This window comes from Solanum dulcamara, chromosome 12, assembly GCF_947179165.1.
Source record: "Solanum dulcamara chromosome 12, daSolDulc1.2, whole genome shotgun sequence".
Lineage (NCBI taxonomy): Eukaryota > Viridiplantae > Streptophyta > Magnoliopsida > Solanales > Solanaceae > Solanum > Solanum dulcamara.
The window spans coordinates 17,489,206-17,561,294 of record NC_077248.1 but is presented as its reverse complement, the minus strand read 5'-3'; the positions used below and the strand labels follow the sequence as shown (position 1 = coordinate 17,561,294).

General features: G+C 35.8%; 1 protein-coding gene across 2 annotated transcripts; it reads left to right on the top strand.

Moving 5' to 3' along the window:
* Nucleotides 1-21,201: 21,201 nt before the first annotated feature.
* LOC129876407 (squalene synthase-like) lies at nucleotides 21,202-46,200 on the top strand. Of its 2 annotated transcripts, none has more exons than XM_055951843.1 (13): nucleotides 21,202-21,396; nucleotides 22,098-22,140; nucleotides 22,271-22,360; nucleotides 22,651-22,726; nucleotides 23,256-23,325; nucleotides 40,805-40,948; nucleotides 41,040-41,144; nucleotides 41,315-41,461; nucleotides 42,102-42,177; nucleotides 42,389-42,477; nucleotides 45,831-45,922; nucleotides 45,994-46,039; nucleotides 46,130-46,200. In XM_055951843.1, the coding sequence occupies exons 1-13, from the start codon at nucleotides 21,202-21,204 to the stop codon at nucleotides 46,190-46,192; spliced, it is 1,236 nt and encodes a 411-aa protein (XP_055807818.1). In that variant the 3' UTR covers nucleotides 46,193-46,200. The 2 variants fall into 2 exon arrangements, with proteins under 2 accessions (XP_055807818.1, XP_055807819.1); XM_055951844.1 differs by having other exon boundaries at nucleotides 22,645-22,726.
* Nucleotides 46,201-72,089: the final 25,889 nt, after the last annotated feature.

The following is a 72,089-nucleotide window of genomic DNA, read 5'->3' as shown; positions in this document are numbered from 1 at the left end:
GTTTTTCATCCACAGACAGATGACAAGGCCTAAAAGACTATTTAGACTTTGAAGAATATGTTGAGAGCTTATGTGATCGACTTTAAAGTTTATTAAGATGATCATTTGCCTTTAATTGAGTTTGCATATAATAATAGTTACCACTCTAGTATTTAGATGACTCCATTTGAGGTGCTTCATGGTAGGAGATGTAGATCTCCTATATGTTGTTTGAGGTTGGTGAAGTGGATTATATAGACACTAGTCTATAGAGAAAATTTGACTTATTAGAGAGAGGTTGAAAACTACTTAGAGTAGGCAAAAGTCCCACCGAGATGTGAGGAGAAGAGAGATTGAATTTGAAGTCGATGAATGGATTTATTTAAAAATCTCACCAATGAAGGGTGTAATGAGGTTTAGTATAAAAGGGAAGCTCGATCCTAGATATATTGTCCATTATCTGATTATAAGGCATTTTGGCAAGCTGTCCTATGAGTTGGATTTGCCCTTAGAGTTAGAATAGTACATCTGATGTCTCATATGTCCTTGTTAAAGAAGTGCATTGGTGATCCGACATCAGTTGTACTTTTAGAGAGTGTTGGTGTGAAGGAAAGTCTCTCTTACGAAGAGGTCCCAATTGAGATTCTAGACCATCCTATTTGTAAGTACATAAATAAAGAAGTTGATTCAGTAAAAGTCTTTTGGAGAAATCAGTTGGTTGAGAGAGCTACTTGGGAAGCCGAGGCAAATGTGATGTCCAAGTATCCCAATCTCTATCCTTCTAGTTTAGTTCCAACGTGAGGTAATAGTTCCTCCATCATACACACTTTTAGATTTATGCCTACTCAGTCATATTCATGTAATTTAGTTACTCTCATGTTTTAGTATGCATGCATGTTCATGAAGTCAGTTTTAAACCTCGTGTTTTAACTCGAAGTCGGTCACTCCTTCAATTTTATGTGTGTTTGCATTCATGTTGGGTTGCGAATCTTTTTCTACTCTTTTGATGCCTACTTCGATCTTTGGTTGACACTACTTATATGGAAAAGACCCTAATTTTCTAAAAGATTGGAGATGTCGTTGGTATTATGTTTCTGTATTTGACCTTGAACCTTATTCAAGGAAGAATGTTCCCAAATGGGAAATATTATAGCACCTTGGAATTTTCCTAACTTAGATGTTGTAGCTCACATAATTTTTCTCGGTTAATGGTATCTCTCACATATGATAGTTTTCAGAATATTGCACGACCTTGTACTATATTTTCAGAATCAGATCATCAGTTTCATGTTATATTTACTTGGTCATTATATTAGCATGTTTTCAGATTTATCATGTTATTATATCATGTTTATGCATACATCCATACTCAGTATATTTCAAGTACTGACCGCATACTTTTCTGCCTATATTGTTTTATAATATAGATTTTGTCACGACCCAAATCCGGGTGTGATGGCACTCATCTCAACCCACCGAGATAAGTCAGCCTAATACCCAATAGAAAGTAGATGCGGAAGAAAACGAGATAAATCAAAATTTAACTTAATCAAAAATACGTAAAATAAACTCAAATCCCCAAAATTGGTTGCCATGTATACAAGCCACTAATGTATTGTCGAAGTACGAAAAGAAATACAGTCACAATGTCTTCGTCTCTAGAATAGGACTAAAACATAATAAAAGAGTAAGAAGTATCCGCTAGATGGATGTAACAGCTACCTCAACACTCGAAATGATAGCCTCGGATGTAGTAGAAAACAGTAGGAGATCAAGAAGGTCCGGGCTCACAACCTACACAATTGTAGAAGCAAGGGGTGAGTACCAAACAACACGGTACTCATCAAGTGGATAACTAAAACTAAGCCAAACTTAATAGATACAAGTACTCCTGTCCTCCCAACCGAACCTCCTTAACTACAACCTGCATAAAACCAGCCCAACTCTACACTTGTACAAGAACAACAACAATATAGTCCACGAATACTCATCAATAACCTCATCAATGAATCATATCAAGTCAAGTCTGCATATACATAACAATATGGGGGTAAACACAGATTCACAAATATCAGAAAGGTGCAATGCAATGCAATGAAATGATGCATGTCTGTCCTATCGGTACACATCCACTGAATCACAGTCCGGAACCCATGGGGGATATTTCTTTCCATGTAACCTTCTACGGAACATATGGACCGTCCCCTCTATATATATATCCTACCACGGAGCGTGTGGCCCGACCTCTTTATTTTATAATACCTGCCACGGAGCGTGTGGCCTGACCCCTTTGTTTTATATCATTTTCAGTCTCAACACAATATGTCAGAACCAATGCAATCAATTCATGTTCATATAATTCACGATAATAACATGACAACAACAATAATTTTTCCTATCTCACATCAACATAGTCATTTCACATGTCCAAAATAAATCCATAATCACAACATATCAATTCTACCAATACATGTCATTAGATCACCATTTTATATCCATCATCTCCATTTTAAAGGCCAATCATACAGTCAATAACCCAGTCCAATTCTCATTACTCTCCAGTACACATAACACGGAAGTACAAGCATGTACAAGCTTAAACTGAGGTTTAGAAATTCACTTACCTTAATTAATCAAACAATCACTGCGGGACTTGAGCCTTCCCTTTTCGTTGAGCCTCCAAATCAATGTAATCTAGTCAAATAGATAATCACAATAAGGTTTCAAAACTAACAACACCTATATTACTATATGTCTAGCCTAGTACCAAAAACTCATCCAAATCTATACTTCATTCCCTAAATCTCAAGCCTAGGGTTAAGTCTTAGTTCCTCCAATAACATAAATTTAATGGTATTCATATAGTGCAATACACCTACCATTTAATATATACCACTATTTCAAAATCAACCTAACTATTAAACACGCATGAATTTCTAAAGAAATTAACCAACAACCTATAGAAAACTCTAGGCATGGTCAACCTACTGTTTTCGATTAAATCTAATTATTCATATCTTTTTTTATTATTATTTTTAAAAAAAAACTCGAGTTATGGTCCTTAATATACTTTTACCCGTAAGACTATATTATAAAAAAGAACAAAAACATAGACTTATAGGAATTACTAATATTTGCAAATATGCAAAGTTGTTGGAAGTCGACATACAGGGAATAAATAATGGTTACTTTTGTTTTCTTGTCCAATGTTGATCCAATCTTGTCATTATCACATGTTTCTTTTAATAAAATAATAATTTCCAAAGTAATAAGTAGATTGAAGCACACAATTTTTTTTCATGTTAATGTACATTCAAGTTGAATGTTTACCTGAAGGTTGTCGCCGCCGCAGGTGAGGTTTTTTTTTCCGCTTTGTTCCTTTTCTCTTTTTCTTCTCTTTTCTAATTAATTAATTACTAAAAGTGATATAAACCTACTAACTCTAATTTAATAAATATGGAATAAGTGGTACAGGATGTTAAATATATTATCACTTCAGTCCATTAATTATATGAGTTATCTAAATTCACCCCTCTATTAAATAACCATGGTTATCGAATAGTCCAAATTTCTAATTTAAATTTTGCGGAGAGAGTATTTTATGGAGGAGAGATGACTCATTCTTAAAATGACCAAATGGGTCATTACAGGTTCCACCACTAAAAATCATGTTCGTCCCCGAATATAAAGTAAAGGAATATACCTGAAAATTCAAAAAGATGGGGATATCTGAACGGTGCTTCCATTAACCTTCACTGAAGCTATATCCTTGGTTCTAAGCTTACGAACCTACCTATCTAGAATGGCTATAGGCTCTTTCTCAAATGTCAGGTCTGGACCCCACTCCAGTGAATCGAGTTATAACACATGGGACTCATCCGAAACATACTTCCGGAGCATGAAAACATGGAACACGTTATGAAAAGCCGATAAGCTAGGTGGTAAGGACAATCTATAAGCCACTGATCCAACTCGCGCCAAAATCTCAAATGGGCCAATGAACCGTGGGCTAAGCTTGCCCTTCCTCCCGAACCGCATCACTCCTTTCATGGACGACACTCAAAGCCAAACATGATCGCCCACCATGAACTCCAATGGTCGAACTTTCCGATCTGCATAACTCTTCTGCCTACTCTAGGTTGTCAAGAGTCTACCCTGAATCCTATGAACCTGCTCCATAGCATCTCTAAGAAAGTCTGTGTCTATGGAGTCCATCTCAGCTAAGTCAAACCATCCAATAGGAGATCGACACCGCCTACCATACAGAGCCTCAAATGGAGCCATCTGAATACTGGAGTGATAATTGTTGTTGTAGGCAAACTCCGCTAGGGGTAAGTGTTGATCCCATCTAGCACCAAAATCAATAACACTCGCTCGGAGCATGTCCTCCTACACCTGAATCGTCCACTCGGACTGACCATCGGTCTGTGGGTGAAAATCTGTACTCATATCAAGTCTAATTCCCAAACCATGTTGTAATGCCTGCCAAAAGTGCGAAGTAAATATTGAACCCCGATCTGAAACAATGGATACTGGGACACCATAAAGTCGAACAATCTGATTAATATACAATTGGGCTAGCTTATCCACTGTGTACCTCACCTTAACTGGAATAAAATGGGCGGACTTTGTCAGTCTGTCAACAACCACCCATATAGAATCATAACCACCTACGGTTGGAGGTAGACCCACAATGAAGTCTATAGTGATCATTTCCCACTTCCAAGTGGGAATAGGCATCCTCTGACTCACATCCCCTGGCCGCTGGTGCTCACACTTTACCTACTGGCAAGTCAAACACTTGGACACGAACTCTGCGATATCCTTCTTCATCCCACACCACCAATAGTGCTGGCCCAAATCATGATACATCTTGGCTACTCTCGAATGGATGGAATACCTTGAACAATGAGCCTCTTCCAAAATAAGTCTATCCAGGTCACCTACCTTAGGCACATAAATTTTGTCGCTAATCCTCAATACTCCTTCCGAATCAAGTACCGCCTCCTTAGTTTTACCTCTTAACACCTTGTCTTGAATGATACATAACTTCTCATCCTCAAATTGTCTCTCCCAAATCTGGTTAACCAAGGAAAAACGTGCCACCATAAAGGAAAGAACACCACTATCCTCTAAAATCTGCAATCGGACAAGACTACTAGCAAGCCTCTGAATATCCCTAGACAATGGTCCCTCCACAACTCGGATTGCGGCAAGACTCCCCATACTAGAGGACTTCCTATTCAAGGCATCCGCCACCATATTGGATTTTCCTAGGTGATACAAAATAGTCATGTCATAGTCCTTCATCAACTCAAGCCATCTACATTTCCTCAAATTCAAATCCCTCTGACTGAATATATACTGAAGACTCCTATGATCGGTGAAGACCTCGCAATGCACACCATATAAGTAATGACGCTATAAATTAAGCACAAAAACCACAATCGCTAACTCCAAATCATGAGTAGGATAGTTTTTCTCATGGGCCTTCAACTGTCTCAAGGCATAGGCAACCACTCTCCCCTTTTGCATCAACACTCCGCTTAAACCAACTTCGGAAGCATCACAGTATAGAGTAAATCCCACACCTTCCTCGGGTAGAGTCAAAATAGGAGCCGAAGTCAATTAAGTCTTGAGCTTTTGGAAGCTTGCTTCACACTCGTCGGACCAATGAAAATCCACGACCTTTTGAGTCAATCTAGTCAATAGAGCTACATTAGTGGAGAAGTCCTGCACGAAACGCCTGTAATAACCGGCTAACCCCACAAAACTACGAATCTCAGTAGGAAAAGTAGGCCTTGTCCAACCTCTAACTACCTCAATCTTAGATGGATCCACTCTAATCCCCTCTTTGGACACCACGTGTCCTAAGAATGTCACAGAATCAAGCCAAAATTCACACTTGGAGAACTTTGCATACAACTTTTCTTCCCTCAACTTCTGAAGTACCAACCTCAAATGAAGGACATGATTTGCCTCGGTCTTAGAATACACCAAGATGTCATCAATGAATACTATCACAAAAGAATCCAAGTACGGGCGAAACACTCTGTTCATCAACTTCATGAATGTTGTGGGGGCATTGGTCAACCCAAATGACATCACCAAAAACTCGTAGTGACCATAATGAGTCTGAAAAGTTGTCTTAGGGATATTTGACGCCCTAATCTTCAACTGATAATAACTGAACCTCAAGTCTATTTTGGAGAACAATGCCTCTCCCTGTAGCTGATCAAATAAATCATCAATACGGGGAAGAGAATACTTATTTTTAATAGTTACCTTATTCAAATGCCTGTAATCGATACACATCCTCATAGTCCCATCTTTCTTCTTTACAAACAGAACCGGTGCACCCCAAGGAGATACACTAGGGCGAATAAACTCCTTACTCAACAAGTCTTGCAACTGATCCTTCAACTCCTTCAATTCAACTCCATGCTATATGGAAGAATAGACATGGGTTTAGTGCCAGGCTCCAATAGCAAAATCAATGTCCCTATCCAGAGGAACACCAGGAAGATCAGTAGGAAATACATCAGAAAACTCCTTAACTGTTGGAGCCGTCTCTATAAGAGGTGACTCAATACTGGTATCCTGAATAAAGGCTAAATAAGACATACACCCTCTATCAATCAACCTCTGAGCACGAATATATGAGATAACCTTACTGGGATAGGAGCCACTAGTACCCTTTTATTCAATATGCGGGGCACTAGGTATCGCTAAGGTAACAATTTTAGCATAACAATCGAGAATAACACGATGGGGAGAAAGTCAATCCATACCCAATATCACATCAAAATCTACCATCCTTAGAATAATCATATCTACCCAAGTATCATACCCGACCAAGGAAACAAGACAAGATCGATCTACTCGATCCACCATAAAGGGCTTACCCACGAGTGTAGAAACATGAACAGGCACAGACATACGATCATATATCAAATAAAAATTAGATGCAAAATAGGCATACACATAGGAAAATGTAGACCCTAGATCAAATAATACAGATGCAAGTCGATGGAAAACTGGGACAATACCTGTGATAACTGCGTCAGAAGCCTTAACCTTGGGTCTCTCTAAAAAAGCATAAAACTGAGCTCCCCTACCACCTCAGACCTGCCCAATACCTCTACCTCCTCCCTGAGGGACTATAGCACCACCAGCACCTCTACCAGGTGTTCGACTACCTCAACTAGTCTAGGCTCTACCTCGACCTCTGATCGGCGGCGTTGGTCCTCTAACTGAAACTGAAGAACTGGGTTGGATTCCCCCTCGACCCTGAGATGTACACTGCCATGAAAGATGATCCGGATCACCACAAGTATAACATACTCTCCCGTGCAAAAATCTCTGTGATGAACCTAAAGAATTTGTATAACTACCCCAGCCAACCGACCTCTGATGTGACCCCTGGTAACTCTGACTTGTACTGTAGGACCCACGAGGTGTTTGACCATCCTCAGAAGCCGGTATAGATATATGAACTGGTCCTCTATGCTGGAAGAAACCACTTCCTCTATAGGACCCTATACCCCAGATGAGGTACCTAAAAACTAACCAGAAGCACAACTCTTTTCTCTCCATCAACTCCGCCTCCTTGGCGGCACCCACGATAGAATGAAAGGAAGCGCCCTCATAGGCGGGTCGAAAAACTGATGTACGAATGGTATAGTTTAGTCCTCGTACAAATCTGCGAATCCGCTCTGTCTCATCAGAAAGGATAGCCATGGAATGCCTAGACAACTGGTAGAAATGAGCCTCATACTCAACAACTGTAAGGCCCTCTTGTCTCAAATTCTTGAATCATAATCGTCTCTCTTCCTTCACACTCCAGGGGATGAAACAGTCATAAAAGGCACTAGCAAACTCATCCCAAGTCATCTGAGATGACCCAGCCGGCCTGGAACTCCAATACACTCTCCACCACTCTCTTGTTGGTCTATGTAACTATAGCGTAGTATAACAAACTCCGTGAGTTTCAGCTAACCCTACTGCCTCCAATAACTCTCGATATATGGTCAAGAACTCGTGTGCGTCCTCAGTCTTCCCATGTTGAAACTATGGAGGGTCCATTTTTCGGAACCTCTCATATCGGTGTTGCTCGTCATCAGTCAATATGACTACAAGTGCACCCTGAGTTCCCCCTACCTATATTCCATCTTCATCAACTGTAGGGCCCATAGGTGGCTGGCCCACCAGATCCTAAATAGCTAGAATTTGATACTGCCCTGGGGTCTGAGCCCCACCTCTAGTCTGAGAATCCTCAGCTGTACCATTCGCCCTCAAACTCTGATTAAATCCTTCGAGCGCATCCAATACTCACATCAAAGTGGATTGAAGCAATAGTGCAGTAGAAGACTCTTGAGGGACATGTTCCTCTCTAGCATCAATCTGTGGATCAAGTGAAGCCTCTCTAGCACGACCTCTAGCTGGCGCCGCTCCTCGGGCACGACCTTTTCCTACCCCTACACCCCGACTACAGCCTTTAGATCGACCTCTATCCCTACCCCTAGTTGGGGTCCCAACATCAACCTCGAGAAGTACCTCCCTTCCTCTACCTCTAGCGGTAGTTTTGGTCCTGGCCATCTGTCAGAAAGGACACGTGAAAATTCAGTACTAATACAACACGCACGATACAAAGTGAAAGAACGAAGGGAAAATTTCCTAAAAGTCCTCATAGCCTCTCGAAGATAAATACAGACGTCTCCGTACCAATTCTCAAGACTCTACTTAGACTCGGCTTGTATACACGTCAGACCTATGAAACTGGCGCTCTGATACCATTTTTTGTCACAACCCAAATCCGGGTGTGATGACACTCATCTCAACCCACTGAGATAAGTCAGCCTAATACCCAACAGAAAGTAGATGCAGAAGAAAATGAGATAAATCAAAATTTAACTTAATCAAAAATACGTAAAATAAACTCAAATCCCCAAGATTGGTTGTCACGTAAACAAGCCACTAATGTATTGCCGAAGTACGAAAAGAAATACAGCCACAATATCTTCGTCTCTAGAATAGGACTAAAACATAATAAAAGAGTAAGAGGTATCTACTAGATGGATGTAACAGCTACCTCAACACTTGGAATGATAGCCTCGGATGTAGTAGAAAATAGTAGGAGATCAAGCATGTCCGGGCTCACAACCTATACAAGTGTAGAAGCAAGGGGTGAATACCAAACAACACGATACTCAACAAGTGGATAACTAAAACTAAGACAAACTTAATAGATACAAGTACTCCTGTCCTCCCAACCGAACCTCCTTAACTACAACCTGCATAAAACCAGCTCAACTCTACACTTGTACAAGAACAACAACAATATAGTCCACGAATACTCATCAATAACCTCATCAATAAATCATATCAAGTCAAGTCAGCATATACATAGCAATATGGGGGTAAACACAAATTCACAAATATCAGAAAGGTGCAATGCAATGCAATGGAATGATGCATGTCTGTCCTATCGGTACACATCCGCTAAATCACAGTTCAGAACCCATGGGGGACATTTCTATCCATGTAACCTGCCATGGAACGTGTGGCCATCCCCTCAATATACATATCCTGCCACGGAGTGTGTGTCTCGACCTCTTTATTTTATAATACCTGCCATGGAGCGTGTGGCCTGACCCCTTTATTTCATATCATTTTCAGTCTCAACACAATATGTCAGAACTAATGCAATTAATTCATGTTCATATAATTCACGAAAAGAACATGACAACAACAATAATGTTTCCTATCTCACATTAACATAGTCATTTCACATGTTCAAAATAAATCCATAATCACAATATATCAATTCTACCAATACATGTCATTAGATCACCATTTTATACCCCTCATCTCCATTTTAAAGGCCAATCATACAGTCAATAACCCAGTCCAATTCTCATTACTCTCCAGTACACATAACACGGAAGTACAAGCATGTACAAGCTTAAACTGAGGTTTAGAAATTCACTTACCTTAATTAATCAAACAATCACTGCGGGACTTGAGCCTTCCCTTTTCGTTGAGCCTCCAAATCAATGTAATCTAGTCAAATAGATAATCACAATAAGGTTTCAAAACTAACAACACCTATATTACTATATGTCTAGCCTAATACCAAAAACTCATCCAAATCTATACTTCATTCCCTAAATTTCAAGCCTAGGGTTAAGTCTTAGTTCCTCCAATAACATAAGTTTAATGGTATTCATATAGTACAATACACCTACTATTTAATATATACTATTATTTCAAAATCAACCTAACTATTAAACACACATGAATTTCTAAAGAAATTAACCAACAACCTATAGAAAACTCTAGGCATGGTCAACCTACTGTTTTCGATTAAATCTAATTATTCATACCTTTTTTTATTATTATTTTTTAAAAAAACTCGAGTTATGGTCCTTAATATACTTTTACCCGTAAGACTATATTATAAAAAAGAACAAAAACATAGACTTATAGGAATTACTAATCTTTGCAAATATGCAAAGTTGTTGGAAGTCGACATACAGGGAACAAATAATGGTTACTTTTGTTTTCTTGTCCAATGTTGATCCTATCTTGTCATTATCACATGTTTCTTTTAATAAAATAATAATTTTCTAAAGTAATAAGTAGATTGAAGCACACAAATTTTTTTCATGTTAATGTACATTCAAGTTGAATGTTTACCTGAAGGTTGTCACCGCCGCAGGTGAGGTTTTTTTTTTCCGCTTTGCTCCTTTTCTCTTTTTATTCTCTTTTCTAATTAATTAATTACTAAACGTGATATAAACCTACTAACACTAATTTAATAAATATGGAATAAGTGTTACAGAATGTTAAATATATTATCACTTCAGTCCATTAATTATATGATTTATCTAAATTCACCCCTCCATTAAATAACCATGGTTATCGAATAGTCCAAATTTCTAATTTAAATTTTGCGAAGAGAGTATTTTATGGAGGAGAGATGACTCATTCTTAAAATGACCAAACGGGTCATTATAGGTTTTCCCCAAAAGTAGAATTGGAAATTTTTCTGATAGGTGATCAGAGCATTTTTTGCTTCTGCTCATGCTCGCGGTTAGTACAGGTTCCTATCAGCTTGATAGTGTCTTTGGTAAGTCCTCATGTTCCAAGGATGATTCTACCTTTTATGCTTTTACAGTTTAGTCTTTCAGTTTCAGACTTTAGAGTTAGCTAGGGTCATGTCCTAGCAACTCACCTATGTAGTAGAGGCTTTTAAACAAATAGTTCCTTCTGCGTAGGTTGCTCTTGTCAGACTCTTTCATATGACTTGTTAGACTATTCTAGACTTTATTCCATTTTTTAAAGTTATTTCATTTGTTGATTGTGATTCTCTGTGTCATGTCATTCCATGAGGTTAGCTTGGGGGCACTTGTATCTCTAATCATCGTGTCACGACTAGAGGGTAGTCTCAAATCGTGATACAAGAGTAGCAAACTCAACAAGAAGCTGAATCAAAATTTGGTTGTGTGGGAAACAAGATATAATAGGTCTCAAGTATGGGAAAATATGTTACAGGCTAGAGACCTTGTAGAACATCAAATTTGGTGGCAATAAATAATGGGTGGTATACAGTTTTAATATGACAACTAAATAGGATTAAGTGCACTTTATTCCATAATAGTAGAAGACTATGACTGCGATAAAAGTATTCAAAATGTGAGCGATGTCGTGAGGAATATAATGGAAACTTCGATGTACAACTATTGCAACATATACTCCCTCGTTAGTTGATCATTTAATTACCAATATCCAAACCCCTATAGACGATATGGTAATCCTGGTGGATGCTAGTTACCAAGGGAGATTCTAATGTTAAATATGTTTAGGAGTATATGAGACATACAAAATAACCCAATAACATGTTTAAAGAGATGTTGATTCAAGAACTCCCCTGTAAAATTGTCTTTCTCATATGGAGGATTTGGAAGTTCAAAATATATGTGGATGATAGAATCAGAAAATGTGGTTATGTGCTTCATCTAAATATTGGTGTTATGTTAACTAGTACAAAAAAAGCCATCACCTGCCAATTCGTACAATGCCCTACAACTAATAGGACTTGGTCCCTTTTTTTCTAGTGCAGGTTCAATATTAGAGGACTACATGTAAGGAAGCTCATACTGGAACAGTGAATGCTCTTCATAAGCAGTGCATGAAATCATATTTTTAGGCACTCCTAAAATGATAGTATGAGATTTGTGGAAGAGGAGAAATTATAGCAAACACGAAGGGGGTAACATATCAACTAACAGGTAATTTATCTAGTAACTTACGCTCTATACAAGTTACTTAGAGTCAAAAGACCATTAATGCACCACCTTGTAAAGTGGCCAGAAATTATTAAGGTTATAGAAGAAAATGCTCCTGAGGTGAGAACCAATAAAGTGTTATGAGAATTGCCTCCTAAAAATTGGACGAAGTATAACATTGATGAGGACTCAAGAGGGAATCCAACGAGAATTACTTCCTATGCCTTTTGTGTTAGAAATTTAAATGGGGATCCAATCTATGCAGAAGCAAAAAAAATAATAGAGGAAACATCCAACACAAAAGCAGAAACAAAAGTTATCCTAGAAGCATGCAGGCATTATCATAACAATCATTACAAACATGTTATAATACATACAAATTAAATGTTGTTTACGAATGTGTTAGAAGAACTGTGGAAGATCCATAGAACATTGTTATATCCATTCTAGCAGAGAGAGAATTCAAAATTCTTCACATACAAAGGGAAGGCAACAAAATTGTTGATTACTAGGCGAGTGGTTGCGGCCGTCCAAGCATTTCCCCAAATGCTTAGCTAATCATACATTGGACAAAGGAAATTGTTAATTATACATTGTTAGACATGATATGAAGATTAAGGGAAGCAGATCAATCAATAGAGGCAAGTTACTTTGCCTATACATCAGGGTCAAAGTTGTATCTAAATAACAATAGACAAGCTATCCACAAACAAATTTACAATTTGCACAAGCTCAGAGATATTAAAGTTTTCTTAAAGAGGAAAAGCCAAAATTATGGATCTTCCGGGATGCATTTCAATAATACAGAGCTTCAGAAAAGACATGACATACAACCAAGAGAAGTTTCATCAGTTAAATATAAAAAACCTAGAGAAGTAGAAAACAAACACCATCACAACTTTAAAACCTACATGCAACAAAATAGCAAAGATCATAAACAAGTATAGAAGGTAAAGGAGATACCGAAACCTACCAAATAGTTTCCAAAGGAGATGTAAGAGCTCAAGAGAACATAAATCTGCAAGCTAAAATAGTAGAAGTCCAAGGAAAGTGTAACACCCCTCAAAATTCTTCCCTAAGATTCGGACCTTTTTTGTACACGTGTAGGGTTAATCATATTTATTTCAAAGTATGTGCTTGAATTAAGACGAGTCCCTGAGATTGAAGAGTGTTGGAGGTGATGTGGGGTCATGAAGGACCCCTAGGACCAAGCTAAGTCCAAAAGATCCGTCGTGGCTAAGTTTTATGATGAGTTCGTATAAGGGATCGACTTTTAACGACCCTATCTTCTGAAAGACGTCAATCTGGGTGGCCCACAACCTATCAAATTAAAAGTCGTCGAGTATTCTTTCCAACTCCACCAGGAATGTAACTTTCGGAGTTCGGAGTCAAAAGATATGGCGATCCTAAGATAAACTAGCACAACAGAGATTTTCAGGCCTGGGTTGCAATTGCTGGAAAACTGGGCTTGGCGCCGCAGTAGCGCGATGCGCCACTATCGCGCCAGAAACATGCCTTAGTAGTTTGGGCTCTGGCGCGGCGCGCCACTAAAAAGTGTGTAGGGTTTTCAAGCCAAATTCCAGAACCCAAAACCTTTGTCCTTGGCGCTACAAGGGCGCGACGCGCCACTATCGCGCCAAAAACATGCCTCAGTAGTTCGAGCTCTAGCGCGGCGCGCCACTAAAAGTTGTGCAGGTTTTTAGGCGTAATTGGCCTTGGCGCTGTAAGGGCGCGATGCACCACTATCGCGCCAAGGGCGTTTTGGCCTATTTTTCAGAATTTTGGAGAAAGGGTAATTTGGGAATTGTCCCAAATTATATTTACACAAGCCTTGAACATTTTTGGACCATTTCTTCAGCCCTCACTCTCTCTCTAAAAGCCCTAGAAATCTCCCTCTCTCTCTCTCTCTTCTTCTTCTTCTCCATTTCCCACAAAAAGAGTCCAAGAGCTTCAAGATTTGAGTCCTCCATTGAAAACCCAACCACAAGGTTTTCTTCAAGGCTTCACTAAGGTATGTAAGGATATCCAAAACATGGGCTAAGTCTACCCATGTGCCCTACTCTTGCTTTAAGGTTAGACGTCCATGAATAATGGAGTTTCTTGGTATGGTTCATGTTTGAATGAGTTTTGTCCCCTATTTATTTAATGCTATATGTGTTGATGTTGTTGATCTAAGAAATTCCTAAAACCTTCATGTTAGTATGAGTTGATGGAGATGACTTGTTATTATGTTTTGTTGATCTCTTTAGCCAAGTGATTCTGTTGCTTAAGTCATTTTCCTTAAATGTGTTATTCTACTTGAATTGTTGAGCTAAAGTCATAAAGTTGTGATGAGTCTTGAGGAGATGTCATAAATGCTTACCTAAATAAGGCTTGATTGAGTTAATTGGAGGATAGAATTGACGAGTGGACAAGGTCCTAAATGAGACTTGCCATTATGACTTAAATTGAGTTAAGAATGAGGATAGAGTTGATGACTGGGAAATGTTCCACATGAAACTAGTCGTGAGGGCTTGTTTGAGATGATTGCAGGGAGTCTTATGAGCATAGAGTCATGGGAGGAGTATCGAGAACCGAAGTGGGTAAGAGTATAGTCCATGCTCGAACCCCAGAAACTACGCCGCCAACGTAGGTAGGGATAGACCCATTAAAGTCGGATGCTTCCCATGGGATCGAACCGTTAAAGTTGGATGTTTCCCATTTTATTGTCCTGAAATGATAGGACTTGACTAATTGATGGTATACATGATTAGGGAGGCGTTCATGCCCTGACAAGGTATGGATGGACGTGGAAACAACGTCTGATTGTTGTACTATCACCGGCTCATAGGTGATGGTTGTCAGTTAAGAGAAACTCCTATTTAGGCCTTGATAGTGCTCCGAGTCAGTTGAGTTAAGTGGCTTATGAGTTAGTCCTGTCTAAACTATTCTTGTTGGACTTAGGACATTTGAGTGAGTTGTCATGTATATATGTATGAGTTGAGATCTTGAGTTGATATTGATGTTTTCTTAATGTGGTTTCATCCGGCCATTTTACATACTCGTACATTCCATGTACTGGCGCCATTTGGCCTGCATCATGAAATGATGCAGAGACGGGTACTAGAGATCATCAACCGGCGCTCCGTTGAAGATCCACATACACATCTAGCTAGTTGGTGAGTCCTCCTAGTCTCCGGAGGATATTGAGCCTTCTTGTACATTTTTGTTGTCATTTATTTTATTTTGATTGTTGGTAGCCATGGACTATTCATTGGCACCTTTTAGACTTGGATAGAGGCTTCATAGACTGGAGTGTGGGGAGGTTGAACGGTTAATTCGAGGAGTCTTATTATATTTGTTGTTGAGTTGATGAATGCTTGGCCTTCGGCCCTCATATTGCGAATAGTATTTCATTAATTGAGTTTCCGCTAAGAGAATGTGATTGAATGAATGTGTGACTGGACCAGGTGGTTTGCTCGGAGGTCAGAAATGTCCTTCGGGTGTCGATTACGTCTAGGGTACCCTCCCTAGGCGTGACAGAAAGAGTATGGAAGCTTAAGGAGGAAGATGAGCAAACGCTACACACCCGACAAACTCTGGAGGAGGAGAACAAGCAGTGGTGATATTTCAGCTTTCCGGAGCTTTCCAAAGAAACAAGGTTACAACCAAATGAGAGAATATCTCAGCCAAATGAAAACAATAAATGTGATATGTCTGAGCTGTTTGGACCAGACCAGTTTTGGGCTGGTAATTGTTTTATGAAAAAATTATCTAAATACATCATTTATGTTATTATATTTTTTTAAAAAAAAATTATCATTTGAAAAATAATAAAGATTCTTACTTTTTTCTATTCTCGGATTATCACTTTATGTGATGTATCGGCACATCAAATGGGATGTATCCGGATTCTACCAAATTTAAGAATTTTTTGTAATTTGATAAAAAATAGAAATAGAATGTGATTAGCTCTTTGAAATTTGTGTAATCCTTCCTTATTTTATTAACTTCCACCGCTTGGGCTTTTTTCTGCATTCAGTTTTGGGCATAGTTTTTAAAGGAAAAATTACCTAAATACACAACTTATTTTACCATATTCTTTAAAATTTTCTACTATTTGAAAAACTTATAAAAAATCATACTCTCTCTATCGGTCGGATACATCACTTTACGTGATGTATCAGAATGTACATAATGTATCTGAAAGTGACCAAAAAGAAGAGATTTTGAGTAATTTTTAAAACAGTAAAAATAAAGTGTAATTGAGAAGAATCATTATGGGGTTTAGATAAAATTTACTCTTTTTTTTTTTAGATTAGATAAAATTTACTTGATTTTTTTTGTTTTTTTAGACTTCCCCTTTATCAATGAAAAGGCTCACAAATCCACAATTTAATTTAAAAATCTACTTCATTTGTTCTTTTATAATTAATTTCTTAACATGTGTGTTGTACGTGTGTACATGTTACTTTTTATAGATCTGTTAGAATGATTAAAATTCGATGAAAATATGTGTAATGAGTAATAAAATATTCAATAATTACTAATAAATTTTTTAAAGTGTGACAAGAAATACCATGTGAGGGTAGTAATTTCTTTTAGTTCATAGAAAATTAAATTAAAGAAGTTAAATATAGAGTACACAAAAAAATAAACAGTGAAGAAAAAATACAGCATACACATCTTTCTTAAGACTTTAATCATAACAATATAGATGGAAAAAGAAATATTCAATTAGTACATAATTTTTCGAGTTCTTATGGACACCTTCTCCCATAACCATTCAAAATTCAAAAGTTTGTTCATCTATTCAAACTAAAATATGGATCAAATAGTGCATTAATGATACAAGCATTTCACTATGATGTTAACTATAGAATACAATGGATAACCTTGGATACAAGTCTCATGAAACAAAAAAGATGAACTTATATAGATAAAAATGGAGGAATATCAAAAGATATCTTAAAGTTTTAAATTAAATTAAATATATAGAGGTTATGCGTATGAAAAACATGAGAGTTATAGATATAAAGTGTAACAACTGAATTGATAATTAGATATGAATTATAAAGGTGAATATTTAAAAAAATAAAAAATAAAAAAATGAAGAAGGCAAACAGATTAAGTGCAAATAATATTTAGGTGAATAGAGTTACTAATATTATTGATAGTGAAGAAAAAATAACTGCACTACATTAATAAAACTTCAAATACAGCTGACTTCAAATACAGCTCTTCGATTGTTATAATGCATGAACGTATTAACTTCTATAAAAGGTTTGAATACAAAAAGTATAACCTTTTCTAAGAAGTCAAATGCAAATCCATTATGTTATTCAAATTAATTAAGAGAAGTGGAAAAGGTTTAGTTAGAGAATTTGTTCAGGAAAATTTCAGACCGTCAAACATAATAAACTTATTAATTTTTTATTGGTATAGTTTTTCTAATTACTTTTTATTTTATGTTTGCTATGATCATTGACGTTCGTATATCTCGCTGCATTATATAAATTAGGATTTCAAACAAATTATATATATTCGCTTTCAGAATTGTATATTTTCTTTCAGATTTGTATATTCGCTTCCAGATTTGCATTAGAGATTTGTATATTTGCTTCCATATTTGTATATTCGCATTTAGATTTTGCGAGATTTGTATATTCGCTTTTAGATTTGTATATGAGTCACCAGATTTGTATAATAACAAATTTCATTAAACTATAGTAAATTTGTACAATTAATTGAAACTATACCATTATTGCATAATATAGTAATAATATTTGTCAATCCACGTAATTTTTTCAATTTGTTCAAATACACATTTTCATGGGCCAAATAAATGCATGTACTTTCTATGAATATTTTTATTTTTCAACTTTTGACTTAATACATTCCCATTTTTAATATTTAATATAACAATAATATAAAATGATTGTTTTTAATAATTTATTTATTAAATATTTTATAATATTTTGATTTAATATTGGGGTAAAATGATAATTCAATTTTGTACTTTGGAGTTTCACACTTTTAATGATATATATATGATTTACGCCTCTTATTTTCTTTAGTATAATTTTTAAAGTATTTTTATATTTAATATATCTCTAGTTTTAATATTCTACATCGCATATTTTTTCACAAAATTTAAAAGACATTATAGTCCATTACACTAAAATATACTCACGTATTCTATATCGCATATTTTATATTTAATATCGCTCAGCATGCATTTTTGAAAAAATTGATATTAGATACGATACTTGGTAAAAAAAAAAAAAATACTGCAATATCAAATATGTATTTAGTGGATAATAAAAAAAAACTAATTTCGATGATAAGCTAATAAAATGTCGAAAATTCTAAATGATTAGAGAATATTAAAGACTTATAATGCTATTATATATTTGATTAAAACTGACAAATACTTATAAATTAAAATAGTAAAATAGTATTAGTACAAATCAAATCTCATTTAATGCTTCAAAATTATCACAATCATGATACCACGATTAATCCAATAATCACCGTAATTCAATAATTACAATAATAAATACAATTACTTTCTATTCACCAACTTGACATAAAACCGACACCATCAAATATGAGTTTTTCACAAAAATAACATCAATAACAATATAAATACATTTAACAGCCACCTGTTCGATAGTACTCTAGATCCAAAAATCACAAATTTTTAGAAATTACGTCAAAATAAAGGGCAAGCCTTCACATGCTTTTAATTTAAGCTGAAATAACTCAACATATGTATTCAATTTCTTTTTCATGATCAAATAAAGCATCAAAATAATTTTTCCCCAAGAATCCTCATTAACATGCATAAACTAATGTGCATAATACATGAGAGTGAAGGAAATTATTCTGAAAGTAAATAATAGGTATACACGTACTATCTTAAATATTGCAATTTGTAGCAGTGAGAATGAATGTTGTTGGAAGTCATTTTATATATACCTTCATATATATATATCAAATCATCCTTCCCAAATGAATTGTTCATTAAATGCTCTTTGAAATCATTAATCAAATGAAAGATACTTCGCAAATAATAATGGTTATTGTATTACCTCACTCCCACGTGGAGGTGAGGTGTCAACACTAGGGCTGTACAGGACAAACCGATAAACCGCACCAAACCGACAAACCGAACCAAACCGGAAAAAAAACCCGACTAGTGGTTTGGTTTGACTTGGTTTGATGTTTGAAAAAAAAACCTGACCATTATAGGGTTGGTTTGGTTTTAACTAAAAAAAGTCAAACCGAACCCAAACCGACCCGATTATAGATATACTACTTTTAAATCATTTTATACAAAAAAATAGTTATTAAAATGTAATTTATAAATATTTTTTATAATTTTTGTTTTCTTTCTTACATTTAGATTTGAACTTGAGTAGCCCATCTAAATAATATATAAAAAAAACTTATCTTATAAAGTTATATTATAAAGTTAAAACTTCAAACAGTGTTGTGTCTCCATCTTATATGTTGATATTTCGTACTAGAATTCTTTTTAAGAAGCACTGCTTTGTGCTTTTTATTAGATACTATGAGAAACCCGAAAAAATCCAAAAAAACCCAAAAAACCCGAGAAACCCGAAAAACCCGAAAAACCCGAAAAAATTGATATCGAAAAACCCGACTTTTATTGATTTGGTTTGGTTTATAGATTTAATAACCCGACACAAATAATTTGGTTTGGTTTGTAAAAAATCCAAACCAACCCGGTCCATGTACACCCCTAGTCAACACCATATTTTTATCATCCCCTGGCCTTATTATGTAGTCGGGTATTCTGTAGATTAGTGATACAGTATATATAACTTTTCACATATATTACAATTTATGAAAAAATATTTTGAATAAAATTACCTCATATAATATTTTTTTTCTTACATACACTAAACTTAATATGTCTATTAAAATTTTAATAAGTTACAAAATTATTATAAAATAAATAAATACACAAATATATTGTTATTGAAGATTTTTCCATAAATATTTAAGATATTTTAGGAAGACAATAAAATTATATATTTTTTTCAATATCCAATTGAAATCAAATGTTCATGAATCGCGCGCGACTTTTCAATAGAATTCTCAAATTTAGACTCGTAAGTCTTCACCACAGGATGAAGGAAAATCGTACACATTCGGAATATAACAACAAATCTTTTTTTAACAATCCTAAAATTTAGATATGAACTTCTCTCAGTATTTTGAATTTGAGCTTTTAACAGAAGAAAGAGGACAAGGAGGAGGAGGAAGAAATAAAGAAGTTGAAGGAGGAAGGAGGGAAGAAGAATAAATCATTAATGACCGAAAGAAGAAGATCAAAGAAGACTAAGAAGAAAACGGGAATGGCACTTTCGCTTTCAATTGGAGAGTGCCAAATGATTATTTTTTATAATATTGATAATTCGGCTATTTTGAGACATGATTTATGACAGAAGGTTCATTTTTCTTAATTGTCCTATAGATTTATAGCTTTAGATTTATTTATGTTAATTTGATTTTAAAACAAATGTTTGAAATTATTTTTTTTATTTTATTTAAATATTATAAAAATATTTAAAAATTATTTTAGCTTAAAAACATTTAAAATAAGTCAATTCAGAAAAATTTTGAAAAAAATTAGAAATTAAAACTAAAGAACTTTTTAACTTCCCCTCCTACAGTAGTAACACGTTTACACAAAATGGGAGGGAGGGATAAGGGATTATCCGGATTTGGTGTATAATAAGATGGTGGCCAAAGCTCAACTGCCAAATGAACAAATATAGTTATGATCAGTTATGATCCTTAATCCTCATCACACAAACATTCCCTCCAACTAATGAACGTATATATATAGATGTGATTGGAATGTGAATCTCTTAATGATCAAATAACAATAATAATAATAATAATAATAATAATAATAATAATGGGGATTTTACGTGCTATTCTGAAGCATCCTGAAGATATTTATCCATTGTTGAAGCTGAAGGTCGCGGCACGGTATGCCGAGAAGCAGATCCCTTCAAAGCCACATTGGGCCTTCTGTTACATCATGCTTCACAAGGTCTCTCGTAGCTTTTCTCTCGTCATTCAACAGCTTCCCGTCGAGCTTCGCGATGCCGTAAGTTTTCCCTTCAAATTCAATTAATCACTCCCTATATACATGATTACTCTGTTTCTATTCGAGCCCATCTTAGCCAATATTATAACACGGGAAAAATGTCAAAAATATTCTCCGTTAATAGTTTGGTCCAAAAATTCTTCTATTATTAATAGTTAAAAATGGCTAAATGAACATTATTTCTTCAGGTTTGCATTGTTTAAGAGCATTTTTGTTCAATTTCGTTTGTTGTGATGCCAATGTAGCGTATGAAATTGCAGGCACATCCTAATAATGTTCAGATGATTGATGATATTACGACTATTTAGGAAGTAATTCTTTTTCTGTATTTGGATTTGGGATCAGCTAAAATTAATTCTATTGTTTTTACAATTAAAATTTCGATAGCATAAGTTGCAAATTTTATCATATCAATGAAATGTTAGTCAAGCTTCACGTAGGTTGAATTTTGTGACGGCAGAATGTTATATGATGACAACGGAGAAATCATGTTTTCTCTACCACACAATGAAGACCCAACACTTTGGTTTAAGGATTTGGATTTTCGCTTAATTAGGAAAAGAGTTGAGGAACAATATATTTTCCTGCTTCTTCTTTGTTTTATCCGAAATGAAGCTCCAAATTTGAATTGTTTCATTGATCGGTCTAGAAAAGCTCCAAAATGAAGGTTGATTTCTCATAACTTCTTTCTATCTTTGCAGATATGCATTTTCTATTTGGTTCTGCGAGCGCTTGACACTGTCGGTATGTTCAATTACTGAGCTCTGAATGCAGATAACCAAGTTTGTTAACACAATAAGACTGACATTTAAGTGCATTCCTTTTCTTGGAATCATGTTACTTATTCACATTTTGGTGTTCTTATTCTGGACAGAGGATGATACCAGTGTAGCGACAGAGGTAAAAGTACCTATTTTGATGTCCTTCCATCGCCATGTTTATGATCGTGAATGGCATTTTTCATGTGAGTTCTCCTGATTTTAAGCGGTCGTCTTCCATTAACGCATTGTTAATACTGTTTGTCCTCTCATCACCCTGAAATATCCCTCCAAAAAAGTAAATAAAAAGACTAAAAAGGAGAAGCAAGATATTTTATAGAAGTCTTATTTCTATAGTTTACTGCAGCTTCTTTCTCTAAATAGACGCTTCTCTTTTCTTTTGTTTCATTTTTTTCACTCTGATCATGAGTTGCTTTTTCAAATGTAATTTCTCAAATTATAGACTGGTTTGCTAATCATAATTTTCATATGTTAGGCGGTACAAAAGACTACAAGGTTCTTATGGATCAATTCCATCATGTTTCAACTGCTTTTCTGGAGCTAGGGAAACAGTGAGTTTGTACCTAGGAACGGCTGCTTTTGAATTTGCTGTTCGATATGCTTATTAACCAGCAATGCTTAATGAGTACTTACATTTGCCACATTGATATTCTGACAATATAGAAATGCGCTATAAATATGTAGTTTTTGTTCCTCTACAGTTCAAACTAGTTTTTAAAGGGAAAATTGAGAGCATTCAAAGATGACGTCATATCCATGTGATATGCTTATTAACCAGCAATGCTTAATGAGTACTTACATTTGCCACATTGATATTCTGACAATATAGAAATGCGCTATAAATATGTAGTTTTTGTTCCTCTACAGTTCAAACTAGTTTTTAAAGGGAAAATTGAGAGCATTCAAAGATGACGTCATATCCATGTGATATGTCTGTCATTTGAACTCAAGATCTGTAGTTTTGAATCTGAAACACTATAGTTTTCTCATTTTACAAACTTTTGATATGTGCGGTTTCCATTATAATGATGTGAGTAGTTTATGAATGGGCGTTATATATGTATTCTTATAATGTTGCAGTTACAAGGAGGCAATCGAGGATATTACCATGAGGATGGGTGCAGGAATGGCAAAGTTTATATACAAGGAGGTATGCAATAAGTACTATAAATGAGAAAGGATCAAAGTCATATCTAGCACTCAAAGTTGAACTTTAAACTTGTTTCCATATTGTGTTAATATGGATTGGCTTGATCTCTCAAGCATTCATGTTTCGTGCAATTCCTCTTGATAGAGCCATTTGCTTTCTCGGCCACCCTTTGCTAAAAATTGTTGGAAGCATAGTGAACCAAAATAATATTTTTATTACATAAGGAGCAAAATATTACATACACAATAAAACTCTCACAACTTTCTTACAAGAAGTACTTCGATCCTTCACTTTTTCATAAGAGTTTTGCTATTTTTTTTTTCTAATACACTATCACTTGCACACTTTCTTACATTAACTCATACATTGGAATGACAAAAGGGTCATATATATTTAAAGATGAATTGGTGGCGGTGGAGGAGATTTCTAGACAAGGTTTTTAACTTCCTTTTCAAACTTTGCTACTCTTAATTCAAATATGGCAACTTGAAGTTATCTCCAATCTTCTGCATGCTTCTTTTAAATTCTTTAGTTTACTTGAGCAAATTGAATTCTCCATCTTTAGTTTATATTGCCAAGTTGAATTCCTCCATCTTTAGTTTACTTCTCCAAGTTTAATTCCTCCTTCATTTTAATCTTGTCAATTTTGACTTTGTTGAAGTTGGTTTGAATTTTAAGTTTTTCTTTGAGTTTGTGGAATATGTCTGCTTTCAATGGCTTCGTAAATATATCTGTTAATTGGTCTTCTGTGCGAAAATAGATTAACTCCATTGTTTTGTTCTTCACTTGTTCACGTATAAAATGATACTTTGTATCGATGTGCTTGCTTCGACTGTGCCACACTAGATTCTTCGCGAGTGATATGGTAGACTTATTATCGACATAAATTGTGATTGAATTTGCTTGAGCAAATGACAATTCTTTCAAAATATTCTCCAACCAAAATGCTTGACAGATACATGTTGTCGCGGCTATATATATTCTACTTCACATGTTGAAAGAGCAACAGTGTCACGCCCTGGGAGGGTACCCTAGGCGTGGCCGGCACTCGAAAGCCATTTCTGGCCTTCAAGCGAACCACCTGGTCCAGTCACACTTTCGTTCATTCACCTTCTATCAGCGGAAGACTCAATCATAAGAATACTATTCATAAATTAGGGCCAAAGGCCAAACAATTACCCAATCAATAACTAACTAGAATAAAACTAGTCAAAACGGATAATTCAACACTTCCACACTCTAGTCTATGAAATCTCTATCAACAATTCAGGAGGTGCCAATGACAAGTTCATGGCTACCAACAATCAAAATAAAGGAAACAAAACAAAGCTATAAAGACAATCTCGGTATCCTCCGAAAACTGGGAGGACTCACCAACTAGCTGAAAGTGGGGAGATCTTCAACGGTGCGTCGGTTAATGATTTCTAGTACCTATCTCTGCATCATGAAATGATGCAGGCCAAATGGCGTCAGTACATGGAATGTACGAGTATGTAAAATGGCCGAATGAAACAAACATCAAGGAAGAATCAAATCAACTCGAAATCTCAACTCAGAAAGAAGAACAACTCAATCTAGTGTCCTAAGTCTAAACAAGAATATGGTTTAGACGGGACCATTCACATACAATTCAACTCAATCCGACTTGGAGTACTATGAAGACCTATATGGGAGTTTCTCTTATCCGACAACCATCACTTATGAGCCAGTGACAGTACAACAAACCGACGTTGTTGCCGCGTACGTTCATACTTTGCCAGGGTATGAAAGAATCAACCAATCATGGATGCAATCCAACCAAGTCCTATAATGTCAGGACAATAATTTTTGGGGAAGCTTCCGACTTTAACGGTTCCATCCCCTCCTACGTTTGGCAACGTAGTTATTGGATTTGAGTTATTACTTACTCTTACCCAATTTGGTGCTCGATACTCCTCCCAAGACTCAATGCTCATAAAACTCCATCCAATCAACTCAGTCAAATCATATCGACAAGTCTCATTTAGAACCTTGTCAACTCATCAACTCTATCACAATCAAACCTCTCCTAATCATACTATTCGATCAATCCCAATCATATCTTTTAAGAGTAGATTAAATATGCATTTATAACAACATACAAACCTATCCAATCGTGCCTCTATTCATTTAACAAATCATTTGGGACTCATCACAACTCCAAGGTTTTAAATCAATAATGCAAGATAAGCAACATATTTAAGAAAATTAACATTCTTTATCATAATCAACATAGTTAAGAAAATTAACAATATATGTTCGACCTCTCATCTCAATCAACTCATACCAACATGTAGCAAATCACTTTATTGACACCACAACATCAACATAATAAGAATTAGATTAATAGATGAAAAGGATCTATTTGGACCTAACTCTATCAATAACTTCATTCTTATGAACAATCAATCTCAAAGAAGATGTAGGGCACATGGGTGGACTCAACCCATGCTTTGAGTAACCTTACATACCTTAGTGAAGACTTTGAAGAAATCTTGAGGTTGGGTCTTCAATGGAAAGCTTGAATTCTTGAAGGCAATCTTTGTTGGAAAAGGATTTAAAGGAGAAGAGAGGGGATTTCTAGGGCTTTTAAAGAGAGGAAGGGCGAAATAATAGTCCAAAACATGACCAAATAAGTGTATATATAATTTGGGAAAATGTCCAAGTTTCCCTTCTTAAAAAATCTGGAAAAAGGGGCTAAAATCCTCATGGCGCTATAGTGGCGCGTAGCACCACTGCGGTACCAAGTCGATTATAGGCTTAAAACCTGTACATCTAATAGTGGCGCGTCGCGCCAAGGACCAAACTACTGAGGCTGTTTTATGGCACTATAGTGGCGCGTCGCGCACTTACAACGCCAAGCCTATATTTTCTGGGTTCTGGAAAATAAGCTTAAAAACCCTGCACATCTCATAGTGGCGCGCCGCACCAGGAACCACACTACTGAGGCTTGTTCTTGGCGTGATAGTGGTGCATCGCGCCATTGCGGTGCCAAGCCCAGGTTTCCAGCAGTTGCCACCCAGGCTTGAAATTCCTGCAGTATTGGTCCGCCTTAGGATAGTCATAACTTTTGACTCCGAACTCCAAAAATTACAATATTAGCGAAGATGGAAAGAAGACTCGAAGACCTTTAATTTAATAGGTCATGGGCCACCCATATCATCATATTTCAAAAGATATGATCGTTAGAAGTCGGCCCCTTATACAGACTCATGCTAAAACTTAGCCAAGACGAATTCTTTGCACTTAGGATCTTAGGGACCCTTTGTGGCCCCACATCACCTCTAACACTCTTCCACTACTTAGGAACTCATCTTAACTCATGCATACACTTCACAATAGTCGAGTTCGATCCTACACATATACGAGGAAGGGTTCGAATCTTAGTGAGAAATTTTTGTGAGTGTTACATTATCTCCCCCTTGGGATCATTCATCCTCGAATGATGAGTAAACCAAGGATGGACTCGGGGTACAAATCACAATCAGAATTCAGTCATTCAACCAATCAAATTCTCAAAATAATCTACCATCCGAACTCAAAATGCACATACGAATTCAATTCAAGAAAATAAACATTACCTTCAACATTCTCATCGATGAGCACGAATAGATGCGGATATTTAGCTTTCATATCTTCCTCCGCTTCCCATGTGGCTTCCTCAATGAATTGATTTCTCCACAAGACTTTGACTGAGGCAATCTCTTTGTTCCTCAATTTGCGAATTTGGAGATCAAGAATTTGGACTGGAACCTCTTCATAGGACAAGCTATCCTTAATTCCAATACTGTCAATGGGGACTACCAATGAAGGATCGCCCAAGCATTTCTTCAACATCGAAACGTGAAATACCAGATGAATGGCGGCTAGCTCCGAGGGTAACTCCAACTCATAAGCGATACTCCCTATCCTCCGCACAACCTGGTAAGGACCAATGTATCGAGGACTAAGCTTTCCCTTCCTTCTAAACCTCATGACACCCTTTATGGGTGACACTTTCAAGTACACCCAATCATCCACCTTAAACTCTAAGTCTCTCCTTCTCACATCGGTGTAAGATTTTTGACGGCTTTGGGCTATCTTTAGCCTATCTTGAATAACTATCACCTTCTCCATGTCATGGTGAACAAAATCAGGCCCAATCAACTCAGCTTCACCAACTTCAAACCACCCAATTGGTGATCTACACCTCCTCTCATACAAGGCTTCATAAGGAGCCATTTGAATGCTTGCATGATAGCTATTATTATATGCAAACTCTATGAGAGGTAAGTGATCATCTCAATTTCCTTTGAAGTAAAGCACACATGCCCTCAACATATCCTTCAATGTCTGGATGGTACGCTCTGCTTGGCCATCTATTTAGGGATGAAAGGTCGTACTAAGATTCACCTTTGAACCCAGTCCCTTCTGGAAGGATTTCCAAAATAGGGAAGTGAACTGAGCTCCTCTGTCTGAGATGATAGACAAGGTGACCCCATGCAATCTGACGATCTCCTAAATGTATAATTTTGCATAATCTTCTGCAGTGTCAGTAGTCTTAACTGCCAAAAAGTGAGCTGATTTCGTCATTCTATCCACAATTACCCAAATTGAATCATGTTGCTTTTGGGACCTCCACAAACTTGTAATAAAGTCCATGTTGATCATCTCCCACTTTCATTCCGGAATCTCTATATTTTGAGCTAACCCATATGGTCTTTGATGCTCAACTTTAACCTGTTGGCAATTCGGGCACTTGGAAACAAATTCCGTGATATCTCTCTTCATTCTACTCCACCAATAAACTTCTCTCAAGTCATGGTACATATTTGTAGAGCCAGGATGAATAGAGTATCTGGAACTATATGCTTCGACCATAATCCTCTCTCCAATATCATCGACATCTGGTACACACAATTTATTTTGGTACCTCAACACACCATCTCCCCTTTTGGTAAAAACCATCACCTCTTGCTTATGAACAACTTCCTTCAACTGGAGAAGGATGGGATCTTGGTCTTGCTTCTCTTTTACCTCATCCACGAGTAGGGATGTAGACCCATCTTGAACATTAACTCCACCTTCATTATTCTCTTTAAGACGAACTCCCAATTGTGCTAATCTGTGCACCTATTTAGCCAATTCTTTCCTTCCCTCCTCTATATGGGCAGTGCTACCCATAGACAACCTGATAAGAGCATCAACAACAACATTAGCTTTACCTGGATGGTAAAGGATGCTCATATCATAGTCTTTGAGTAGCTTGCGCCATCTCCTTTGCCTCATATTGAGTTCTTTCTGGCTGAACACGTATTGTAAACTCTTATGATCGGTGAACACATCAACATGCACTTTATACAAATAGTGGCGCTAAATTTTAAGAGCAAATACCACAACTGCCAGCTCAAGATCATGAGTTGGGTAATTTCTCTCATGAATCTTAAGCTATCTTGAAGCATAGGCTATCACCTTTCCCTTCTGCATCAACACATAGCCCAAACCAACTCTAGACGCATCACAATAGATCACAAAATCCTCTGTTCCCTTGGGAAAAGTTAGAACAAGAGTAGTGGTTAGTTTGGCCTTCAATTTCTGGAAACTCTCCTCGCAAGCATCGGACCATTGGAACTTAGCCTTCTTTTGGGTCAGCTTGGTCAATGATGATGATATGGATGAGAATACCTCTACAAACCTTCGATAATAGCCAGCCAAACCCAAGAAGCTTCTTATATCTATTGGGGATGTGGGTCTAGGCCAATTTTTCACTACCTCGATCTTCTGAGCATCAACCTGAATACCATATGTGGCCGAGAAAAGCAACCGATGCAAGCCAAAATTCACATTTGGAGAACTTTACATACAATACCTGGTCTTTCAAAGTTTGCAAGACGACTCTAAGATGATAGGCGTGCTCCTCCTTATTCTTGGAGTAAACCAAAATATCATCTATGAATACAATCACGAATATATCAAGATATGGTTTAAATACTCGGTTCATGAGATTCATAAAAGCTGCAGGGGCATTAGTCAACCCAAAGGATATAACCAAGAATTCAAAGTGGCATAACGAGTCCGAAAAGCTATCTTTGGTATATCACACTCCCTCACCTTCAATTAATGGTAGCCCAATCTTAGGTCTATCTTTGAGAAACAGGTGGCACCCTGAAGTTGATCAAATAAGTTATCTATTCTGGGGAGAGGGTATTTGTTCTTTATGGTGACGTTGTTCAGCTGCCTATAATCAATACACATTCTAAGGGACCCATCTTTATTTCACACGAATAGGATGAGAGCACCCCATGGTGAGATACTCGGCCTAATGAATCCCTTATCTAACAAGTCTTTCAACTGTTCTTTCAACTCTTTCAACTCAGCCAGAGCTATTCTATATGGAGGGATAGAGATAGGCTGTATTAGGAAGAACATCAATCCCAAAGTCGATCTCCCTATCTGGAGGGACTCCGGGCAGGTCTTCAGGAAAGACTTCAGGGAACTCATTGAAAATCGGAACCGACTCAAGGGATGGAGACTCAACCTTGTCATCTTTCACTCGAACAATGTGATAAATACACCCTTTTGAGATTAGCTTTATGGCCCTAAGGTATGAAATAAACTTACCCTTAGGCATGACAGGACTACCCTTCCACTCTATGACAGCCTCATTCGGGAATTTGAACTTGACAATCTGAGTCCTACAATCAATAGAGGTATAACAGACATAAAGTTACTTCATGCCAAGGATCACATCAAATTCAACCATGTCCAACTCAACTAAGTCAACCAAGGTATCCCTATGATGGATTGACACAGTCCAATCTCTATAGACTTTCTCAGCTAAGACAGAATCACCGACAGGAGTAGCTATACAGAAAGGCTCATGAAGACTTTCAGGAATTCTATTGAATTTACTTGCCACGTAAGGAACAAAAGATTGTGTGGCACCCAGATCCATCAAAACATAACAGTCAAGAGAAAAGACTCGAATCATACCCGTCACAACATTTGGGGAGTCCTCCTGATCTTGGCGACTACCCATGGCATATGGACGGTTTGTACCTCCGCTCATACCTGAAGTAGTGTCCCTCTGATTACCCCTAGTTGGTGGTGTGGGGGTAGAATAGTGGGCTCTGTTCCCCCATATTGGACACTCCTTCTGAAAATAGTCCATTTGGCTGCATTTATAACAACCAACCCTTCCCGCTCTGCATTTTCCCAAGTGGAGCTTGCCGCACTTGCCGCATGGTGGCTTCCCTTATGAATCTTGACCCACGCTAGCCTGGGATTGAGAACCCTAGGGTTTAAAATTCTGGTGACTCTATCCCTGTCGATCATACCTGTTCTGTGGCATAGGTGCACTGGCGATAAATGAGGCATAGTTAGAAGGCCTCTTCCAGAAGAAAGACTTGTTGCCCTTGTTTTGCCTCTGTTCATTCTTATGCCCGGCTGATCTTGCCTTCTTGCTCAGATGCTCTTCTATGTCTTTCCTCTTTTCATCCTCCACCTGTTGAGCATACACCATTAATCTTGAAATATCCATGTCGGAGATTAACAATACCGCTTTGCACTTCTTCTTCACATGTCTTCCCAAACCGGAGACAAATTTCCTCATCTTCGACCTCATATTTGGGATCATCTCTGGAGCATATCTGGACAGCTGGATGAACCTCAGACTATACTCTTTAACGGTCATACCCTCTTGTTTTAGATTCACAAACTCTTCTATTTTCGCTTCCCTCAATTCTCTGGGAAAGAAATGGTCAAGAAAGGCTCTCTCAAATTCATCCCACATAGCAGGTTCAACATCCTCACCGCTACCCTATCCCTATTGGTTATACCATATGTTTTCCACATCCTTGAGCTGATAAGACACCAACTCAACCCCCTCAATCTCCATAGCATTCATAGCTTTCTGGATCTTCCACATCTCATCAATAAAATTCTGGGGGTCTTCATCAACCTTGGAAACCGTGAATACCGACAGATTTATTCTCAAGAAGTCTCTAATTCTTGTGGCAGCAGACGGCTCTTGAGAACTAGAGCTAAGAGTTGGCGAACTCTGGTTACCATTGCGGGCAGCCACTAATTGAGTGAGCATGGCAATCGCTCCTCGAAAGTCTGCCTCTGAGGTTGGTGCAGGCGGAGTAGTAGGTACTTGAGGTGCCTCAGCATACCTTGCAGGTCGGCCCCTAGTCCTCGATGGGCATACCTCTGACTGTGGCATCTCTGCGTTATCAGTGTTTCTCTGGTTGGCAGTATATTTAGGAGGCATTGTCTGTAACGTATAAACGCATGAATTAGAAAGGAGGTTTTATAGAGTTTAACTCTATCGCACGAATTCAGAGTATGAAACAAGTGAAACAATTCTTAATGTCTCATAGCTTCCTCATTATAAGTGTGGTACACAACACACGCATAAGCAAGACTCTACTAGACACGGCTTCATAAACTCCTTAGGACTCTTGAACTCTATACTCTGATACCATGTTTGTCATGCACTGGGAGGGTACCCTAGGCGTGGCCGGCACTCGAAAGCCATTTCTGGCCTTCAAGCGAATCACCTAGTCCAGTCACACTTTCGTTCATTCACCTTCTATCAGCGGAAGACTCAATCATAAGAATACTATTCATAAATTGGGGCCAACGGCCAAACAATTACCCAATCAATAACTAACTAGAATAAAACTAGTCAAAATGGACAATTCAACACTTCCACACACTAGTCTATGAAGCCTCTATCAATAATCCAGGAGGTGCCAATGACAAGTCCATGGCTACCAATAATCAAAATAAAGGAAACAAAACAAAGCTATAAAGACAATCTCGGTATCCTCCGAAAATTGGAAGGACTCACTAACTAGCTGAAAGTGGGGAGATCTTCAACGGTGTGTTGGTTGATGATCTCTAGTACCTGTCTCTGTATTATGAAATAATTCAAGCCAAATGGCATCAGTACATGGAATGTACGAGTATGTAAAATGGTCGAATGAAACAAACATCAAGGAAGAATCAAATCAACTCAAAATCTCAACTCAGAAAGAAGAACAACTCAATCAAGTGTCCTAAGTCTAAACAAGAATATGGTTTACATGGGACCATTCACATACAATTCAACTCAATCTTACTCGGAGTACTATAAAGACCTATATAGGAGTTTTTCTTATCCGACAACCATCGCTTATGAGCCAGTGACAGTACAACAAACTGACGTTGTTGCCACGTACGTTAATACTTTGCCAGGGTATGAATGAATCGACAAATCATGGATGCGATCCAACCAAGTCGTATAATATCAGGACAATAATTTTTGGGGACGCATCCGACTTTAACGGTTCCATCCCCTCCTACGTTTGGCGACATAGTTATTGGATTTGAGTTATTACTTTTTCTTACCCAATTTGGTGCTCGATACTCCTCTCAAGACTCAATACTCATAAAACTCCATCCAATCAACTCAGTCAAATCATATCGACAAGTCTCATTAAGAACCTTGTCAACTCATCAACTCTTTCGCAATCAAATCTCTCCTAATCATACTATCCGATCAATCCCAATCATATCTTTCAAGAGTAGATTAAATATGCATTTATAACAACATACAAACCTATCCAATCGTGCCTCTATTCATTTAACAAATCTTTTGGGACTCATCACAACTCCAAGGTTTTAAATCAATAATGCAAGATAAGCAACATATTTAAGAAAATTAACATTCTTTATCATAATCAACATAGTTAAGAAAATTAACAATATATGTTCAACCTCTCATCTCAATCAACTCATACCAACATATAGCACATCACTTTCTTGACTCCACAACATCAACATAATAAGAATTAGGTTAATAGATGAAAAGGATGTATTTGGACCTAACTCTATCAATAACTTCATTCTTATGAACAATCAATCTCAAAGAAGATATAGGGCACATGGGTGGACTCAACCCAAGCTTTGAGTAACCTTACATACCTTGGTGAAGATTTTGAAGAAATCTTGAGGTTGGGTATTCAATAGAAAGCTTGAATTCTTGAAGGCAATCTTTGTTGGAAAAGGATTTGAAGGAGTAGAGAGGGGATTTCTAGGGCTTTTAGAGAGAGGAAGGGAGAAATGATGGTCCAAAACGTGACCAAATAAGTGTATATATAATTTAGGAAAATGTCCAATTTTCCCTTCCTCAAAAATCTTGAAAAAGGGGCTAAAATCCTCCTGGCGCTATAGTGGCACATCGCGGCTCTGCGGTGCCAAGTCGATTATAGGCTTAAAACCTGTACATCTAATAGTGGCGCGTCGCGCCAAGGACCAAACTACTGAGGCTATTTTATGGCACTATAGTGGCGCGTCGCGCCCTTACAGCGCCAAGCCTATATTTTCTGGATTCTGGAAAATAGGCTTAAAACCCTGCACATCTCATAGTGGCGCCCCGCGCCAGGGACCAAACTACTGAGGCTTGTTCCTGGCGCGATAGTGGCGCATCGCACCACTACGGCGCCTAGCCCAGGTTTGTAGCAGTTGCCACCCAGGCTTGAAATTCCTGGAGTACTGGTCTGCCTTAGGATAGTCATAACTTTTGACTCCGAACTCCAAAAATTACAATCTTGGCAGCGATGGAAAGAAGACTCAAAGGCCTTTAATTTAATAGGTGATGGGCCACCTAGATCATCATATTTCAAAAGATATGATCGTTAGAAGTCGACCCCTTATACGGACTCATGATAAAACTTAGCCAAGACGAATTCTTTGCACTTAGCTTGGTCTTAGGGACCCTTTGTGGCCCCACATCACCTCTAACACTCTTCCACTCCCTAGGAACTCATCTTAACTCATGCATACACTTTACAATAGTCGATTTCGATCCTATACATATGCGACGAAGGGTCCGAATCTTAGTGAGAAATTTTTGGGGGTGTTACAAATAGTTTGTTATTTCTTTAATGACCATGAAAATGCTGCTGAGCCAAGATGGAATAAATATTCAGACGTGCTTTTTCAATCATCTAAGTCTCCTCCCTAATCACTGTCTGAGTAATAAACTAACTTTGAATTTTTGAAGTATGTATAAAAGAGACCATGATCCACCGTACCTTTAATGTATCTCAAAATTTGCTTTGCAGTAATCCAATGATCTTGTTTTGGATTTTCCATAAACTGCTAACCAGTCCAACTACGTACATAATATCTGGTCATGAGGTAATTGTCACACCCCGGGAGGGTACCCTAGGAGTGGCCGGCACTTGAAAGTTATTTTTGGCCTTCAAGCGAACCACCTGGTCCAATCACACTTTCATTCATTCACATTCTATTAGCGGAAGACTCAAATCAAAAGAATGCTATTCATAAATAAGGCCAAAGGCCAAACACATCTCCAATCAACAAATAGAAATATGAAACTAGTCAAAACGAACAATTCAACGTTTCCACACTCTGGTCTATGAAGCCTCTATCAATAATCCAAGAGGTGCCAATAACAAGTCCATGGCTACCAAAAATCAAAATAAGAGAAACAAATCAAGGCCATAAATAATCTCGGCATCCTTCGGAAGTAGGGAGGACTCACCAACTAGCTGAAAGTGAGTAGATCTTCAACGGTGCGCCGGTTGATGATCTCTAGTACCTGTCTCTGCATCATGAAACGATGCAGGCCAAATGACGTCAGTACATAGAATGTACGAGTATGTAAAATGGATGAATGAAATAGATATCAAAGTGGAATCAAATCAACTCAGAATCTCCACATAGAAGAAGGAACAACACAATCAAGATGTCCTGAGTCTAAACAAAAATATGGTTTAGACAAGACCAATCACATACAATTCAACCCAATCCATTACAATCTGACTCAGAGTACTATCCAAACCTATATGGGAGTTTCTCTTATCCGACAACCATCACTTATGAGCCAGTGATAGTACAACAAACTGACATTATTGCCACGTCATTCATACTTTGATAGGGTATGAACGAATCAACCAATCATGGATCCAATCCAACCAAGTCCTATCATGTTAGGACAATATTTTTGGGGAAGCATCCGACTTTAATGGTTCAATCCCCTCCTACGTTTAGTGACATAGTTATTGGATTCGAGTTATTACTTACTCTTATCCAATTCGGTGCTTGATACACCTCCCAAGACTCAATTTTATCACAATCAAACCTCTCCCAATCATACCATCCGATCAATCCCAATCATATCTTTTAAGAGTAGTTTAACTATGCATTTATAACAACATACCAACCTATCCAATCGTTCCCCTATTCATTTAACAAATCTTTTGGGACTCATCAAAACTCCAAGATTCTAAAACAACAATTCAAGATGAGCGACATATTTAAGAAAGTTAACATATTTAACATAATCAACATAGTTAAGAAAATCAACAAAATATGTTTAACCTCTCATCTCAATCAACTCATACCAACATGTAGCATATCACTTTCTTGACTCCACAATATCAACATAAAATTTTTTTAGGTTAATAGATGAAAAAGACCTAGTTGGACATAAATCTATCAATAAATTCCATTCTTATGAACAATCAATCTCAAAGAAGATGTAGGGCACATGGGTGGACTCAACCCATGCTTTGAGTAGCCTTACATACCTTGGTGAAAACTTTGAAGGAACCTTGATGTTAGATTTTCAATGGAGAACTTGAATCCTTGAGTTTTTGAGAAGATTTCTTGTTGGAGATGAATTGAGAGAGAAGAGGATGGGATTTAGGGTTCTTTGTTGGGGCAAAAGACTGAAAATATCATCCCAAAACGTGACCAAGTTATATATATAGGTGTTAGGAAATTTTCCCAAAATGCCTTTCCAAAATCTGGAAATCGGGACAAGTTCGCTCCAGGCCCGCGACGCGGACGTGTCGCGGACCTTTCTAGTCGACAAAATGAACTCTAGAAAAAATTTGTCAAAGTTCGCTTCAGGTCCGCGACGCGGACCTATCGCGAACCTCTCTGTTCGACCAATCATAACTTTTGACTCCGAATTCGGAAAAATGTAATCTTGGTGGAGTTGGAAAGAAGACTCAAATACCTTTAATTTGATATGTCATGGTCCACCCAATTCATTATATTTTAGAAAGATGGTCATTTAAAGTTGACCCTTATACGGACTCATTCAGAAACTTAGCCAAGAGGAATTCTTTGGACTTGGCTTGGTTTTAGGGATCTCTCATGACCCTAAATTACATCTAATACACTTTAAATACTTAGGAATTGATCCTAACTCATATATGCAATTTGAAACCTTCGAGTTCAAGCCTATATGAATAAGAAGAATAGTCTGAATCTTAGCGTAGAAATTTTGAGGTGTCACAATAATCAAATACCTTTAAACTTTCAATTACTCTTTTAAAAAAGGTTGGATTAACTGCTCGCTTGTTGAGTCAACACTTAACTTCAAGTTTGGTTCTACTGGCGTGGCTACAAGCTTACAATCTTGAATTCTGAACCTTTTCAGAATTTGCTCCGCATATTTCTTTTGAGACATTAATATGCCATCTCTCATTTGTTTCACTTCGACTCTAAGAAAGTATGACATTTCACCAATGTCTGTCATTTTAAATTATTTAGTCATAGCTTTCTTAAAGTCATTAAACATACCTGGATTGTTTTTGGTAAAAATCATATCATTTATATATAGACACACGATCATGATGTCACCGGCCTTATTTTTCTTCAGTATAATGCATGCTCGTTTGGACTTTTCACAAATTCATTCTTCTGAAAATATTCATCAATTCTGGTATTCCATGCTCGCGGATCTTGCTTTAATCCATACAAAGCTTTCTTCAGATGATAGACTTTATCTTCATGTCCCTTCTTTATATATCAAGGCGTCTGCTCGATATAAACTTCTTTTTCGAGGTAGCCATTTAGAAATGCTGACTTCACATCCATTTGATAAATCTTCCATTGATTTTGTGCTGCAATTACTGTGGGAAGCCTTATGGTGTCAATCCTTGCGATCGGAGAAAATACTTCGTCATAGTCTACATATTTTTGTTTGTATCCTTTTGCAACGAGTCTTGCTTTGTATTTGTCCACTTTTCCTTCTTTGTTGGTTTTCATCTTGTAAACCCATTTGACTCCAATAGGATTATGTCCTTCTGGCAGACTTGTTAGATTTCATTCATGTGTCATTTCTTCTAATGACAATAATTTCTTCGTCCATTGTCTTCTTCTATTTAATATCTTCAGTTGCCTCTTCATATCTTACTGGATCACATTCAGCAACTAAACAGAAAAAGGAATAGTCGAGAGTTGTCTCTATGGGTTCAGTATCATCATAGACTGTGCATTTTTGTTGGAGCTTCACTTAAGCTGCTGCTACTTGGTAATGCAGATGTTGAAGGAGCTGTTGCAACAAGACTTTGTGGTGGACTTTATTCGTCACCTTGTTCATTTTGATCAACAAAGTTATCATCATCTTCATCACAGAAGAATAATCCTTCAACTTTCTTTTCTTCTTCACTCCATTTCCAGTAATCGGCTTCATCAAAATCAACATCTCTTGAGATGATGACCTTCTTAGTGAGATGATTATACAATGTGTAAGTTTTGCTTCTTTTATCATATCCAATGAAGATGCACTTTTCTCCTCTATCATCGAGCTTCTTTCTTAACTGTTCAGGAACATGAGCATATGCAATACAACCAAATATCTTGAGGTGCCCAACTCCAGGCTTTTGACCACTCCATGCTTTATTTGGTGTCATATATTGTACACTCTTTGTTGAACAATGATTCAAAAAATAAACTGCACATTGAACAACTTCGGCCCAAAAATTTGTTGGCAAATTCTTACCTTTCACTATACTCCTTGCCATGTTGAGAATTGTATGATTTTTTCTTTCTGCGACTCTATTTTGTTGAGGTGTATATCTAAATGTTAACTGATGAATAATTCCATGCTCTTTAACAAAATTTTCAAATAAATTTGCAGTGTATTCACCTCCTCTATCAGACCTGAGTATTTTCAGATAATATCCACTTTGTTTTTCTACCATCGCTTAAAACTCTTTGAATCTTTCAATATTTTCTGATTTTTTAAAAAAATATATACCCAAGTTTTTCTATTGTAATTATCAATAAAATTTAGGTAATACCTGTTTCCACCAAGTGATGGTATGCTAAACGAATCAGCTAAATTCGAGTGCAGAATCTCGAGTGGCCTTCTAGCTCTTCTAGACTTTCCAACTTCAAAACTTTGTCAGTGTTGTTTTCCTTTGATGCAGGCTTCACACAATTAATCAGGTGAATTTATTTTTTACAGACTGTTCACCATCTTTTCTTTTGCTAACAGCTTAAGATCAAAAAATCCAAGATGTTCATATCTCAAGTGTCAAAGCCATGAGTAATCTTTAATAGATGTTTTCATGCACTTCACATCGCCAAACTTGATATCAATAGTGAATAGGAGATTTTGCATCATATTAACCTTGGAAATATATTCTTTATTTTTGTTTCTCCAGGTCATTGAGCAATCCTTTATTTTCACTTCGTATCCTATTTCAGAAGGCTGACCAAGGTTGATGATGTTGCTTTTCAAAGCTGGTACATAGTAGACACCAAGAATAAATTTTTTTCCCTATTTTTTTGAGTAATTTTGATTTTGCTTTTTCCTTTGACATAAACTTGCGATTCATCGCCAAAGATTACTTTACCATTAACAGATTCATCCAGTTCAGAAAACAATTCCCTTTTGCTAGACATATGGTTGCTGGCACAACTATCCATATACCAAATATTCTTCTTGAATTTTTCATCTCCCTTTAGGTGAGGAATTGCGAGATTTTCTATTTTGATCTTCAATAGCTGCTACATGACTTCTTTCTTCTTGTTTAGGAGTTGATCTACACTCATAGCTATAGTGATCATATTTATCACAATTATATCACTATACCTAATATTTATCCCTATTGAGATCTGCCTCTACCTCAGATTTTGTCTTGAGCTCCTTATCCACAATTTGTGGCATGATAGTCTTTAATTGATTGTCCTCTGCCATATAATTGATTTCCTCGTCTACGTTGTCCATGTCCACCTCTATTGATACCTCTATATCCTCCACGGTATCCTCCATGGTTATTTGAACTTTGTTGTGAGCTGCTGCTCATTCTGCCTTCATTTACGGATAACTTGCTTTGCAAAGCTTGATCCAGACTTTAAGAATCATCACTTTACTTCATATTTTTCTCATGGGCTTGAAGAGAACCCACAAGCTCATCAAAGGATATTTGTGATAGATCCTTTGATTCTTCAATGGCGACAACCACTTAATTGAATTTGTGTGCAAATGACTACAAAATCTTTTCCATGATTCTAACATCATCAAGAACTTCTCCATTCCTTTTTCATCTCATTTGCCACTGATTTAACTCGGGTGACATAATCATCCACGCTTTCTAACGTTTTTATTTTCAATGTCTCAAATTTAGCTTTAAGGGTTTGAAAAAAACATACCATTTTCGCCTTTTTTGCTCCTTGAAGAGATTTTTGCAAAATCTCCACGCCTCCTTTGATGTTTTTGCCTTAGAGATTTTTTCAAAGGTTGATTCATCAATACTTTGATGAATTGCGTTCAATGCTTTGCTATCTCTTTCTCAATTTTTTCTCAGCACTCGTTTTTCTTCATTTGATAAAGCCGCTTCAGCTGCTGCATCTGCCAGTACATCGTAACCGATTTCAACCAAATTCCATCAATCAATTGCACCAAGTAAGACTTTCATTTGGATACTCCAGTTGACATAATTTGATTTTTTTATGTTTCGGACTTAAAACTGGAACATATTTGACATCATGACATGTATAAAACTTGACTCTGATACCACTTGTTGGAAGCATAGTGAACCAAAATAATATTTTTATTACATAAGGAGCAAAATATTACATACACAAAATAAAACTCTCACAACTTTCTCACAATAAGTACTTCGTCACTTCACTTTTTCATAAGAGCTTTGCTCTCTATTTTTTCTTTTCTAATACACTATCACTTGCACACTTTCTTACATTAACTCATACATTGGAATGACAAAAAGTTCATATATATTTATAGATGGATTTGTGGCGGTGGAGGAGATTTCTAGACAAGGTTTTTAACTTCCTTTTCAAACTTTGCTACTCTTAATTCAAATATGGCAACTTGAAGTTATCTCCAATCTTCTACATGCTTCTTTTAAATTTTTTAGTTTACTTGAGCAAATTGAATTCTCCATCTTTAGTTTATATTGCCAAGTTGAATTCCTCCATCTTTAGTATACTTCTTCAAGTTGAATTCCTCCATCTTTAGTTTCTTCTCCAAGTTGAATTCCCCATCTTTAGTTTACTTGTTCAAGTTCAATTCCTCCTACTTTTTAATCGTGCCAATTTTGACTTTCTTGAAGTTGGTTTGAATTTTAACAAAAATATGAAGGTGGTGTTAACCTCATTACATTGTCAATATACTAGTTAATCACAGGTATTCTATCTTCGGCAGGTTGAAACAATTGATGATTATGATGAATATTGTCACCATGTAGCTGGGCTCGTTGGATTAGGCTTATCAAAACTTTTCTGTGCCTCTGGGAAAGAAGACGTGGCTTCAGATACTCTCTGCAACTCCATGGGTTTATTTCTTCAGGTGTTGATCTTAACATGTATGGCAGCCACCCGTAACGTAACCATCTTTGAGTGTTTTTTGCAGTAACAGCAATGTTTGCCATATACTGCAGAAAACAAATATCATTAGAGATTATCTGGAAGACATAAATGAAGTACCCAAATGTCGCATGTTTTGGCCTCGTCAGATTTGGAGTAAATACGTTAACAAGCTCGACGTACGTTTTCTTCAACTCTTTCATTAGCATTTATTATCTTATATTTTCCTGCCATCTTACTCAATTTCATGATGCTGAATTACCTTGAATACATCATAGCAGGTACTGATGTTTTTCAAATATGGAGTTCATTGATTTTTTAACTGACTGTATTTGTCGATGTGCCTCAGGACTTGAAGTATGAGGAGAATTCTGTCAAGGCAGTGCAATGTCTGAATGAAATGGTCACTAATGCTTTATCACATGTAGAAGATTGTTTGACTTACTTGTCTACACTGCGGGATCCTGCTATCTTTCGATTCTGTGCAATTCCACAGGTCTTTTCTTTTTATTTTAGCTCTTGTTCTTGACTTTTATCGCAAAACTTGTGTGTCTCAAACTGTAATTTGCATCTGTGTTTGGTAATATGTTGAAAAACAATAAAAGGAAAATGTATGGAATTTGCTAAAGCCAGTGGCGAAGGCAGGAGTTCTAACAGGAGGTTTTAAAAAAATGAAAAAATGCTATACCAAAAGAAACTGTTTTTACACTACTTCTGCAGTGTAATTTTCTGACAAAGAGGATTTAGTTGAACCCCCTTCCGTGCCTTTAGCTCCGCCACTGACTGAAGCTTTACTTTTACTGAAATTGTTTATTTTCATTATTCTTGATTGATCAAGGACTTTCTTGTTGTCTTATTTCCACGAAGACACCCATCCATTTTTCATTAGCTATGGGGTTTATGTTGTTGCAAATAAAAAAAGATCTTATAAAATCCTTTGAACTTTGTATTCTTTTAGGCTAGGGAAAACAACAGAGCGTATTGATTTGTTATGCATATAGGTACTTTGTGAATTTACTGTTTACAATGCCCAGGAATAATGGAATATTAGTATGATTTTGTTATTTTTGAATTAGTAACTTGCTAAATATTCTTCTGAAAGTGTTCATTGCCTTAGTATTTTCTTACGTTACCAGGTCATGGCAATTGGGACCCTGGCAAAGTGCTACAACAACATTGAAGTCTTCAGATCAGTTGTAAAAATGAGACGTGGTAAGAAGTATGATAAACACACATGTCATGCTACTTCATAGACTTTTTCTTGCACATTTCTGTTTGATGATTGATCTGACCCCTGAAAGTCTGGCAAATTTGTTAATGCATCCCTTCAACTTCCGTTGCCTTACTCTCATTTAACTTTGTTACCATCTTCTCCTTACCATCATACTGGTAGTTATTAAAATGCTTGGGTTCTTCTTTCTAGGTCTCACCGCTAAGGTTATTGACCGGACCAGGAACATGGCAGATGTATATGGTGCTTTCTTCGACTTCTCTTGTATTCTGAAATCCAAGGTATGATAATTTCTTATTCTTGCAGTCACTGGCTCATTTTGAGGGTTACGTTGTAGTTTTTATGCATAATTCCCCCTGTGTTGTGTGCTTGTGTTTGTCTATTTGTTCTTATTTCTGCATGTCTTTGTGTAAGTATTCACACATTTGTTTTTCTTGCTTGCTTATGTCATTATGGATTATATATCAAGTTGCTTGAAACCTTGTGCATACAAATTGCATGGAGGTTTAGAGCCATGCTCCATGAAAATCGACAGACTCCTCTAACCCTGAAGAAATAGCTCTTCCGGAAATTTCTAATCATTATTACTGAATTAGCTGTTCCAGGAGTCTCTTTCTTGTTATTTTTTTCATACATCAAACTTAAATATTTGAATTCACATTTTCCTCTTCAAAGATGAAGCTTCCATTGGCAAACCGGCCAGAAAGCATTACAAAACACTCTAATAGAAAAAGGAACATTAACTATAACAAAATAGTGCGACAATTAAAGGATAGGATACAGTAGATAGTAGCAAAAATCGAAGCACAAAAAACTACAAGAGAAATACTACGACTATTAGTTAGTATGGAAGGATAAGCAAGACAACGATCTACTACCTACTAACTTTCTATCCTAATTCGTGTTCTCCACAACTTTCAATTTAAGGTCACTTCCTCGATAAGCTACAAACAAGTCATGTCCTCTCTAATCATCTCAATCACACCATATGAGTGCAAATCCAATACAAAAACATTTTTCCAACATACTATGGCTTGTGTAAATTAATTAGTAGGTTTCTGGCAGTCAAAGAAAATCCAAAATAAGGCCAATCTCTTTGTTATTTTCACCAAAGTGGGTAATATCTAGTTTATGGTCCATGGGAGAAGTTTACCTCCATGCAACTTTGTTCATTTCGTCATTATTATTTAAATATAAGCTACTTAAAAGGAGAAATCTTATTATTGGTTTTTCAATAAAGAAATTAAAAAAAGAATAGAGAAAGACTCAATGAGGTCAAAGAGAATCTTTTTTATTTTGCTTTTTTGGACTTTATATTTATAAAAACAAAAACAGTACAAAGATAATGGTAAACTAGCCTAGAATATCTCTACAAAATATAAACTAATTACTAATAAATAGAAAAAACTAGTTAACCAACTATTAACTTGAATTTATTCAAAACCTAAGTAATAAAATAAAGTTACTGCAGTTCAAAAGCATAATTCTAACGGTCCTCCTTGCTTGAGGAACTGCAGATTCTAGACTTGGTTGGAATTGACATCATGAACAAATCTATCAATTCATCTTTTGTCTTGCAAGGCTTGTGTCCATCTTCTATTGAATTAAATGAGAAGCTTTCTCTCTCTTTTCAACTTGCAAAATCTCTTGCTTAGTGGAATTAAAGATCCGACACTATTTGTGCCCAAATAATAATTTAAATCCTTTTTTCATTAACTAACCAACACTCAACAAACTTTTATCAATATCACACACATAAAGAACATCTTCAATTATTTTTGTACCTGAACTTGAATTGATTGCAACAAACCCTTCTCCTTTTGCAGGAATATAGTCACCATTTTCAAATCTTACTTTCTTATTTTTATAGACACAAACTCCTTAAAAAGATTTATGACATGTTTGTACAACCAATATCAATCATTCAAAAATAAGATTTTTTGGTTGAAAAATAGGTTACCACAAATAAGTGGTCATCTTCTTCTTCAGCGGTGACTTGGGCAACTATTTCATCTTTTTGAAATTTATTTTTCAAATTACAATTTCATGGCCAAGTTGTTTGCAGATTTTGCACTGTGCATCTGGTCTCTTCCAACACTTATATGGACGATATCTATTTCTACCACAGTGCTGACAAGGTGGATAATTTTTTAAGAATTTACCCTTGCTTTGAACTTTGTGACTGGCCGCTAATACTTCTTCAACCATGCCATCTTGCCTTATAAGCCTCTTTTGTTCCTATGCCTGCAAAGAATTTAACAATTCTGCTAAGGTAATTTTGGACAGATCTTGTGTGTTTTTCAAAGTAGTTATACATGCTTCATATCTTTCGGGCATTGTTACAAGAATTTTTTCAACAATTCTTAAATCTTTAAATTCAGTGCCTAGCAATCTTACCTTGTTAATAATTCCAAGCAATCTGTCAAAGTATTCCTTGACTGTTTCTGAATTTTTCATTCTCTACAATTTGATTTCCCTCATTAAATTTAATACCTTCATTCCTCGTATTATTTCATCTCCAGCATATTCTTTCTTGAGATAGTCCCAAATTTCTTTTGGTGATATGAGAATCATGATTCTCGTGAAAATAGTTATTGAAACGGCAACAAATAAAGTTATTTTTGCCTTGGACTTAATGATTTTCTTTTTCTTGTGACTCTTGATTTGGACCACAGTAGGATTATTAGGCAGCAGATTAACTTCATAATCCTCTTCCACGGCTTCCCAAAGATCAAGAGTCTCCAAGTAGCCCTCCGTTCTCACATCCTATAGTTGATAGTTCTCAACATCAAAAATAGGAGGAGTCGCAAAACCTCACTAGATCGAGGCCCATTGCTATGGGGACTTCGTGAAAAACTATTTTCGGAATTCATTTTTTCACTCATAGGTCCCTCAAGAAAAAAACTCTAGATACCAATTGTTGGTTTTTCAATAAAGAAATTAAGAAAATAACAGAGAAAAACATTGAGAGAAAAATACTGCAATGAGGCCAAAGAGAATTTTTTTATTTTGCTTTCTTGGACTCTACATTTATAAGAACAAAAATAGTAAAAAAAAATGGTAAACTAGCCTAAAATATCTCTGTAAAAAATATCTTGATAAACTAATTACTAATATATAGGAACAACTAGCTAACCAACTATTAATTTGGATTTATTCAAAAACTAAACAATAAAATAAAGTTACTGCAATTCAAAAGCATAATCCCAACACTTTGACAATCATTTTACTGATTTCATGGGCTGAAATCACAAAGTATTTTGCATTGGCTAGAATTGTTCAAAAAGTAATTATGTGACAAAAAAAGTTCTCCCCAAGAGGAATTCTATTATTAATTTTGCTGGGCCAACTATGCATAATCTGCTTATCCGAAAACATGTTTCAGTTCCTAACAAGAAGATTCTATGGAAGTTACTAAAGATCAAATATTATGAAAAGCTAGATGCTGTTGTTATGTTCGTGTAGTAATTAAAATCAGATGGATGGTTAATAAGCTTTTGTTCATTTCCTAGTGATAATGGATATCTCTCCATCTTTGTACCATTTCTTCAATTTCTTCCAAATATTTGTCAAAGTTCCATTTCATAGTGAAAACTTGTGCAAGTAAATCAACTTTATCGGTTGAACGTTTTAGGTAGAGTATAAAGATCCACATGTGGCGAAAACTTTAAAGAGGCTTGAAGTGATCTTGAGAACTTGCAAAGCCTCAGGAACCTTGAACAAAAGGTATGTTACATATCCTAGTATTTTTCTGGACTTTTTGTTGCGTATCAGCTAATGCACCTTCCTATGACCAGGAAATCTTTCGTAATCAAGAGTGGACCTAATTACAATTCAACTTTCGTGAGTTTTTAGCTGATGTTCTTTTCATGCTTTATATATGATTTCCCTAAATACAGGGGATACTTTCTTATTCTCTGAAATATATTGCAGGTTGTTGTCCTTGTTGTCATAATGGCTGTCCTTCTTGGATACCAATCTGGTAACCAGCCTTAGATCATGTGTAAGTATTATAGTATCAACATCCTCGACAAAATGACAAATATTTAGATGCATTCCATCGTTACATGATAAGAGAGTTTTTTCTATTATGCACTGTGATTTTAACCTGCTTGTTAGGGATTGAAGTATTGCTGTTTTATGCACCTATGATTTTAGAGACCATACTATCTAACCTTCTATTAATGAGTACCTGGATCATGTTATGAGCTTCTTTTATTAACCGGGAGGTTAATTCCCTTCTCTTTTTTTCATATGCTTTTTACACGGTATATCGGATCGTATTGGTTAACTTGATCAAAACCTCAATATTCCACCCAAGCTAGACATACTTGTTCACAGCTAATAAAACTTCTTTAGATCACAATTTCTAAGCAAATCATAGAGGACTTCTATGTAAACCTGATATGCCTAAGGTCATAATTTCCAGTGTTCAATGAAACAATGTGGTTTTGTAAACAAATTGTAAACTAAAAGTGTCTCTTTAGATTAAAAACTAGTATATCATGTAGCAGAATGATAGTTTTAGTTTGTTATTTTGCTTTTTAGAGGTAATAACTGTGTTAAGAAGTCATGCGAAGAGACTTGAGGTAGTCGATCGCATTGAGGAAATAGGTGTTTGCTATATATTTTCTCATTTTCCTTTTGCAGGACTGATGTTAGAGAAAAGTTTGGTACAAAAAGATAGCGCAAGATCTTGGACGAGTATGTGATAGCTGCAGATTGTGGCGTCTATAACTATATATGTTACTTAGTGATAGTCACATTTTGGAAAAAAACCTATTTTTAGTTGTTTTGAGTCTTGTTTGCGAGCTGTAAAAGTAAAATAGTACTGTAAAGCCTATTTGAAAAGTCTGCTCCTTAGGGGTCATTTGGTTTAGAAAGACGTTATACCTAGATTGTAATACAAGAATTGTATACCTACATAATAATATAAAGTTAGTTGTAAATTGTAATACATTGCCTTTCAAATCTTCAGTCTTTTGTTAGTGGTGGAAGCAAGTTGTTTTTCATTTATTGTAAAGACGGGGTGGTTATGGCCTGTGCTAGCACAGGTCCAATAATGTAGAAACTTGATTTTTTGTTTTTGATCAACTTCATTTTGATATGAAATAGCAGATGATAATAAATTGATGGATGAAAGTGTATCAAATCGGATAAACCCGACAATGTATAGTAAGTTACTAACTGTTGCATATTATCATACTAGTTTTTCCTAGCAAATAGTATACCAATAGAAATGAGGAACACAAAAATTAAATTAAAGTTGAAAAATACAAGCTGAAATTCATGAACGATCAGACTGTTCAAACGACTTCTTTGTTGAATGACAAATGATTATATTTGAACTATCACCACCAAGTAAAAGTTCAATAGTCAACCAACGATTTTCCATAATTATTATACATATATAATTGTAATTGTGTAAATGGTAGTTTTTTTTATAGCTTACAAATGTAGGAATTACATATATGTTACTTAAAATAGAAAAAAGAAGGTCAAACACACACACACAACCCCTTTAACTTGCTCCTACATATCATTTTGGCACTCTAATTCATGAACCTTGTTTTATTCAACCCTCCAACTCCCTTTTTCATGTATATTTAAACACAAAAAAAATTATCCAGTGTAAGTGTTCAATGAGTGTTAGACAAATATATATAACAAAAAACATATCATTAAATAAAACCACAGGTTTTGTTTTCTCCTTATCATCCAGGTTAACCCAACTACAATAGGGATAAAAAACGAAACACTTGTAATTATTTTTTCCAAAAAACTCCCATAATTATTTCACTAAAACAATCCTGATTCCTTAACCTATAATTTAACCCAACAATCGCTCCCAAATCCCCACCCTCAGGAAGTGAAGCGTTCAATCATCAATGGGTTCTTCATCATTTGAAGACTAGAATCATATTTTGAGGCCTTTTTTGGTATTTTCTGCTACACTTGAAAGTTAAAGTTGCTTTTGTCGTTGTTGTAAATGAACTTTGGCCGTTAATGCATGTTGGTAAGTTAATTGATTAGCCATGCTTTGCGGTTTTATTTAAACTAGTTTCTGGGTACGTGCATTGCATGTGTATCCCATACTAATTAGTATAAATATTTTAAAGTATAAATAATATTAGAACATGTGTAATGAGTTAGTTACACATAACATTTAAAGGCCAGAAATAATGTCACTTGAAACTGATGAATAGATTCAAGTTATATTGTACATTGCTTTTCGATGAATTTGAAATAGCATATCCTTTATTTGTTGATAAAATTTGTTACAACAAAATAATATTCTAACAACTTTAATTTTGTATTTCCAATATACCAAATGTTACAGTTTGCCAAGTTTCTTTCCCTTTTTCTACAATATTTCGCATGCAACACATGATTTAGGGCCAAACCCATCGGTGACCCCCTAAAGTTGGAACCAACTTTCACTTAGACACCTAAACCAGAAGATGTTCATTTTAGACACCTTATGTAAGGGTCGAATATGTCATTTTGACACTTTTTTGACAATCACCAAAATATACTAAGTGTGTGTAATGCACTCGCCTGATGTGTCAAAAACAGCGAATTAAATAAAGACACGTGATATATATATATATATATATATATATCAAAAATAATTATCAAATAATGACTTTTATGACCAATAATTTGATGACACGTGGCATTTTAAAATCCAAATAATAATTTTTTTTAAAATAAAAATTAACAACTAAAACCCACCCACCCCGCCGTCATCTTCTCCAACCCCACCCACCCAACCCCAACCCCTCCCCCACCCCGCCGTCTTCTTCTCCTTCTCTGTTTCTCTCTCAATTTTCTCTCTTCCAAACCATAATGAAACACAACAAGCATAACAAACACTACGTTTTGCTTCATAATCCCTTTAAAGATGAAATTGAAGTAGCAAAAATTCTACTAGATCTCAAAAATCTAGTGAGAGGAAATTAATTTTGTTCGTTAATTTGGGGTTCTAAGAAAATAAGATCTAATTGAGGAATAGATTTTTCTTCTTCTCGTACGCCTAATCGACAAACTAATCTTCTGAATTGGAACTAAATTGTATGGCTACTTCCCAGAGGCATGTATCCAGGAAAATGGGGTTAGTAAAAGGACTAATTAATAATGTGAATCAACAAAAGCAAATCATTGGTAATGAGGAAGCTAAATATGCCTCTCGTGTCGTTAAATTGGTTTTTGCAGAATGAAGAAGAAGAAGAACAAATGAAAAACTAACAAATGAAGAAGAAGAACAATAACAAAAAAAAAATATTTTAAAAAATGCCCTTTACGCGCTTAAATTGGGTGCAGCACACGCAATCTGCCAAGTTAGCACAAAGTGTCAAAATGACACATTCGACCCTTACATAAGGTGTCTAAAATGAACATCTTCTGATTTAGGTGTCTAAGTGAAAGTTGGTGCCAACTTTAGGGGGCCACCGATGGGTTTGACCCATGATTTAAATGTTAAGATGACCATATCTCATGTCTAGAAGTAAGAAGCATCTACTTTTTCTTTACGAAATGGTAGTTTCTTTGCTTTTATAGCGACATATGTATCAAGAAGCTATGATCGAATGAAAGTAACAAAATGGATAAAATTAGCTTTTGGTAAGAGATAGAAAGGTAAAGTTACAAGCTTAAAACAAAAAAGATTGGTCCATTACCATTAATTAAGAAGTTGATTTTTGAACCCTTTAACAGTACACATAAATATGAGCGATACAAAAATCCCATAATGACTATTCCTTCCTGCAAGAACAATTTTCTTATGTAAATTCTTAAGGAGTGACGGATAACATACATGTTTAGCATGGACATGAATAAACCAATAATAACCAACTTTTTAAGACCGGTCGAGAGAAACTTCGAATCGAAAAACAACCAAAATTAGGAAATGTAACTTTCTTTTCCATTGAAGGAACATAAATAAAAAGAGACTGCTATTTATCCTTAAAAATGGGCTATGGAAAAAATAAATGATGGAAGAGTAAAAGTTAGCAATTGCTTACTGGAACAAATTAAAGAGCAAGAGGATAATTGACAACATTAATTAAATGACTCTTCAATTATCTTAATAATGCACATAATAAATAAGGGAAAATGAAACAACAGTTAATGTGCCCTTTTCAAATTTCCACTCAATAACGTGGAAATATTGGTCAATTCTGTAGAAGTTAATAATTGAATAGAAGATAATTAGGTGAAGGTTAAAAAAGCATGTTTTTAATATTTTAATTTACTGTAGGAGTAAAATGGTAATTCAACTTTGCACTTGGAGCTTCCCACTTTTAGTATTATATGATGATACGAAACATAATTTAAAAGCATTTTGACCACTTTCCAAAACGTCTATAACATAAAATTAAATCACAATTTATACTTTGTCAAATTTACACACATATACTTGATGACCTAATTTTTATAATTGTAATGACCTGAAACATCGTTATTAGAAAAGACACCTTGTGCAAAGTCCTAAAAAATTAAATTTCGTTGCCAGTTGAAAGTTGGGATGACACAAAAAAATTTAGAAGACTTGATCAGGGCTAACGTTGTCCTACCATAGCAAGATTATTCCTGCCATGGCGGCACCGCCATAGTGGCATGCCAGCCGATATAGCGAGGTCAATGGGGGAAGAATCTCGGGGACATGAATTCTTTTATTTTCCTCCTTACCCTCAGTTGTAAAATAAATGGGGGATTGCCCTTAAAATCCTCAAAAAGCTTCTCTAAGCTTGGAAGCAAGGGAGATGATGGATTCTAAGCGCAAAGGGGGTCAAAACCCATGAATTTCAGGCCTTCTTTCATCAATTCACCTTCATTAGTTGCTTGGTGTCCAGGCAGGCTAGGTTTTCATAACTGAATAGTTAGATCTGTCTTATATTGATTGAATGGGTGGTTAGTTGTGTTTTAGGCTGATGGAGGACTTGATTGTTATTGTTGGTATTATGATGTTTGCTGGGGTTCATCCTAGGGAAGGTAATTGTGGGTAATCAGATGGAAATCATCTCGGGTAGGTTATGATTGTGTTTTCCTTATTAACTAACTCATTAGTATTACATGTATGATACATTGTTAGGGAAATAGGAAAGAAAATGAGTTGAAATAATAATTATGGTCAATTGCATTCAATGAATGTGTTTACTTGATTGTACAAGTGTGATTGCTATTCATTGTGGTTGTAATTGTGATGTGTGATTTCCTATTTAGATCGGATTTCACATCGATATATTTAGATCGGGTATCACGCCGGTAAAATTGGATTGGATACCATGCCAGTACACTAACTACTAATTAGGATGGAGTACTACATTGGTATACTAATAATTTATGTGTGGGTTCCATGAGAGAACTGTATTAATCATTATGTTGCTATTGATCATGCATATTGTGTAAATGTTTCAATTATAAGGACCGAGAGTCCGGGTATTGCTATAATTGTGATGTAATTGATTGTTATTTATTTTACTGAGTTGTGGTTACCTATTAATATTTTGTATAAATTGGGCGTTGTTTAGTCTAGATGTTGACTGAGAGTTTGGATTATCTGCTAGCTTTCCATGTTTGTTATCCGGGGTGGTCTGGGACATATCTGATAAGGGCGATTTGAGTCAAGATGATTTAGTAAGAGCTTTGCAATTTGGTTACTAAAATTGGTAGAGGACCAGGGAGTTGTCCTGAGAGCATGGGGTAAAATAGTGGACTTGTTAACAAAGTTAGTAATGGTCTAGTATTTTGGAAAATGTCTATGTGATAGAAAGGAGTAAGTTGTGACATGTTATAAGGATGGAATGGCTTAGATGGTGGAGTTGACAGTGAAATAAGGTGGCATGACTTGAGATAGAAGGTGTGGTTTCTAAGGTAATACTACCTGTAGTAAAAGTGGGGACTGAGTGGATGGGGGTTCAAGTTTACCTTCAAGTTTCATGTTTATTGATTATTTGCATGATGTTATGTGGTGGATTCGGATCGACCGATGATGTCTACCAGTATGTGTTGTTTTACTGATACTACTTTTGTTATGCCATTTAATATAGTCTGATTGCATGATCAGTGATGTTTCCTAGGTGAAGACAATGATGGTCTTCAATAGCTTTTACTGTTTTTTCTTTATGATGGGAGCTGTGTCTTATTTCTTTCATAAATTGCACTTTTAGAATCTCTTATACCTATTTAGACTAGTTTCTTGGGAGTTATTTTTGGTATTTTAAAAGGATTTTTCATTATATTTTTCAAGGTTGAATAAACGTTAAAGTTGAGACTCATTTTTATTGTTTACAAAGATTAATTCTTGCATTTTTACTTATTCCGCATGACCCAATTTAAATTGTCTGGTATGAGGTTCTCCTATCTAGGTGTTAGAGTAAGTGATCCCACGGTCAGTAGGTTTGTCGTGACAATTTGATATCAGAGCCCAAATTACCGGTCTCCTAGTATAAAAGCAAATGTCGAATAGATTTCTGAGGATTGGTGTGTTGACGTCCACATCTAATCTTCAGAGAGCTATGAAACACTCTAGGAAATTATTTCACTTCTTTCTCTCTTTCGTGTGGCTTGTTGCTTGTGGTATGGATCGAGTCTAATTGGTATCTAAATGAAGTAACTGGATGTCGTTGTCTCGGATGAAGGGACACAAAAAATAACATTGGAACCAAGAAGGTTCCAATAGGTATCCGGCCTTAAGGGTCGTGTGAATCCATGGATCGTCAGTTAGTGGTCATTCATGATGCAAATATAATGTAATGAACCCAATTTATTTTGTGGTGAAGCTTGATGATTGGTATTAGGTACATAATATTATTTGAATGACTAAAATTGTGTGAGATATAATTGCTTGAATTTCTGTGAGATTGTGGACAAGAAAAAGTCATTACTTGATTATGTGTAATGTTTTAGTAATAAATTATTATATGGTGAACTGAATGTTCATGTGTTAATAATTGTGCATGGACTTACAATTGATAAAGATGGTAAGGAGAAAAGAATGAATTGTGACCGTAAAAATCTTTGGTTTTGAAACAGTAGAGATTAGTTGGGAACCATGAGGAAAAAGGGCTATTATTTTGTGATAGCAGGAGTGTGATGTTATGAACTGCTCTTTGGCGTTATTCTTAATTAATTTTGTGATTTTTTGGGGTTAAATTCTTAACTAGGTATTGCTGGGTTTGATCTTGGGAGTGTGTATTGCTGGGTTTAGTCTAGAGATTTGAATTCATATTTTTTTAATGAAATTTTAAAAGACAATTCGATAGATAGGAGTGGGAAAGGGAGAACCTTGCAAAATTTCCAATTCTAGAACTGACCTCATCAAGGCCTCTATAGCAGTATGGGTTTGCTACAATGTATCTTCCATAGCAGGAGTTGTCCTTCTTTTGTGGAATAGGGCGGGAAAGAACCCCAGCCCTTTTTTCCCTTATTTTACTTTTCATTCTAGGGGCGTTCAAAATCCTAGTCCCTATCAAACCAAAGTAGAATCAATACAATAGACATCCAGAAATATCCATATCGTATATACCCGTGATTAAGTAGTTAAAAACTAGCATCCATGTGCGAAATCAAGAAAAAGGAAAGGAAATCATTGTTTGTTACATTCTCAAATGAAGAAAACCCCAAAACAAGTGTTAACATATCAAGGGAAAGGGGGAAGGTGCCCTAGTTAGATAGGATATCCTTCAGGGCCCACTCGCCTGTCCATGCCTCGTTCAAGAAGGAAAGCTCCATAAATTCCTCTAATATGAGTGGGGGAAACTCCTACTGAGGAAAACACAGGTAAAGATGACTTGATGTCCTTCCACATCCCAGCCATTAGGTGGTCCCGTAGTTGGTTCTTCCTCATCTCCCATGTCAGCTGCATGCGGAGCATCTCGAGTTCCTGAGTTGTGACTGGTGGAATGTGGCTCTAGTAGTGGGACCTCCTACGACCCTCTATAAGGCATTATAAATTATTCACTTCTTTTGTTCCTTATTATGCCTCCTTGACATTAGCAATTCCTGATTTTTTTTTGTTTTATTCTTTAACAGATGGCTAGGATGAGATAGTCCGCGGGTGGGCAAGAGACTTCTACACCTGCAGATGTATCCCATGCTAGGGGTAGACACCTAGGTAGAGCTAGAGGTCAAGTCAGAGCATGAGATGCAACACCAACTTGAGATTAAGATTAGGAACCATCACCAGATCCCATTATAGGGGTTGAGTATGTTCAACGTAAGCCAGATGGTATGAGGCTAGACCAGCCTTCTCTAGGTTTTGTTGCCATGCTAGTTCTTAGGGACTCTCTACCCTGGATCCTTAGCTTCAACTAAGGGTATGTCCCAGGTAGGGACTTTTCTAGTACTTCAGCTAGCCTTCAAATTTTAAATGAGGCTCAAAATTAAGTCTAGGCAGGGATATAGGTATTCAGGTTCTAGGGTGCAACTTTGGTTCTCCGGTTCCTCGCTTAGTAGTTCTGCCAGTTCTGACAGTTTCTCTACCTATGGAAATTAGATCGGTTATGTCTTTTGAAGAGCAAAAGAGGTTGGGATAGTTCATCATGCTGGGTCCTCCCAGGTTCTCAAGTGCTGCGAGCGAGGATGCACATACATTTTTAGTGAGTTTCCAAGAGAGGTTGCATTACCTTAGGTTGGTTGAGTCACACGAGGTTGATTATAATACTTTCTAGATGGATAGGCCAGTGAAGTAGTGGTTGAGGTTTTATATTGAGTGTAGGCTAGTTGGGTCACCTCCGATGACACAGGATCAATTCTCTGAGGCTCTCTTAGAGAAGTATATGCCCCATAGCTTGAGAAAGAGGTTGTGGGATGAGTTTACTGGTTTGTTGAAGGGATCGATGTTAGTTTTAGAGTATGAGACATGATTTCAAGAGCTTGTCAGGCATGCAACCATGATTATGTCGATAGAGCATGGGTGGGTGTGTCGGTTTGTCAAGGGTTGGCTTTTCCCCTTTTAGTTGGCTATAGAGGAGATAGTAGCATGGGGATGTTTGTTTCTTCAGATAGTAGACCATACATGCACCATTGAGAGTATACATCATTAGGCCTATGGAGGAAGTGACAAGAGTCAGTCAAGGTGGTTTCAATGGGTCAGTCCCGTGGTAAAGGTTTCCTGAGGCAGAGTTACCCACAATAGTTTCAACCTAGTAGGAAATTTCAGGCAATGCTATAACTTACATATGGTGGTTTTACAGGTTGGGGTATTTGGGTTATGGTAGTTAGTCAGGTTCAGCCGAGTCGTCTCAGAAGATTACTTCTGTTAGGGAATACTATGAGTATGGCATGGTTGGCCACTTTACTAGGGAGTTCCCTATGATCAATCACCACAAGGATAGGTTCAGCAGGTTTAGGCCCCTAGGGCTCCAGTTCAATCAACTAAAGGTGGTGCATAGGGTAGCAGGGGTGGTCCCTAGGGCACTCGAGGTGGTCCTCAATTAGGTATATTGGGCAATTGAGGTGGACGTGGACAGAGGCAAGAGGTAGAGGTGGAGGTTTCAGATGACGTTATCATAGGTATGATCTCCATCTTTAATTAGCCTTCTTATGCTTTATTTTATCCGGGGGTCTACTTATTCATATATGTCTGCCTATTATGGTATATATTAAGATATGTTATGTGAGCCTTTGCCTGTGCCTATGCGTGTAGCTACTCAGGTAGGTGATTCTTTGGTAGTAGATCGAGTGAATTAATCTTTTTTGGTGTCTATCTTGGGGTATGATGCTAGGGAAGACCTGATTATATTGGATATGGTGGATTTTGACTTGATTTTAGGCATGGATTGACTATCGCCTCATCATGTGATCTTGGATTATTGATTTGTGCACGCTTGGTATCCCCTCTAATTGTGTGGATAGGTACAAATAGCCATATGATGAGGGGTGTGTTTTCTTTTCTGAGGGTGCGATGGTTGGTAGGAAGGGGAGTCTAGCTTATCTTGCTTATGTTCATGATACCCGTTGTCACGACCCAACTAGGGCTGCGATGGGTACCCAAAAGTGTTATTCTGAGCACCTACTATAACGTATCCTATTATTACTACTGAGTGGGCTGAATTAGTGATACTATTTCTAAAGGCATAATTATAACCATGTGTTAATAGACTTTGCTAACATATTACACAACGATGAACAAAGGTGCAAAACATCTAGCTGTGCATATCTGTTTACGAGCCTCTAAACAAGATACATATGACCACAAGGAGGGTCGGTTTCTGTCGTGCCCAAATATATACACAAAAGTAGTACCAATAAAGTGAAGCTCCGAAACAACTGAAGCGCTCTCGGTGTACTGCTGGTGGAGCTCTTAAGGACCAAGCTCGTCTTCCTTCCTAACCGCGTGGCATGAAATGCAGCGTCCACAAGAAGGGACATCAGTACGAGTAATGTACCGAGTATGTAAGGCATGAAAATCAGCATAATAAAGAACATAAGGTATGAACAACCCTATCATAGAATCTTAGAACATAAAGAGAGATAAGAGAGTAACCTGTACATATGAGTGCCCTTTTAGGCCGGATGCCATGCATGCTTGTCTTTTCTTTAAAATATTTCTTTTTTCATATACATAGAAAATAGAACATGTCATATCGCCCACATATGTCCCACGTCTGGGCATCCCACGCCCAGGATGAAAATTACGCCAACTGACCAGGTGGCAATGCGTATATAGCGCCACATATGAACCTTCCCCATATCCCCTATATACATATACATATACATATAGACACCATGCAGGAGAGCTCAACAAAATTCATGTATCTATCGGAGTGATGGAAGGTCGGTAACCTTCGATTGTATTATAGACTAACCATGGTCGCTTTTCTCACCTTGAAGGAACAATTATTATAAGATGAGACTATCAACGAAGGATAATATTAAGAGAATGTAGAATAAGGTCACAATCTCGTAAGGCGCCAAATCGTATACATATGCACATAGGACCAATTTTCAAGACTCGTAGAATAATCAGAATGAGCTATGATTCAAAAATCAAGATAAGAGTCATGTCAAGTACCTTTCGAAAATTACCATGGATTATATCAAAATAAAACTTTTGAAATCATATACACGTATCTAAGCACGAGAAAATATCCTTTGGAAACTCAAGAAAATTGGCCATCCTAGTGTCTCTACGAATAGGACTTCCTTGAAATTGTATAAAATGTCATATACTCATAAAACCCATGCCAAAAGAAAGAGCAGCTCTATATACTTATGTCAAAACATGACAAGAGAAAGAAGGGTAAGCCTTGCATACATGAAGCCGTTCTTATCATAGCCATCATAGACATATTCTCATCCTCGACATCATCAATGTCGTTGTAAAACATATCCATCGTTATTGTCATAAAAGCTTGTAATACTGTAAACCTTTGTTTTGGGAAACTATAGACATTTTGAAAAACATTGACGGGTTATAGAAAAAGTAGTCATTTCCTTAGGACCATTGATACCTAGCTTTTGAAAACAAAGAAAATATGGAAGCACTTATGAAACCATAACATCGGAATCATGCCTTGAAAGAAAAGGGTAAGCCCTACATACCTTGTCCGCTTCCTTAGTCAATCTCACTTAACTCTTGGCCTTCCCAAAATCTATAACAAGGTTAACAAATGCAAACATTAGCTATAGATATCCAAGAACCTCATCCTAAACTAACATTTTGTCTACCGAAATTTCAACAGCACTTCCCCTGTAAATACACCATCCCCAAGAATCAAACTCAGCTAATTTTATCAACAACAATCCGAGAATTCAAATCGGTCAAATTACCAACAACAATACCAAATCAATATAGTACTTCCTCCAAGACCTTCCAACTCCCATAAGAACAATAACAATCTAATCCCTTCTTTTAAATTCAATTACGACAACCCAATAATTTACACACTAACCACATCATACTAACAACATTAGCTTCCATATATGCAAGAACATCATATTAACTTTACAAACTTCTAAAATAAGTCTCCTACTACTACAACTTTATAAGGATCCTTAAGCTTTTATTAGCAACATAGAATCCATAACAACAACTAAAACACTAAATAGAATCAATTCACCATAACTTGTCAAACCACCCCCATATTTGGCTGCACAACTACATGCACATTTTCATGAATTTTTCATCCATTTCTATACCTTACAACAACAACCACATGCAACATAAAATTAATCCATTCTCTCTACACAACATCACACATACACGGCCAACACCAACACATTTATTTTCATATACTTCATCCATTTCTTCACTCTACAACATATACCAACCATCCATAACATACAAAGAAGATTGAAACCTTACCTTTTCCACTTAGTTCTTCAACTTGGCTAGAATTGTGCCTTGCAAGAATGAATAGTCTTCTTGTCCTAACAATCCCTCTATGTTGATTAGAGCCTTCAACTTGCTTGGAATACAAGAAGAGATAATTTTTGGAACAAGATTTCAAGAGATAAAATCCCTAGCTATGCCGATTTGCCTCTCTTATTTTTTTTCTTCTTTCTCTCTCCACCTTTCTTGAAAGTTCTAGGAATTGAAACAAGATGACTACTAAGTCATCTTTTGACTTCTCTACTTCTTGAAGTTTTTAGCAAACTAGAGGATATATCTATATAGATAGTGTGACACCCAATTTTGACCCTCCACGACGTAATAATTTAAAAAATAAAAATAAATAAATTAAAAATTAAAAATTAAAAGAATATATATATAATAACGAAATATTATTATTTTAAAATAATTTTGGCATATATATATTAAATAATTCTTGACCATTAGTATATACATATTTATCATTTATTCAAAAATTGTCTTAAAAAGATTTTTTTTTATAAATATTTTGTTAATTAGTTTGACCTAATTAATAGACTCACATTTCAAGTTAATTAGTTTAAACTTGAGTTAATTATTCTACTTTATCAAAATTAAGAAACCTTTTAATTAATTGACATTTACCCATCTTATTCTAGCCTCTTCAAATAAATTGAAATAATTAGATTTTTATAAAACTCAAAATATTTTTCAAGTTATTTTGAAATAATTTTGTCATCTTTATTGTCTTAAGATAATGTATATAGTTTGTATAATTATTACCTTTTAGTAATATTTAAAATTGACCCATAAAATGATTTTATTTATTTCTAATAATTATTTTATAAATTAATTGATTAATTTTACGTTTTCTTTTCTTCCCCTAAATAACACATAATTAATACTATATTAACAACATTTTAATTCCAACATTAATACTACATTATACAAATAATATATATTATCTTCTTTCGAAAATCTATAATAATAATCATAAATAAATAAATAAAAAAATATTTTTCTTCATCCGAAAAAATAATAATTTAAATAATAATATATATATATATATAAAATAATAATTACCCACCGAACACCCCTTTGTCCCCGTTCAAAAAAAAGTAAATAATAAAAATCAAAAATAAAATAGAATAATATATATATTTTCTTCATCAAAATAAAAAATAATTAAATAAATAAATAAATTCCTACCCATATATATATATATATATATATATATATATTCATTCATCTTTCCTATTAAAATAAGTTAAATATAATAAATAAATAAAAAATACATAAAAATAAGAAATAATAAATAAATCTGCCCATCCCTCCTATAATAAAAATAAAATAATAAAAAATAAATAAAATAATATTTATATTATCGTTCATCATCGTTTGTCTCTACAGAATATATATACATATATATAATAAAAATAAAATAATATTTATATTATCGCCCATCGTCATTTGTCTCTACAGAATATATACATATATATAATAAAAACAAAATAATAAAAAATAAATAAAATAATATTTATATTATCGCCCATCATCGTTTGTCTCTATAGAATATATATATATATATATATATATATATATATATATATATATATATATATATATATAATAAAAAAATAATATTAAATAAATAATATAATTCATCCACAATGAAAAAAATAATAGCAAAATATATAAATAAATATATTTCCATCATTATTTTTATCTATATTATCCATCCCGCATTATTTTAATAATCTGCCCATTCCGTATTATTTTAATAATCTGCTCATTCCGCATTATTTTAATATTCTGCCCATCCCGTATTATTTTAATATTCTGCATTATTTTAATATTCTGCCCCATTCCGTATTATTTTCATCTTCATATCCCTATAAATAGAGGGAAGAACTGGACAGAAAAGGGGGGGGGGGGGTAGGCGGAAAAAAAACAGACATAGTCAGAAACTAAAAATCCTTAGGCTATAATTTTGAATTTCTCTAGCAAAGAACTTGAGAATTTCTCCCCTACTATATTTGATTCTACTCAAAGAGCAAGGGTAGATTCGTGACCAAAGTATTCTCGTTCACTGCCCAGCAACAGATAATATTTACTCTATTTTTTATTTTTCCGTAATCATTATGATATAAATGTAGTCCTAAAATATTATCTTATCTAATTTCGTCATTTTTTTTATTTGCATGAATACTTTGGGAGCAAAAAATGGAGTCTTAATTTGAGACTTTAAGAAATTCGAGTTTTTTTTAAGACTCGATGAAATCATCATCCCCTCACATGGAACTGATATCTTAGATTCATTGATTATCAAACAAAACAAGATGATCTCACTCGGACTTATTTCCGCTTACTTATATTTTCAGCATTTTATTATTATTATTTATTATTATTATTATTATCGTTATTATTATTTTATTATTTTCATTATTATTATTATTGTTGGTAGTAGTATCTTTATTTACTGTTATTATTATTATCATTATTATTATCTTCCTTATTATTATAATTAGTAGTAGTAGTAGTACTTTTACAGTTATTATTATTATAATAATAATTATTATTATTATCATTATTAGTAGTAGTAGTATTTTCGTTATTATTATTATTATTAGTAGTAGTATTCTTATTTACTATCATTATTACTATTATTATTAGTGGTAGTATTTTCATTTACTCTTATTATTATTATTATTATTATTATTGTTATCATTATTATTAGTAGCATTTTCTTTTACTGTTATTATTAATAATATTATTATCATTATCTTTATTATTATTATTATTCATATTATTTTCGTTATTAATATTATTAATAGAAGTAGTAGTATCTTTATTTACTGCTTATTATTATTACTATTATTATTATTATTATTTTTGTTATTATTATTTTCTTTATTATTATTATTGTTATTATTATTATTAGTAGTAGTAGTAGTAGTTGTATATATATATATATATTTTATTTTACTGTTTTTATTATTATTTTTATTGCAATTGTTATTATTATTATTGTTGTTGTTGTTGTTATTGCTTTCATTATTATTTTTATTATTATTATCGTTATTATTGTTATTGTTATTATTATTATTATTACTACTACTACCACTATTATTACTATTACATATTAAACTTGCTTATATGATTTAAATATGTTCTCATTTATGTAATAGCTAAAATTATCTTGGGTATAATATTAATGATCATTTTTGTCTCATTTAAATGATTTATTTAAATTATTCCTCCTTCATTAAATCATTTTATTCCAAGTCTATTTCTCTTATAAATTTTCCTTAATGTTTTAAAATTTATATTTCTTTTCAAATTGTTTAATACTTTGTGATAATTGTTAAACCACATTTTCCCAAAGTTAGTCAGATAATTTTTAAATCACCGGACAATCGCATGTTAGCGGCTATTTCAAGTGATAAAACCTTCTTAAAATAGTAATATGAACCTCGTACCCTTTTCTCTAAATTTTAAGACTTAAATCTGTTAGGGTCTTTTAAATTAAGTTTTCTTAATTTCTTTAAAAAATTAAGTGGTGACTCCTCTTTTGCTAAAATTGACTTTTTCCCTAAAAAGATGAAAATTGATTTTAAACTTTCATCTATTTTTCGACATAACAGAAATGACGACTCCTCTTTTACTAAAATTGATTTTTTCTTATAAAGATAAAATTAATTTTACATTTGAGCATCTTTGCATATTCTTGTAAGGATTGCTACATAATGTGTGAAAAAAAATAAGAGCAAAAATCTGAGTAAAGAGGCAGTAGAAGAGTTTGAATTAAAGGTAAATAAATAATACAAGATAATATGCTTAAAGTATTACAAGTTGGATTCAGAGAAATTGTGAAGTAGTTTAAGCGAGACGATTAGAATAAGCTGGTTACGGGATGACACTGAATTTATATGTAAAATCAAAGAAACAAAATTCTTTCAGAATAATGACAGACATAGTACAGAGTATCTATATAAGGTTATTATATGAGGGAACTCTAGAGCTACTTGATAGCCAACTCTAAAGATTGAGATTAAGAGCTAAAAAGCGAAGTGAAAATCGTTTTTTAAAAGAAAGTCGAGAGGTGACACATGATGCTGAAGATTCCAGAATATGGACTGTACTAGCAGAGCAATGTAAGGTTATTGAAGTAAAATAATGTTACACCTTGGAAAATTTTGTTTTACTCATTGAGCCTGCAAAGGGTCTACAGGTTACTAAAGACACGAAATACTCCAGGGATTGCAAAGTCTAAGAAATCGGCGAGGAATAGCGCATTATAGAATCTTATGTAAAGATTAAGAGATAATATTCGGTGAACGATACCTCTTACGGGAGTAAAATATAGAAGAGAGGTACTACATCAATGTGAGGATAGGGGTATTATAGGTAAAACTACCTATACAAGTGTTCACTCACAATGTGAGACAACTATTTACCTCAGAATCTCAATAGATTCATTATGGGACATGACTAACATGAGATTTAAAACCCCTTACAATCATCATGTGTTTTAACCTTTATTCAGATATAGGTTAAGTGAGAAGAGACACCCGGAAAGGATTCTAAAGATAAGAAGAAGGTTCCTGATTATTAAGTAATCACGAAAAGTTGAGATATGACAAGGTATCAGTATATCACGGATGATTCACGTGGTTGACTTAATAATGCGGGTATGGAGATAATGACTATGCGAGTAAGATTATGGGAATGAGTAATGATAAGGACAAAAGGTTCCTATACTAGTTGAAAACAAAATCGACGAGTAAAAAAAAAAAGGAACGATCCAAAATAGCACCAAAAAGCAAACAAGGAAGAGTGCCATATCTGAACAAAGAAATATGTCTAATACAAGAAAATTATTGATGAGTTCATAGCATATTAGCATGGAAATCAGGAACTAAATCGCAAGGTACAATATTCGAGGACGAATGTTTCAAAGGGGGGAAGGATGTCATATCCCGTATTTTTGTACGTTGGATTATTTATAAGCTAAGGTGGGATCCACATGTCGAGATTATTTTTTTTAGGTTATATGACAAGTTATATGGATAATATATGTGAAGTTAAACACAACTCAAGAAGGACCCTTGAGCCAAATCAAAGTGGAAACCATCAAAAAAATAAATTTTAAGTTATGTTTTCGGGTGATCTGACTTCTGGAGGCCATAACCCCTTCAGCATTTGGGAATTTTAGTAAACTCTCAAAATGAAAGTTGTAGATAATTGAAATAGATTTTAACCATAGGTTGTGGGTCTATATTTGACATCGTAATAAGGAGATATGGATGTTTTAAGTCAAAAAGGTTGAGCTGAATAGTGGATTCGGCCCAACCCGATTCCAAGTCGGGTCAGGCCCAATACCCATGCCATTTAAGGAAATTTTTCAGCTTTATCCATTGGTTTCAGCCCAAAATATCCAGATATTTCAAGAGAGAGAGAGAGAGAGAGGAGAATCTTAGAGGGAAACACCAATTTTGACCAAAATTTGAGCCCCGAATCCTGAAGCTCATGAAGAGAAAAATGTGTACGTTGTGTTGCCTTCAATTTGAGCTAAAAATCATCAAATAAAGAGAGTGTTAATTTGGTTTCTTCATACTTGAGATAATATTAAAGTCCCATTTTTATTGTTAACAAGTTTATTTAGAGTTTTAACGAATTAGAATGAAGAAAATAGCGTTATAAACTCGTTGCTGTTTTGTTGAGATTTATGGATTAAGGGGTTATTTTAGGTGGATTAAATGGATGGAATTAGCTGAGTTATGATATATAATAATTTTTGATATTGTTTTTGATGTTGTTGATGAGTTGTTGTTCTTTAATTTGGAAGAATAAAGTCTATGAAGATCTTATATACCAAGCGTATACCGGGATTTTTTGTGACGATATTTTGGAGCTATTTGGTATGATATTTGTGGCTGTTTTGCAATGATTTTTTTGGGGAATGTTTCGTGGTTCTTATGAACTAGACTAACTATTCGGAATGTAATAATTAATAATTTATTTTCTTTATTTGTGTCTTAAATGTTTAAATTATAATTTACTTTCTTTATTTGTGCTTTATATATTTTAAATTATGAGTATTGAACTGTCATTGCATGCATAGCAGAATTCCGCCAAATGGCAAATAGTTTGCATTAGGATTAAGGATGGTTACGTAGTCACATGCGGCCATTCCTTCAGAAAATAACCATTACTTTCTTGAAGTAATAAACGGGTAGTTGGTTCGTGGTCGTCCAACGCCGTTTATTACATTCAACCCACAGTTTGTCCGACTCGGGTATCCGGTCTCTTTTCATATCCCACTTTAGTCCACCTAGTGGAGAGCGAAGCCAAATCCTAATTTAGTGCATTTGCCTAAGACGACCCAATATCCAAGGCATATTGGGCCCATTAGAAAGACCACCTTGAGTCCAAAACGGCCCTCGGCTTAAATGGACGATCATATACTTATGTGTTTAAATTTGAAGGTTGTATACGCCATTTGAAAAACATTGTCCCTCGAGGTTAGAAGTTTATTTTATTAGCATAGTCAAAAAAGAATCTGCACAAATTTCTATTCTATCCAAAAGAAGTTGATGTTTGGAGATGTTTTGAAGTCAAGAACGAAAAGATTTTTTACGAAGGCTTAGTTAAGATTGTACCCCTGCGTGAGACTAATTATTTGTATCCCTTTTTTCAAATATAAGTTTTGGGGCAATGGAATATTTCAAATGGTGTTATGCACCCTTCAAATCGTTAGGCCTACCCTTGGCACAAAGGGTCACATGTCTGTTTAGGACACGCAATAATTGTTTACCTATTATATGCTATAACTGTTTGCATGAATGTATTGCTTTACTTGAAGACATTCTAGCCCACTCTTTTAAATACTCAAATATCAAGTCACTATCCAAAGTGCGTCCAAATTCTCTTAGAGTCTTTAGTATCTCTACAAAATTCAAATTTCACTTTCAAGTCCTAAACTTACTCTCTCATCTCAAAATGGTTGATTTGTCGGAGCTAGTCAAACTACATAGGGCCTAACATCTCCTTCATGGGATACGTATGCAACCTTTCGAGGTTTGACCTCTATCTTTAAAAGCTTGCTTTCTCCCTTCATATTTTACAAAGAAATACCAACATCAATAGATACAACCGTGAAAGAGGCAAGAAGATCTTGATTCAACGCAAGTCATTTTTCTCAATACACTAAATCCTCTTAGAGTCTTTAGTTTCTCTACAAAATTCAAATTTTACTTTCAAGTCCTAAACTTACTCTCTCCTCTCAAAATGGTTGATTTGTCGGAGCTAGTCAAACTACATAGGGCCTAACATCTCCTTCGTGGGATATGTATGCAACCTTTCGAGGTTTGACCTCTATCTTTAAAAGCTTGCTTTCTCCCTTCATATTTTACAAAGAAATACCAATATCAATAGATACAACCGTGAAAGAGGCAAGAAGATCTTGATTCAACGCAAGTCATATTTCTCGATACACTAAATCCTAAAATCAATATGCAAATTTTTGTCTATTTTGTAATTTTTCAATACTGGGTTATCTTGTCTTCAAACAAAGCAACTCTTATGTGTTTATCTTTTTCCGGTAAGATATTTTGCATTATCTCTTATGAATGCAGTCTGACATGTTTGCCTTTTGAGTTATTTTCTGTACAGGTATTTAAAATTGATCTGTGTTGATAATCTGGACGAGCATCCATACTTCACGAGATCTAAAGTGCCTAAAGACTCATTTTCTGATCAAAATTCGATAATAGGAAAAACAAAAATGACTGGAAATAACGAGGACACTAGGTTGACTGATGTTATTATGACGAACCCTATCGTTGCTGAAAAGAATGAGTTGATCGCACAATTAGTGCAACAAATCGCCGAGATGAGAGTTAAGATACAAAAAAATTGAGAATTATCAAATCTGGCTATAGCCGCTAATACGCCTGTTCAAGGCGATGGAAGGCCTCCAATTCATTTTCATTTTCTGAATTCAAGTACGGAACACACTCAAAATCCATCCTTAAACCCCGCTCAAAATACCTTCATTGTTGATCTCACTGCCTCAAACCCCCATCATGCTTCCGCTTCCTACCAAGCACCACCTTACCCTCAAAATACCAATCCCCAAAGCCTTTCTCCTCCACAAAACACCAACCCTCAAGCTAGCCCTCCCCCACAAATCCAAAATATTAACAACCCACAGACCTTTTCCCATCATCAAAATCAGCATACTAACCGTCAAATATTTCTCCAAAATTACCAAGTCCCTCAAAATACACCAAATCCTCCCATTATTCCTCCCGTGTCTCAAAAGACAGCTTTCCAAATCCCAATCCCAAATGAGCCCTATACCAATGGTTCCGGACTTGATCACTATGAGGAATAAGAAAGGGAGTGGAGGACCAAAAAGGAAATAACTAAGTAGAGCATGAAAGAGGAAATTACAAAAGCTATGAAGGAGTTTCACTATACCCCGAATGTTGTTGGTTTGAATTATGAAGATCTGTGTATCCATCCAGATCTGGACCTTCTGGAAGGGTTTAAAGTACCTAAATTTGATACTTTCGGTGGAATCGAGAATCCTTTGGCTCATTTGAGAGCATATTGTTATCAACTCGTAAGAGTTGGGAAGAATGGGGCTTTATTAATGCGACTCTTTATCCGAAGCTTAAGCGGAGAGGCCTTGGAATGGTTACTTCTCAAGAGATGAAACAGCGGCCAAATTGGAATGCTTTGGCTAAAGATTTCATCGAAAGATTTGCTTACAACGTGGAGATCGTTCTTGATCATTATTCTTTGGAGAAAATAAAACAAACGTCTATTGAAAGCTATCGAGAGTAAGCCTATCATTGGAGGAAAGAGGCTGCCAGAGTAAGACCTCCCATGACTGAAAAAGAGATTATTGAAGTCTTTGTACGCAATCAAGAGCCTGAGTACTATGACAGGATATTGTTGCTCGTAGGAGCAAAATTTTCTAAGGTGGTCAAAATTGGAGAGACCATAGAAAATGGTCTTAAGACCAAAAGGATTACCCGTATGTCCATCCAAGCTGGGTCTTCAGATTTATTCAAAAAGAAAAGAGAAGATGTGTGCCTTATTTCTCATATGCCTGAAAGAAGGACACAAAGATCATCCTATTTTAGCTCCAGAAAAACCTCACCCTCCGAAATCTATCCCCCATCTCCACAAAATCCCTACCCAATTTTTTACGTCCAACTGAGTTATCAAAATTTGCCTCCTAATTACTTACCTCCACATTATCAAAATGCTCCTCCTGGCTACCAAACTCCACAATGCCCAAAATTTTGAACTCTCACACCTTTCTGCCAAAATTATCCTAGTTATCATCATATACCCCACCCCTGTAAAATAACTACAACCTTACCCAACCCAATTTTGAAAATAGGCCTGCTAGGATTTTTACTCCTCTAGTGGAAAGTCAGAATAAGTTGTTCGAAAGACTAAAAGATGCAGGCATTATTCATCCCATTTCACCTAAATTGGCTGATACAAGTTTAGAGATTGGCCAATGGGTTGTTGAGATTGTAGCTTTTTAATAAGGGCTGAGTGCTTGTTTTTATAAAGGCCTACACTTTTTTGATGGATCAGATCCGAGAGAGACAGTTTGAGGATGAGAAGTTGTGCCTCATTCAAGACAAGGTGAAGAGAGGTGAAGCTAATGAAGAAGTGCTTGATTTTAAGGGTTTTTTAAGGCTTAGGAGTCACATTTGTATGCCCAAGTTGGGTGAGTTGGTTAGAATGATACTTGAAGAGGCCTATTGTCCTCGATATTCTATTCATCTGGGACAGCAAAGATGTACCATGACTTGAGTCAACACTATTGGTGGTGTGGTATGAAGAAGGACATCGCCAAATTTGTGTCCAAGTGTTTGACATGCCAACAGGTTAAGTGTGAGCACTAGAGGCTCGGGGGTGAGTTTCAGAGGATGTCCATTCCCATTTGGAAGTAAAAGAGGATCAGAATGGATTTCATGGTGGGTTTACCCACTACTGTGGGAGGATTCGATTCCATTTGTGTTATGGTTGATTGGTTGACCAAATTGGCATTTCATTCCAGTTAATGTTAATTTCATGGAGGATAGGTTGGTTTAGCTCTATATTAGTCAGATTGTTGGGCTTCATGGGGTTCTTGTTTCCATTATATCGGATTGAGAATCATTGTTCACATCTCACCTTTGGGAGGTCGTGCAATATGGATTGCGTACCCGATTACATCTGAGTATCACATTCCACCCTCAGATGGATGGACAGTCTGAGAGGACTATTCAGGTACTTGAGGATATGCTATGGACATATGTGATTAATTTTGGTGCTCGATGGGATAAACACTTACCCCTGGTGGAGTTCACTTATAACAACAGTTACCATTACGAATCTAGATGGCTCCTTTTGAGGCCTTGTATGGCCGGAGATATAGGTCATCCATTGGATGATTTGATTCTATGGTGATGGATAGCCTAGACACCGATTTGCTCTGAGATGCTATGGAGCGGGTTCGGTTGGTAGATTGTTAACAGCTCAAAGTCGCCAGAAGACCTACACTGATAGATGGGTCCAACCTTTGGTGTTTGTGGTTGGTGACCGAGTATGTTTGAGGGTCTCGCTCTTGAAGGATGTCATAAGGTTCGGGATGAAGAGCAAGCTCAGCCCTAGGTTTATTAGCCCATTTAAGATCTTAGATCGAGTAGGAGAGGTAGCCTACAGACTTGCCATGCCACCTAGTCTATCCTCTATACATCTATTATTTTATGTCTCGCTGCTATGGAATTACATTCTAGATGAGTATCATGTGATTTCCCATGATTCAGTTGAGTTTAGCCTAGATTTGACATATTAAGAGAAGCCTGTGGCTATTTTGGATAGGCAGGTCAGGCAATTAAGGACTAAGGAGATAGCTTTGGTAAAGGTTTAGCGATGACAAGTCCTGCTAGCTGAAGATGTATTTAAATTTTGGTGATCAGTGAATATCTCACAATAAAATCCATACAAATAATGTCGCCATAACTTTAAAACAAAGATAACCATTGCCAACTCTAAATCATGGGTGGGATAGTTCTTTTCATGTGCCTTCAATTGCCTCGAAGCAAAGGTAATTACCTTACCCTTTTGTATCAAAACTACACCTAAGCCCACTCTCGATGTATCACAATACATGGTGAAGTCAACACCCTTCTTAGGCAAGATTAACACAGGCGCAATAGTCAATAATACCGTGAGCTTTTGGAACCTCTCATCACACTCATCTGACCAATGAAATACCATATTCTTCTAAGTGAGCCTGGTCAATGGAGTTTCTATCGTAGCGAAGCCCTGAACAAAAAAATGATAGTACCCTACAAAACCCATTAAATTATGAATCTCAATAGCTGAGGTAGGCCTAGTCCATCCTCGGACTGCTTCAATCTTAGTCAGATCGACTCTAATTCCCTCTTTGTATACCACATGCCCTAAGAATGTCACTGAACTCAACCAAACTCACACTTGGAGAACTTTGCATAAAGCTTCTCCTATTTAAGCTGCTTTATTTTCGAGGGCGAATATGGTTTTTAGTAGTGGATGATGTAATGACCCTAAAGGTTATTTTTGATATTATTAATAAAATTACCATTTTACCCCTTCAGTTAGTTTCCCCGAGTCTCTTTTGGTTTGGTTTGAAAGTTAGTTTTTAAAAATCTTGTGAAAAATTGGGGTTTTGCATGAGAAATGAGTTTTAAACGCTTAAGTTGTCAAATTTTGAGTTTTGGAGTCATATCGTGTTTCGAGCCTTGGAATGGAATTCCTTCAACTTCATCAGTTCAGAAATATGGAAATTGGTCTAGAAAAGTTTTTGAAATCAGATTTGGAGTTAAAACGTAGAATTTAGGTCTGAAGTTGAAAATTGAGTTAAAGTTTGATTCAAGTTTGATTTTGGTCAACATTTGGGATTTGGGTGCTTAGATAGTATTTCTGATGGTTCCAATGGTTTCAGAAGGTGACTCTAACTCGTAATAATTTTTAGAGGTCCCGAGGGTATTTTGGGTATTTTAAGTGTCGAAACTAGTTTAGTTGCGACTTATTGGATTTCGGGTCAAGGAGGCCTCAAATTAGAATTCTAATGATTCCATTGATTCCAAAACATCGAATTTAGTAGGGTTGCATATATGGTTTGTGTTTACGGGGTTCCGAATGAATCTCGAGGGTCTATTCCATAACTTTGATACTTGCCAAAAATCTGCTATTTGGTGCCTGGGAACTCTTCTTTGCGTTCGCGATGCCTTGTCCGCATTTGCGGAGAGTAATGCTTACCTTCTCCACGTTTGCAGAGCCTGATGAGTTCCATCTTCGAGTTCACGGAGGAAAGGCTGCTTTCACGAGTTATGTCTTTATTGTCTCTATATTCGCCGAGTAAGTCATCCGCATTCGTGGAGAACAAAATTCGCTTAAACAATGTTTATTCGAGATTTCGCCATTTTCACCATTTTTATTATTTTAAAGCTCGGTTTAGGCAATTTTTGTAACACCCCTTAAAATTTTCACTAAGATTCAGAGCCTTCTTCGCATATGTGTAGGATCAAACTCGACTATTGTGAAGTGTATGCATGAGTTAGGATGAGTTCCCAAGTAATTGAAGAGTGTTAGAGGTGATGTGGGGTCACAAAGGATCCCTAAGACCAAGCTAAGTCTAAAGAATTTGTCTTGGCTAAGTTATAGAATGAGTTCGAATAAGGGGTCGACTTCTAATGATCATATCTTTTGAAATATGACGATTTAGGTGGCCCATGACCTATTAAATTAAAGGTCTTCGAATCTTCTCTCCAATACCACCAAGATCGTAATTTTTGGAGTTTAGAGACAAAAGTTATGACTATCCTAAGACGAACTAGTACTGCAGGAATTTCAGGACTGGGTTGTGACTGCAGGAAACTAGGGCTTGGCGCCGCAGTGGCGCGATGCGCCACTATAGCACCAAGAACTAGCCTCAGTAGTTTGGTCCCTGGTGCGGCGCACCACTATTGGATGTGCCGGGTTTTTAAGCCTATTTTCCAGAACCCGGGAAATTTAGGCTTGGCGCTATAAGGGTGCGACGCGCCACTATAACGCCATAAAATAGCCTCAGTAGTTTGGTCCTTGGCGCGACGTGCCACTATCAGATGTGCAGGTTTTAAGCTTATATTCGACTTGGCGCTGCAATGGCGCAGCGCGCCACTATAGCGCCAGGAGTGTTTTAGCCTATTTTTCCAGATTTTTGGAGAAAGGGCAAATTGGGCATTTTCCAATTTATATATACATTAGCCTTGGGATGTTTTGGACCATTATTTTCAGTCCATTCCTCTCTCTAAAAAGCCCTAGAAATCCCCTCTCTTCTCCTTCAAATCCTTTTCCAACAAGGATTGCCTTCAAGAACTTCAAGAATTCAAGCCTTCTATTAAAGACTTAACATCAAGGTTTCTTCAAAGTCTTCACAAGGTATGTAAGGCTACTCAAAGCATGGGTTGAGTCCACCCATGTGCCCTACACCTTCTTTGAGGTTAAATGTTCATAAGAATGGAGTTTATTTACAGG

Coding starts and splice junctions, on each gene's coding strand:
- LOC129876407 (XM_055951844.1), top strand. CDS start 21,202: ATGGGGATTTTACGTGCTATTCTGAAGCATCCTGAAGATATTTATCCA. Junction 40,949..41,039: donor CCATGGGTTTATTTCTTCAG/GTGTTGATCTTA, acceptor CATATACTGCAG/AAAACAAATATCATTAGAGA. Junction 42,478..45,830: donor CTTGTATTCTGAAATCCAAG/GTATGATAATTT, acceptor TGAACGTTTTAG/GTAGAGTATAAAGATCCACA.